Source organism: Populus nigra, chromosome 9 (assembly GCF_951802175.1).
Source record: "Populus nigra chromosome 9, ddPopNigr1.1, whole genome shotgun sequence".
Classification (NCBI taxonomy): domain Eukaryota; kingdom Viridiplantae; phylum Streptophyta; class Magnoliopsida; order Malpighiales; family Salicaceae; genus Populus; species Populus nigra.
In genome coordinates, this window is record NC_084860.1 from 13014153 (window position 1) to 13086241 (window position 72089).

The window sequence follows — 72089 nt, forward strand, 5'->3', positions numbered from 1 at the left end:
TATGCCAATGGAAGTTGGAAGCTGGAAGAGTACGAGACAATGATGCTAATTGAAGAGAGTAGGAATTTCTTTAAACAAGGAAGCCAAAAGTAGAAGATATTAGGTATAACACTGAGAAAATAAAATCATCCATTTAAGAGACACCTAAGTAGGAATTTAAGCCATTACCATCTCATCTAAGGTCCGCTTACTTAGACAAATATTTATCTCTTCCAATTATCTCATCATCTTTGAGTGTCCTAGAAAAAGAAAAGTTGCTTAGGAATTTTTTATTATTATTATCAAAGAGATAGTCCTTGTTTTGAATCATTAAAATTTTTTATAGATATTTATTTTGATTATTAAAACTTGATTGTGATAAGTTTTTATTAAAAAAACGTACTTTTGATAAAAAGTTTTTTATTTTTAATTTTTGTTTAAACAAAAGAACACATTAATAAGGCAAGTAGTTTCCATCCAAAAAAATATAGTTCTAAAGAAACTCTTACCGAAAAAACAAATATCCAACAGAAAAAATGGATTATTCTCATTCACCGCCGCGAACGCTAGGAGGAGGTGGAGGTGAAGAAGAAGAAGTAGGAATAGAATGTGGAAAATGGGTGGAGCTGCCGGAGGGTGATGGCGTCGATCCTGAAGAGGGTAGGTGCAATCGGCATATTGGCAAACGTAGAGAGAGTGTGCAAGACATGGCGCAACATCTGCAAGGAACCTTCCATGTGGAGATCTATCGATATGCGTAATTTGGGTGATATTTGGGACATGGATTATGATATGGTCAAAATCTGTAGGCACGCTGTCGATCGCAGCTCAGGTGCTTTGCTTCATATCAATATCGAGTATTTCGGCACGGATGACCTCCTCCTTTACATAGCCGATAGGTATTCTTGATAATTCATCCAATTTCTTGTGCTTATTTTTAAATAATTTTTTTTGGGATAGTTCTTGGAAACATTCTTGTGAGAGATGTATTCATGTTCAGATCTTCAATATGCATGTAGAGGCCCTTAGGATTGTTGAATTCCTAGTCTTGGAATTTAATGTTGTTTTTGTTAGGTCAAGGAACCTCAGATTCCCGTAACTGTATAAATATTGTGTTTGTTGGGTGATTAGTGATCTCACTTTCTTAATGTAAGATTCTTGAAGACCAAATTTTCCCCTCAAATGGGGAATTGCTTTCCCGTGCTAATTGTCCTCATTCTCGGGAATTTTCCATTAGGAGGTGTTCAAGAATCCGTTAATTCCACAGGGAATATGACACTCTGAATTGAATGCATACGGTGTTAATTTGCTGGATTTTGATGATACCACGGTATTCTATGATTATTTTACAGATCAACTCAGCTCAAAAGTCTTCGGCTCTTATTTTGCCAGAATATTTCTGATGAGGGATTGATTGCAGCAGCTTCTAAAATTCCATTGCTGGAAGAGCTTGACCTTTCATACTGCTCATTCTCAAAGGCAGCTCTAGAAAAAGTTGGGCATTGTTGTCCTTTATTAAGATCATTCAAGTTAAACACCACAGGGTACAGATATCCATGTATAGAGTGTGATGATGAGGCACTAGCTGTTGCAGAAAGTATGCCCGGGCTACGTCACCTCCAAATGTTTGGGAATAAGTTGACAAATGATGGCTTGCAGGCTATTCTTGATGCTTGTCTTTACCTTGAATCACTTGATCTGCGCCGGTGTTTCAATGTTATTTTGGAAGGGCAGATGGGGAGAAGATGTAGTGAACGCATCAAAGATTTGCGGCAGCCTAACGATTCCACTGATGACTATCCATTTGATTCACGATTTCCTCACATTTTATGGTCTGATGAGGAAGACTACCCTTGTAGATTTTCTGACATTGATTTCATGTCTGATGATGATAACTATGAGTTCTCATTTGGCAGTAATTTTACGGAGGTTTATGACGAAGAAGATGGGTGGCTTTTCTGAAGCAGTTGAGGTCTCTACAGACGAGTGAAACCAAGCTATGCAAGTGTAGGCACTGACCCAACATTTCAGTGTTCTTGGTACCAGCTAGGTTTTTGTGAAGAGTTTGTACATGTGTTTTTATTTTTTATTTTAATTTTATTTCGAAGACTGCTTTCTCATGTGGACCTAAACTGTATTTTTTATTTATGTGCGTTATGGATCGTCTCTCAATTGACTTTGGATCCCACTTCCCAGGTAGTGAGGACCATAATTTTAAATCATCTAGTTTACTGCCTCTTGCCAAGTAAAATTTGTTTTCCGTTCCTTTTCATGTTTCAGGTCGTGTAAGGAAAAAACGAAAGTACTAAATTATGATTATTATGAAATTAATAATAATGTTTCATTTTCTTTGGTTCCCAGGTAGAGAGGACCTTTTTTATACTAACGAAAGCACAAAGTTTCTTCCTGAAGAAGGGGAAAAAATTCTGAGGTTCCTAACAGATGGTGAAACCTTACGACTGCCCCTTCCTAATTTAAACTGGAGCAACAGCAAATTGAAAATGTTTGAGAGGCATGCATGCAGATCAGAGTAGCTAATGTTTGAACACTATGCCCAGGAAGAACAAAGGGTTTCCCGAGAAAAAAAGGGTCTCTTTGCTTACATATGGTTTCAAAATCTCTTGAAATATTGTTTTTATCGCAATTTTGAAAAGAGTTATCACTGTGTCACCGGAAAACAGAGTAAACCTCTGCTTTTCATTTGTATGCACCGCTGCAAGTTTATGGCACTTGACCCGACTGTAAAAGGAGCGAAGGTAAAAGCCCTCAAACAAACTGAATTCAAAGCTGACATTCTGTCAGGCATGCTAGGGATGATTCTCTTCATTGGATCACAAGAGAGTTGCTGCAGTTGGTAAGGGCTCAGGGATTTCTCTTCATCATGAGAGCTTGTTAAAACTAGATTCGATATAGAGGTTGCATATAAACATAACGCATGCTCTCACAATTTTCAGCTAGGCTACCGGCGATAAACCAGCACGGCTGCTACAACAGCAGCAGGGAAGGTATCTCCAGCTCCAGTAGCGTAAATTACTATGCAGCAGAAATAATAGAGGTGCATGATTGACTTTCCCCGTCTGCAAATGAAGCCCAAACTTTGGCACCGAGCTTTGCTAGAACTTGCTTTACTCGTATATTCTTCAGCACAAACTTCCAAATGAGGCTGCCATATATACTTCGGTTGCATCGTCCACCATACCCAAGCTAATTTATTTAGGGTTTTAACCAAAAAATAAAATAAAAAAAAGGCTGTAGAAATAGAAATTCTGGTATAAGCTGCTGATAGCTTGCCCACAACCATTACATAACATCTGCAACCACGATAAATAAACTACGGTCCTTCAAATTCTTTTGGAATATTCAAGTGAATTTGTTCGATAATTATTGCTTTCAAACTCCTATTTCCTGCTTCGGTCCCATTATGACTAATGCAATATTCCTGGATTCAGTTTTGCCAAGGACAGAATTTGCCTGATTCTTCAGCAAAGTTCAAAACATCAAGAACAACTCCCAAAGCAACCCTCCATTGCAAAGCAGAGGACACAGGCAGATCTTAGAATTTGAGTCCTACTCTCATTTTGCAAACACAAAAACAATAAATACACCTGACCCAAGTTTTACAAACAAAAAATACCACTGCTGTTTCTAATCTAACCAGGAGATATAAATTCAAGTCCCAATTATCAAATGAATCACACATAATTCATTGGGGGAAATAATATGAAAGAGTGAGCCACATGTAGGCTCCACCACTACTTTCAGGAAGGCACTAGAATTTCCGGTCCAATCACCGAGAATGTGGCTTCTTGCAAGCAGAGATGTACTGAAGATTACAATAGCCACCTGTAGAGTGAAGATCATGGTCAGGAGTGTCCTTTAAATAGTGCAGTATACGTTTCACAGCAGTCCAATGATATGTTGTTGGTTGATGTAGAAATTGACACACTTGATTTACAGCAAAGCATATATCTGGACGAGTCAGTGTCAAGTATTGTAGGGCGCCAACAACACTTTGAAATTCTGTGGGATCCGAAAGAGGGTCTCCATCATAAAGACTGAGTTTCTTACTAGCATTAGCAGGAGAAGAGAGTGGCTTGACATCCTGAAACTTTGTGCGAAACAATAAATCCATAGTGTATTTGGTTTGAGTGAGATGCAAGCCAGTTGTGCTGTATACCGCCTCTAGACCAAGGAAATAGTGGAGTGGTCCCAAATCTTTCATAGAGAACAATCTGCCCAGGTTCTGAATAAGACTAAAAATATAAGAAGAGCTGGTGCCTGTAATTAAAATGTCATCAACATATATAAGCAGAATAATGAGCAAATCACCCTTATGAAATGTGAATAAAGAATAATCTGCTTTGGACTCACAGAACCCAAGCTCCTCTAAATAATCAGAAAATCTTGTAAACCATTGACGTGATGCTTGCTTTAAACCATAAAGTGACTTATGAAGTTTGCAAACATAATTAGGATAGTTTGGATCAATGAAGCCCGAAGGTTGTCTCATATAAACTTCCTCTGATAAGATCCCATGAAGAAACGCATTTTGAACATCCAATTGTCTAATTGGCCATTTGTGATTGACTGCTAAAGCAAGTATAATGCGAATAGTGGAATGCTTCACAACCGGACTAAAAGTTTCTGTATAATCAATGCCCTCTTGTTGGTGAAATCCATTGGCCACTAGGCGGGCCTTATAACGTTCAATAGTGCCATCCGAACGCTTTTTGATTTTGAACACCCATTTGTTAGGTAGAATATTCATATCCGAAGTAGGTTGTACCAATGACCAAGTACCACTTTGTTGCAAAGCATTAAACTCAACACCCATTGCTTTACGCCATTCCTCAGATTTGCAGCTTGAGTATAACATGTGGGTTCTAGAAGAGTGGGATCATAAGTGACAGTCAATGCATACTTTGGATTAGGTTTAGAGACTCCAGCTCGACTCCTAGTAACCATAGGGTGGGGATTAGTGGCTGGGGAAGAAGTTTCAGTAATGATAGGATTGGGAATGATAGTGTTTGGTTGGGTAGGTTCTGTAATGATAGGAGGAGTGATAAGGATATTTGTACTTGGTGTGATGGATGTAATAGGAACATTGGGTGGGTTTTGTGTAGGTGGGTCTAGAGAGCCAGTAGAGGCTGATGGTATATGGGGCAAAGGTTCAGTAACTGTCTCTAGTGGTGAATGAAAATCTAGTGAAGCCATCTTTGCAGAAAGAGTGTTAGTGGTCTCTTGGAATGGAAATGATAACTCATCAAAAATAACATGACGGGACAAATAAATACGACCTGTACTTTGATCAAGACAGCGGTATCCTTGATGGTTAAGAGAGTACCCCAAAAAAACACACCGCTTGGAACGAAATTGTAATTTATTTGTATTGTAAGCTCGTAAATAAGGAAAACATGCACATCCAAAAACACGAAGAGTATCATATGAGGGAGATTTGTGAAATAATTTTTCATATGGACTGAGATACTGTAAAACACGAGTTGGCAGACGATTTATTAAGTATAATGCAGTTTGAAATGCATCTACCCAATAATTTGATGACATATGAGCATGTGAGCCCAGTGTCAACAATGTGACGATGTTTTCTTTCTGCGACCCCATTTTGTTCGGGATGACCTGGACAAGAGGAGCGGAATCCAATACCATTATGAGCCAAATAGTTTTGAAACTTTCTGTTTGTATATTCACTCCCACCATAAGATTGAAACATTTTAATTTTTGATGAAAAGAGATTTTCAACATGTAGTTTTAATTTGAGGAAGATATCAAACACTTCATGTTTATATTGCATTGGAAAGATCCATGAGTATCGTGAAAAATCATCCACAAATAAAACATAATATTTTGATCCTTTGATTGAAATAATAGGAGAAGTCCAAACATCTGAGTGAATTAATTCCAAAGGGAATTTTGATGTGGAATCCGATAATTGAAAAGGTAACTTAGTACTTTTACCCAAAGGACATGAATTACAAAATGGAAGAGAATTATTACCATGCATGAGAAGACATTTATTTGAAATAAGATGTGACAAAGTGTTGTTAGCAGGATGACCCAACCGAGAATGCCAAATTGGGACGCTAACACGAACACCAACCAATGCAAAGGGACGACCTGATTTTGTAGAGATTTGAGTATGAATGCGAAAGGGATAGAGACCATGTTCACTCTTCCCGTGGAAAAGCGTCTTCCCCGTTTTTACATCCTTCACATAGAAACAATCAAAATAAAAAACAAAGTAACAGTTATTATCCCGTGTGAATTGATAAATTGACAAAAGATTAGCAGCAATGGAAGGACAATGCAAAATATTTTTCAAAGCAAAGGTTGAGGAACCATAATTGAATTTACTAGAGCCAGTATGAGCAATAGTCAAACCTGCACCATTACCCACAGCAACATGATCTTTTCCTTGATATTCATTGTGAATGGCCAAATTTGTAAGATCAGAAGTAATATGGTTTGAGGCACCAGAATCTGAAATCCATGTGGATGAAGGAATGTTGGAAGAGGCAATAGCAGCCATAGCCGTAAGTTTCTGAGTTGGGATCCTATCTTCATACGCATGGTTCATGCGTTGATAGCAATCAAGGGCACTGTGCCCACTGCGATTACAGATTTGACATGGAGGACGTGAATGCATAGGACCAGAGTTACCAAAAGACACTGAACCTGATTGTGGTTGGGACCAATTTTGATACCGACGGAAACCAGATGGTCCCCTGCCTCGCATATTGGATCCACGGTGGTGCACAGAATTACGACCACGGTTGTTGTTTTGTGTAGCTTTGGGTGCGTACATGGCAGTGGGACTTGTCTCAAGAGATGGTGTTTGTTGTGCCTTGAGCCTCATCTCTGCATTAAGCAATAAGGCAACAAGATCATCATAGGATATAGAAGTGTCACGGGCTTGTGCAGAGCTGACTGTAACTTCATACGCCGGGCCGACATTGTTCAGTATTATGTTGACAAGTTCATCATCGTCAACTGGTTTTCCTGCTAAGGCAAGATTATCAGCAATCTGATTTATCTTGTCCACAAAATCTGAGATGGAAAGACCTTCCCCTTTCATAGTGAGTAAGTCATGCCGGAGCTGCAAAATTCGGTTTTTCGACTGAGAAGCATATCTCTTCTCAAGTGAGGACCATGTAGCTTGTGAGGATGTGAATCGTGCCACTGTAGACAGTACAGTTGGAGAAAGAGAGTTGTTAATCCAACTAAGAATCATCTGGTCCTGTTGATGCCAGGTAGCGTACCTAGGATCCACTTCAGTTGTTACGGTGCTGTCAGTGTTTGATTTGAATTCTGGCGGGCAAGGATTTATACCTGTGACAAATCCCATCAAATTTTTACTTTTTTAGAATCCGAACAATTTGAGCAAGCCATAATGGATAGTTGGTTCTGTCAAGTTTGATATACATGAACCCGGAATGGCTGGGAACTACAACACCAGCAGAGGAATTGATGGCTTCCATGGAGAGATAAAGAAGAAAAAAAATATATGTGTATAGTCGTTAGACGTATGGCTCTGATACCATGAAGGAGAATATAGATAACAAGTGTATTGGGTTTCAGATCACACCCTGTGGTGATTCTCATGAAGTATATGTATTGATAAAGATTACATAGCATTCCCTCAATTGTAGGGATTGATAATTATGACAGAAATATATTTGGCTAAACTAAAGGAATTCACAACGGTTACAATTAAGAGAGAATCATGGTGAGATATACAGCTGGAGTTCTATTTTAGGTAGAGATCATATCTGATTGGGAGTCATAAGTGGTGATGTTTGAATTTGATTTGAATTCTGGCTTTCCATGGTTATCAGTAAGGTGTTAGGGATGCCTTCTCATCAAACTTCTCAACCTTCACATCTTTCAGGTTGTGTCACCACCATTTACAATCACAAGGTCTACTCTTTTCAAAAATTTAGATTGATATTGCAATCTAAGCACATGGTGTCCATAAACTTATGATCAAACAACTAAAATAAATAAGAGAGTCCAACTCCATTAAATTGTTAGAATCCATGTTGTATATTTGAAAGAGGTTGACCTCCTTACTTCTCTCAAGGTACAATCTTATTGTCATCGAGCTCCTTGCTAGAATACATATATATTCCACAGAGACAAAATATAGGACTAATACCAATAGTTCATCCTAGAAAAAAGGATCCACTAAGTCAATATCACCAACTAATTCTAATCTAATAGTAAATAATCCTAATCTAATATTATTATCTAACACTAATAGAATAGAAAAAATAGAACAACAAAAAATGAAAAAGAATTGTCTTTTCTGTATATTTTCTTCAATTTTGTTATATCATGTTCCTTACGTAATTGATGAGGTCATATAGATATCCTTTCAACACAACATAAGTTATTAAAAGAATCTTAGAGACCCATCAAAGCATGAAAGCTAGGATATTTTAGAATATGAATTCATATTCAAAGATTACATAATTGCATAGATAAGCTTAACTAACCTGTCAATTTGGGATTCAATTTAGGATTTTTCTTGAGAGGTGTCAGATAGAATTTGGAATGTAATAAAATCAATTCATACAGATAGAGAAGAAAATGTTATCTATTGATTCAAATGATTTACCCATGGGATAGGGGTAAAAAAAGATGAAAAACTGAAGATTTCACATAGTATTTTTGATCGAAAATTAAATATGATTTATTTCGCCCTTCGTTAAATGAGAAAGTGAATCAGATTCTACATTATCAAACTTATAAGACTTAAGAAATTATGGAAGGAAAAATAATAAATAAAAAAGAGCCTAAATTCTAAATGAATAAATTCAAACTTGAAAAAATATATTTCTAATTCTCAAATAATAAGGGCAAAGAGAATGATTGAATAAGAAAATAAAATGACTAGACCATATTCGCGGACCTTGCTCAGACCTACATGCCTTGGCTTTGTTGTAACAAGCCCCTTTCTTTATTCATTTAGGGGTTTTTAGCTTTTTCTTCTTCTTCTTTATTTACCTTTTAGGTTTTTCTTTTCAATTTCATTTTTTAATATGAATTTTTTTTAATTTTATTCTTTAGTATTGTGTTGATAGTAAATTATTTTTTTTATTTTTTCTTATTAAAAAATTAAATAAAAAAATTAATATGACCAAGTGGAGTCTATAACCCAGATTGCAGTTTTTGTGAGTTAACTAGGGATAACCTGACCTATTCTTCTTTTTTTTCTTTGATTTTTTTGGACCTATCCAGTCAATAAAGTCACATCGAGGCAACTCTCACATAATTTAATTTAAAACTTAGATTAAATAAAGAGTTGAGTTGAGAGTTTTTAAATTTAAACAGTTATATCGAGTTTAATAACAATACCAAATAAGTTATGAGGGTGTAAATATTATTATTTTTTTTTCTGGGTCCAAGCCACAAAGATGGCATTAGCACGAGAAATAACTTAGTTAAACCTATGTCATTTGCTAGAAAATTCAACATACAGACAGTGAAACAACATATGTACCCCCACATTCATCTCTGCACTAGCATGAGATACTATTATAAACAAATTGTTAGGACGAAAACCTTCGAACAGGGCATCCAAATGAACAACATAATTTGATATTGGAAGTCCAACATGTCTAGTTATGACCAAATTGTTAATCACATACGGAGAAGAATTCTTGTTGAACATATTAATTATATATTTGATATTATAATAATTTTTGTGGTTGTGGTTTAAAAAAAATTAGTTTAGAAAAAGTATTTTTAATTGTGTTTAGTTTGATAAAATATATGATTGATTAAAACTATGGTTAAAATTGATATTGAAGAAAAAACAATTTAAAAATGTTTGGTTAAAATTGCTTTTAAAAGTGATTTTAATAATAAAATAACTAAAAAATATATAGTAATTTTATAGTTTTAGAATTAAAATGTTATAGAGTGGATTATTAATAAATCATGAAATCAATAATCATTTATTAAGGTCCTACTTTTATTATCCCCGATTACATCTCGTGCATAATCCATGATTCCATATCCTTCAATCCTTTTTACAACCTTCTTATTTGTTTTTCAGTTTTGACTTAGTGAAAGCATGACTAGCTTGTTCTTTAAAGGGTTTTATTAAAATAAGTGTTTTGTCTCATTTTTATATTAATAACTTTAATGCAAATATGAACAAAAATATGCATCATTTTCTTTGTTCAGATAGCTTTATCCAGACTTTTAAAACAATCCATTACCTGAATCAAAATACACAATCACTAAAATAAGTATTAAATAGTAACTCAAATTATCATAAAAAAAATAAATATATATATGATAGTATAAAGATTATGGAACCAACTTAATGTTTCTCACTCTTTCTCTCCAATGTCATTTGTAAGTTTAAACTATATGTTTCAATTGTGCTAATTAAATGTGGTCTCAGGTAGTAGGTGGTCTAGTAATAAGAGTTTGGGATCAAGAAGTTTATTCCCTTTGTGATCGCAGGTTCAAGTCATGTGGTTGCTAATATAATGGTTATTGAAGACTTACATGGTCGTTAACTTCAGGGCTCGTAGAATTAGTCGAGATGCGCACAAACTGATCCGAATACCCATGTTAATAAAAAAAAATTATGCTAATTAAATGTGTGTTTTACAACCTCAATGACCGTATGTTTTAGATTCCTTACAATATATATACTGTTTAGGTGCAAATAATTATATATATTAAAGACTTTTCTTCTCTTCTCTTTTTGATTCACACATCTAAAGTTGTTAGTTCAAAATAATTGATGCGTACGGAAGTAATCATTGGTATGTATCTAAGGAATTAGTCAAGTCAAATTATACCATTACCATTTCAGGAAAAAATAAGAAGATGGTCAGCAGAGTAGTTAATAGTAATCAAATGTTGTAAATAATTGAATAATTTTGAGTTTCAAATTAAGATATGATCATTTTGGATAATAGCTTGATGAGACTTCCATTATAGAATGTTAATTTGTTTTGATAAAGCAAAAATCCAAAGTAGTGGTAACTAGTAAGTTAAAGGAGGAGAAGCGAAGCGCCATATGAGCATAGTGAAATCAAAGCTTCCACCTTCAAGGACGAAAAAAAGATCACGTGAGAGGTCGAGGAGAAGAAGCACCGTGCCGCCGCCACCAATACCAAACGCAATTGTAGACGATGTTTGGGTCTAAGCAAATTTTAATTTAAGACAACAAATGTAGAGCAGACCAAAGCATTTTATTTATTATTATTAGCGTGTGTATTCGGGTTAACTTGTATATATTTTGACTAATTTTATAGATTTTAAAGTATATAAACTTTCAGTAATCGAAAGATTTGTGAGAAACAAACCAATAATTTTTAAAAAATAAACTAATAACCTGTTAAATTACGGATTTCATATTAAAGTCTCTGAATAATACAAAGACTGTCCCTTTCTTTACTCACATACTTCTTCACCTTTTCCTCTTCCCTGTCCTAAAAGTCCACGCCACTAGTCTTTCAATTCTGAGTCACCATTCCTATGAAACACACTTACCCATTTCTCCACATTCCTACTTCTCTTTCTCTTCATGTAGGGAGTATTATTTTTTATATATATACCCCACTTGCACTCACAACCATTAAACTAAAAACTGGTTTTTTTTTTCTTAATGGATAATCAACTTAACATCATCTTTAAAATAATTTTTTTTCCCTCCCCACATCAAAATTGGTTCATAACAACCAGCAGAAAGAAATGAAATTCCTAAAACATTACCAGATAGCTCGTTTTTTACAAAGAGAAGCCTATACAATAAGGGATTTCTTCAGTAATTAGAATTATTTTGCTGGTTTTGTTAAACCGCTCAAAACAAGAAGACAAATACAAAGTGAAGGAGTGTAGATCAATGTACCTATATGCTATGACAGTTCCACTTCCCTAACCACAAACCAATTGTTTTGATCTTGGACTGCTGAACACATATCCACACTGAATTATGAAGATCTTGTTATCTGTCAAAACAAACAACAACTTCTTTTGAGCAATAGTTATTTGTCAGTTTGGCACTTCTGTTATTGCTACTGCCATTGGCTTAGAGATGTCAGTGTTTAGAGGACTCTTAGATACGGTAATCTTTAGTACGTATGTCTTAGCAAGTGTTTAGAGGCCTAAATTACAAACCAGAGACTAATTCTGCAGTAAACTGGATTGGAGTAGCCATTTTGTTAGGTCTAGTGCTAAATTCTGGGGAAGGAGATTACTTTACTTTCCTAGATTTTACTCATACTCTGGCCAAACTGATCAGCACATGAAGAAGCAAGTGGAGGGAAACCATGAAAGGGATTTGAGGAACACATTAGGAAATTTTTTGTTGAGATTTTCTTAAGGTTGGCTTTGTTTACTGATTTTGGTCCTCATTAAAGTTCGGATCATGTATGTACTTGCTCTCTGTTAGACTAATTTTTTAAAGAAACGCCTTATCAGATTTTTGTTATGATTAATTACATGGAAGATGAAATCCTTTGAGTCTAACAAAGGGGAGCTAGTTGCTTGCATTGTTGTAGCGGTGAGGCAGTCACAAGGTTCCCAGGCTAGGCAATGAATTTAACAGATCCCAGACATGTAAAATGAACATTCCCTTGAATTTGACAGATTCTAGACATGCAAACTCACTTAAATGGCCCTAAATCTTTGACTTTGTGTTTGGAAATCCCAATATACACTGAGTATTGGTATGTCAACCCTTTGAGTTTATTGTCTACCCTTTGACTTCTCCCCCTCCATCTCTGAGTTGGTATCTCAGATCTCTCGAAGTAGTATCACAGAACTCTGTTCCTTGCTCTAAAATTCAAGCATGCACTATTTTGAATGTAAACCAGTAGGCACTGCAACATAATTATTTTCTTGGAAATTTATTCCCATCCTGTTGTATTTCATCATCATTTAAATTGGTTTTTGTTTTGGAATGTACTATTTCATATAACATTGTTTGCATGCTTGCAAATTATAGCCTAACAATCTTTTAGATCACCTTAGACAACAAATTGACTTGTTTGTTTTAGGTTTATTAATTGTTAGTTAATAAAAATCTATGAACATGAATTATAATTCTATTGTACTTTTTAAGTTATTAGATCTTGTTTTGAATTATATATTTTAAGATACTTGAACTATATATGAAAATAAAATTACTTATTATTTTAGAATCTGTTTTTACCATTCTAAGTTTACATTGTATTTTATGCCTTGTCAAAAATATATTTTTGACAACGTTAGATACAACACAAGTTGAAAAACATAAAATGCCACAATATCAAGCTTCTTTTGCAGTATTATATATTTATTCAATCCCCAGTTCCCGTTTGATCTGCGACGCAGCTTCATAAATCTGTTGCTGGTCACATATAGACTTGGACACGCTCTCCTTTTGCAAGCATCTCTCACCCCCACTCCACGAGCTTAGAGAACTCGGCTACCATGCTCCAGTTTCCTAGGGTCTCAAATGTGTAAAAGAAGCTGTAGAATGGAATAAGTGCCAAGTCTATATAGCCAAAGCTCTCATCCCCGAAATATAGCTTGTCTCCGAGTTCTTCTTCCAAAATTTTGAAGCACTGAAACAAGTCCTCCTTCGATGATTCTTTGAGCTCACCTTTAGATGCCCATAGATTCCTTCCAATAGGATATATCTGGACGAAACCAGTTTGCATGTCAATAAACATATCACTTCATTAATGTTTCCTTTCAAAAATTAAACACAGCAAGACAGAAAAAGAAATTTAATCAGTTCTAAGAACTTACCTTCTTGTCGATGTAGTCAGCCCAAAACCTGGCATGTGCATGTCGATAAGGATCAGAAGGCAACAATGAAGGTTTATGGCTCCAAACCTCATCAATATATTGAACTATGATCATCGACTCACAGATGGGTCTCCCATTATGGATTAAGACAGGGATTTGCTGATGAACTGGGTTCATCTTGAGAAGAGTAGAGCTCTTGTTGCTCATCAGAATGGTCACCCTGCTTCGAGAATAGCAATATTGTAGAATTTCCTTGTACTCTGCTGCACTATCATTATATTATTATTAGCCATTTTTTTTGACGGGTTGGGATTTTCCTGCCAACCAACTCGAAATATCTTATGAACAATATATTTTAAAATTCCTCTTGTAGAAATATTAAATTGAATTATATTTGTCATCACATGAGAAGGATCCAGAATCTCCGAATCTTGGAGAGCAATACTCTTACAAAGTTTTTTTTTTTTTTTTCTTTTATCGCTCAAGGCAGGAAGCATTTCACTCTTCAGGATAAAAATTAAAGTAGCGGCTCCTGATTAGATTCCAACAAATAAAAATCCATTGACATTACCATGGCAAAATAGTGATACAATAACTAAAAGCCTGTTTTTTCTAGCTTTTGTTGCTATGTTTTAAAGTAAAGTAATTAAATTGTCAAAACTTATTTGATAAAAAAAAATTAAAAATCATTTGTTTACATTTTGAGAGCGAAAGGTAATTTTTATTTTAAAAAAAAAACATATTAAAGACATTAGATTTCATCTCAAAAGGCATCAAATTTTGTTTTCTAAATCAAATGCTACTTATTTTATTTAAAACATACAAATAAATTTAAATATTTTAGAATTAAATAACCTCAATCATGTTTGTTTTACATATAGTAATTAAATAATATTTAGGAACATAATTAATAATCTTAAATATTTTAAAATTAACTAATCTTAATTATTTTATTTTATTTTAAGTTTATTAGTTCGCAATTTATATGGATTTCAATTAAATTATTTTGTATTTCTATTTATTTTAAGAAACCATGTCATGTTTTGATTATTGTTTCTTTTTTATCTTATTTTTATGTTTAAATCATTAGTTTTAAATCACAATTTATTAGTCAAAGAGAATTAGTTGAGCTGATATTCAAATCAAATGCTGAGATCGGTCTATTTGTAGCAGTGTTAGTTGGCAGCTACAATACAAGATCGACGTCCCATCCTCGGACTTGCTTTTCATTGGGTGCAAGGTTTCCGGCTTTATTTTTTCCAAACAATACATGGATTCTTTAACAGAGCATGCCTCCCCTGCTAGCGTAAATAAGATTAATTCTCAATTTTTGAGAAAGAAACAGAACGAGGAAGAGGGTCATTTTCTGGTAAATGGATTGCAATCACTCGGTGAGACAATTTGTGCAAAAATGATTCTTGAAATAGTGTTTTGAGTATCTAGAAAGATAATTTATTACCATTTTGAAAACCTCACCAGTTTTTAGTAGACAACAAAGTCTTGTCTGCTTTTCATTTATATGCATTTTTGCAAGTTTTTAGAACTTGACTCTGAGGAGGAGGAAGCCCTCAAAGGATCAGACAGTTTGGAGTAGATGTAAAACTGATGTCCGGTCAGGCATGCTAGGGATGGCTCCCTTCACTTGAACACACAGAGAAGCTGCTGCAGCTGTAAATATTTAAGGGAATTGTCAGGGCATCATTCAAATGAAAAATGATATAGAGATGTATAAAATACAAAAAAAAATGGCGAACACCAGTCATACCAGCAAATCTCATGCATTCCTCCTTTGTTTTGCCCTCCACGAGTGCCACAGCAAAAGCAGCAGTAAAGGTATCTCCAGCTCCAGTAGTGTCTAGGACTCTTGCAGCAGAAATTATGGTTTGTTTAATTGGTTTTTCCCCTTCTATGAATAAAGCTGACCCTTTAGCCCCAAGCTTCACCAGAACTTGCTTTACTCCCTGAAAGTACACATTAAACAATATAAAGTTCAGTGCCAACTGCCAAGCATGGTTTCCTATCAGTGAAACTATCCACTATAACGAGATGATCAAGTTACTCAAAACAAAAAACTCAAATAATCTTGACATAAATTCTGATTTTAAAGATATGACAAACATTTAGTTGGTGCAATACATCATTTGATGATGACTGTCCTATTCAACCATATATTTAAAAGCATTGAAATGGCCTTATTCATAATTTGTGAATGAATGTGTGAAACAGGAATCAAACAATTGATTTCCATAAACTGAGAACAAAAGCTATTAACTGTCCTTGAAATATCCAAAACATGCCTTACAAAGTTGATAGGCAATTGTAAGATACTACACTCGTGTTTGGCTATGTTTGGTATGCTGGGCCGTAATTTTCATCCCCTTCTACTTGTGTTTGGCAAGATTTTGGCGGCAGGGGAAAACATCAAGGAGGGTAACAATTTTAATCCTTGTGCAGGGAAAAATCTCAGTTTTTGTGCCTTTCCCTCAAATTTTATAAAATAATACAAACTTGTTCTTCTTTTTTCTTCCTTTTCCCATTTTGGACCACGAACATATATTATTTTTTTATAATTATATTTAACTTAAAATCTGATTTGATTTATATTGGGATCCACTATTCTCCATAATTTTTTCAACTGCTATCAAACATTCTTATAACTTCAACCTTCAAAACTTTTTTATAACTTTAACATGTCACCCTTAGAAAATTACCCTCTAAACATCTCTCGAAAATTTTCACCTCATACCTGATGCAAACAAAACACTTAATGATAGGGGTCTCCAAACTCACCATTTTATGACACTTAACGACAGCCTGACCAATCTGTTCAAAGCTTTCAGTTGACATGCAAGTCAAACGTGCAAGTTCACTTTCATTCGGGCTGAAGATGTCAACAACATTCAACAATTCTGGGGGCATTGGTGCATCCATTCCCCCAGCATCCAAAATAACAGGAACACCAGCGCATTTTGCAGCCTAAAGACATACATTATCCAATAGAGGTCAGAAATGATTGCAAGAGAAACACCAAACAAGCTATGAATAATAATAATCATGCCAACGGAAACTTGGACAAGAAAATGCAGAACCATTAAAGTCAACTGGCAGCTGAGGAATTAGACATCTTCAAACCACAAGGTTACTCAAACATCCATGAAATTGATATAAAATTTCAATATTAATATTCACAGATAGGCAAATCAAAAGAACAGAGGAGATATCTAGAAGATAAAAAAAAATGTTGAAAGAATCAAACTATTCAAGACTAGGAAGTGGCAGCAGATATTAGAATGAGTGGCTTTACTAAAATATATAATAAGCATATGCTCTGTCACACTTATATTTATGATCAACTTATATCAAGCAACCACAAAGAGCTCAAGCATTTGGAAGATTTAGTGTTACCTTAATGGCTGTGTTACTTGTGCAAGCAAGTCTTTGGGTCTCCTCTAATTTGAGAAAAGAGTATAAGATAAGTACAGTTTTTCCATTTCCAAATTCTTTGTCCAGTTCCTCTAAATTTTTCCCTGCCTGGTTTCATCCCAGTTTTTCTTTGTTGACACAATCTCAAGACGTTTCAGAAGATCAGGTGAGCATACATTTAGAGAAAGCATTTATATGGTACTTACTTCCAGTAATTCCAAGGGTTCAAGTTATCATCTTCACCCACTTGCCTCTCTCCTTGTGTGTGAGTGTGTGTATGCTCAGTGTGAAGAAGATAGCCAAAAACAAAACAAAAATCCCATGTCCATTCTGCATCAGGCACCCAATATTTTAATAGTGCAGTGACACGTCAAATTTTAACCATTCTTTGCCATTTCAATTTCTTATCTACTGATATTTACAGAAGCCAAGGTGGAAACATGCTATAAAACAACAAGGAAATTAGTCATGTTGCTTATAACAAGAACAGATGATCCTGCTGTCTAAAAAGTATTTGCCCAGCTGGGTCACAAGATAAAATTTAACTGGCTAAACCATTACAAGCTACAGCTTTCATTCATGAGAAATTAAAGAAAAGGAAAATCTTCTTTATGACTAAAAAATCTCAGTTACAAGTAAAAAGATTTTACACTGACAGAGACATAGAATGGCTCAAAATATAGCTAAAATCCTGGTTAATAGATGAAGAACTACACTTAAGGTTGCCACTTAAAAGCAAAATCAGACACCAAACTGCTTAGCTAAACTTAATTAAGATGGAAATGTATTAGCAATACATTATAGTGGTTATCCTATGTGATAATGCAACAAAAGTCTTAATGCCTCAGATATTTCCTGGAAAGGATTTTATAATGGAAGCTACTCCTTTTAATTGGAATCAGTCAGCAAAGAAGGGGCCCTACCTTCCTTAAGAAATACCATTTAGGTTGGCTACAGTAAAACATTAACCTTGAAACTAAAACAGAGGATTCTCTAAAATCTAATCCATGTATTGTGGCACAGCATGAAGATGATGCCAGCTAGTTTTAGTCCTCCATAAGTGAACCATTTTTAACTTCACATCCAACACCTACAACACAACAATGCTAGACTGCTAGTTGCATTTCTCTAAAGTAGCTTACTATTTCCTCAACAAGATGTGCGAAGGAAACCTTTTGAAATTCGGAGTGCGCAGCTAGTTATATATCATGAAAATTTCCAGGGCTCAGCAGAGCACTCTGCATAGCATACAGCAATAACTAACTTCAACTATAAGCAAATATTAAACTAACAATCTGGAAAAGGACACTCAACATTTCCACATAGTGTAGAAGATCCTGGACCTTCTATAACCAGCAGTTCAAATGAGAAATTTCATACGGATCTCTTTGTAATATCCCTATAACAGAGAGATCCATTGCCTGAAACTTGGAATATCCCGAGTTCTTTCAACATTTACTGGTTCATGAAAAACATAAATATGGTTTATTTTTAAGAACTTTATCAACTCAATGTGTATCCATTCTTTCATCCAAAAATTTAGAATAACAAACAATCATTGACCTGTACATTCCTCGTTTTTTTGTTTAAAAAGTGACCTCTCTATCTTTGAAGCTTCTAGCAAAAACTAATTGCGATGGTGGAGTAAGGTGCTGCATATGGATTCACCTTGTTCTAGTCATAAATATTGATGGAAGAAAGAAAGCACCAAGAAAACCACATCTCAATCTAGCTGGAGGAACCAAATTCCAAAAGAAAATCTAGGAAAAAGAGTTTGCAATCCATCACCAAATATGGACAAACATCAATTCATTTCGGTCCCCAAGAAATATGTCAAGAATTAACGCAATCTCAACCACGGACATTTTCTTTGATCCTCCCATCATACCTTGATGAACAATGTCACTGTGATCAACAAAGCCTAATCCCATATTAATATTCGCTAGGCAAAAGAAATCACTTAGTTCATTTACACAATTGCTTATTTAGATGCAAGAAATAAAAAGTTCTGACTTTAAACCATAAACATGACCAAATTAACATGATCGCCGTTAAACATGAATGAATAACGAGTGATACAGGATTTTTTTAAAAAAAAAATCTTTAAAATGCCTGACCTTTGCCACTTGAATATTAACTAAATCAGGTATTTCCCTTTGAAGCAAAACAACCCCAGCCTTCCTCACAACCTCCAAATCCTCATCGCTGAGCTTCTCAGGCCAGCAACTCATGTTAGCTCCACCAACAATAATAATAGAATTTTGCCCATCAGGCTGCAGCATCACCACAGCATGTCCAGTAGGCACATCACTCAGATTCCTCACACAATCAAGATTAACCCCACCATTCTTTAAAGCCTCAGTGATCAACTTCCCATGTGCATCCTCGCCAACTTGCCCCACAAAGTATGTTGGATATGAAAGTTTTGCACCGCATGCGGCCTGGTTAGCTCCTTTGCCACCAGCAAGAGTCTGCCCAGTCTTGGCTGAGATGGTCTCCCCTTCTTTTGGTAATCTATCAATCTCCACGTATATATCTGCATTGGCTGAGCCAACAACTACTAGTGGTGGTGTATTGGGATATTTGGTTAACGGGGTTTGAGGGGTTTTTGAGGCTTTAATGGAAAATGAAGGAAACTGGTGTTTCTTGTTGGATGGCTTCTGGCTTTGGTGATTGTTGAACTGAATTGGGTTTGCAAGTGCTGGTTGTTTTATGGGATACTTTTGGAGTTTAAGGTTGCAATGATTTGCTGGTGAAAATGACACTGCTTTCATGTTTTCTCTTATCAGATTGATTTGTGTTTAAGGAAATCTGGATCAAAAAATGAGCTTTGACTTGTGTGTTGTTAGCTTTTTGTTTGGTGTGCTCTTCAAAGGATAAGAAGGGCACCCACTCAGCAGTACGTGGAATACACATCGAAAGCACTATGAGCATTTTATTGGTTTCGCCTTTAAGGTAAAAATATCTATTTATTTTTGTTTTTTAAAAATACTTTAAATTTTTTATATATATATATATTTTTATATCATTTTAATATATATATATATAATAATTTTTAAAAAACAAAACAATGTATGAATGTAAAAAACCTAAATCAATTTGTAAATTTAAAAAGTTAGAATTCTTATTCTATATCTTGAAGTTAAATCTATTCTCCATAAACCATTTTTAAATAAATAAAAATAAAGATATGAATGCAGAAAATCAAAATCAATTTCCCGATTGAAAAGTTAGGGATTTGTTCACCATGTATCATCTTCTAACAACATCCAAACTTTAAATATAAGTTTCAATAAGTTATTTTTAATATAAGTGTTCGGACTAGTTTTATATATTTTGGCTAATTTTGTAAATTTTAAAATTAACAATCATATAAATTTTCAGTAATAATAAGATTGATGAGACTCAAACTAATAATTTTTAAAAATTAAATTTAAAATCTAATCAATTCAACTATACTGCTATTTATTTTTAATATTTTTAATAAATATGATATGAGTCTCTCTGTTTTAATTTTTGCATCCTAATTAAATTATTTTTCGGTTGCAATTGGAGTGTCACGTCATCTGTTGGGCTCCCCGATGTCATGATTCTTTTGTCTTATTATTAACATCCCTGGTTTACTAATTAAGGAGTTTAGAGAGTTTCAATTATCATGATATGAAAAGGAAGTTTCAATCAAACAATATTAAAAAAAATTGTTTTAATATTTTGTAGGCAATTTAAGGAAAAAATAATTAATATGAGAAAATTATGTAAATAAATTATAATAAAAAAATAACTTATTTTTATTAAAAAAAATAATTTTAAAAAATTAAAAAGCAATACAAAAAAAACAAAACACTTGGGCTCGGAAGGGTGGGTTAGAGCAACTAGACAAATAGAAAAAAGCTCAAGCACACATGGAAGACTAAGCTTGCACATCTAGGTTTTATTTTTAAATGAGTGGACAATACATCGTCCAATTGATTTCTTTCCTTTTAAAAAATAGAATAGACAATAAGTCATCTACATTGTAAGATGACATGCTAAGATTTTGATCACCAAATATAATCATTAAAGTTGAAGTACCCATTTTTAACTTTGTTTTCACCTTGACACATTCAAGAAATGTCTTATAAACCTTGTCACTACTAAACATGAATTCGACCTCCAAAGATTAAAAGAGATTTGTGGAAAAAAAAAGGCCCAACCTAGTTTTCAAAAAACAAATAATTCTAAAATATGCACTGGTTCTAAAGATCTAAGTAAGGGGTTGATTATGTATAAAAAAATATATACATTGCCTTTAATATATCCTTTCGAACAAAAAATTACCCTAGCTATATGTTTCTCTTAAATTTATTATGGGCATACCATTAAATGTCTAAATTATTTCCAAGCATATTAATAAGTCATTTATTATCAATAGATGTTCATCAAATTAGCATTGAGCTCTAAATCAAGAGTCTTATAACTTGATGATTTTTTTTAGTTTTTTCATTTATAGTTAAAACATCATGCTAGACCTATGTCGATTCATAAAAACTAATAGGCACAATTTGCTAGCTGTTTAAAAACCAATCTTTGATCAAAACATAATACAAACTTGTCGAAACTCCAATGCAATTTTTATTCTTGTTTTAAAAATAAATATTTACACGCACATACATACATAATAGGTGATAATGCTATTTATAAAATGATACTAAAACTATTGCGATGATATTAAAAATAAAACCAAATTTAAGATTTTATATATATATATATATATATATATATATAAAAGTAAAAAGTTGTTGATTTCTGAAAATACAGTTTCCACACATGCATACATGAAAACATAATAGTACAAACTTATAAAATGGAACTACTACTATTGTGAAGCCAATAAAAATAAAAATCTTCGGTCTTAATATTCATAAAGAACACGTGATAGACCCACCTTGTTGGCGTGCCAAGCTAAGCTATTAGGCCTGGTAGCACCTGCTAGACCCAACAATCACTTGGGTTTGATTTTGGCTAGACTTAGCAACTTTTAAGTTTGGATTTGACCAGACTTAACAACAGTTAAGTTTGCCTAGTATCAGACCCAACGTGCCTTAACGGGTATGCGTTTAGTGATAGCACATGTCAACCCACCAAACTCGAGAATGCAAGAAAATTATATCCATATTTTTTTTTGATCTAATATTTTTTGGAAAATATATATATATATAATATACTGATAAAATTTTGATTCATCAATTTCTTACCGTTTATGATTAATTTTTTTTTTCCATTAAAATTGTGCACCATCAATCATCAATCAGTATGTTAATATGTTTCAATCTTTCCATGGGATGCATAATGTGCAATTTACGACCCTATAAAATATGAGCAATTAGGTATGTTCACTTGAAGGTAATATCATTTATTTATATTTCAACAAAAAAAATATGGACTTTAACATTGTCTCTGCTGTTCTTATCATAGCTATATATGGTAATGGATTTTGATATTGCATTCGTTAAACATCATCTTTTGAAATTCATAGGCACCTCTTGAGCAGGTGATATATATTGTGGTTATTTCAGGGGCTCTGTCAGTTTGTTTTTTTTTTATTCTAGGCATGGGGTTTCGTAATGTCAGCATGTTCATAGACTTGCTCATTTTAGCCAAAAAAAAGTTCTACCTATGTCTTTTGTGTGAGGAGTTACTCGCTTTGACATTCTCCAATATATAGAAGTTGGATTTAATTCATGACAGATTTAGATGCAGCTGCAGTTTCATGCATATTCATAGATTTACTCATTTTAGCCAGAAAGGTTCTATTTGTCTTTTTTGTGTGAGGAACAACTCGTTTTAACATTCTCTAAGAGAAGGGTAGTTAGGCATTTTTCAAGAAAATCCATATGGAGATGAAAAACCTTGCGTGGTTGATAATCGAAGTTGTTGTTAATTTATGACAGACCTGCAGTTTCATGCAACAGGTCATAGCTTCTATGCAATCTTTGCATTAGATTGATGATCATGTTGGGTGATCTGACACAAATTCTAGTACAGCTTCATATATTTTATAATCTAGTTCATGTTGTAAAACTGTTTCCGTTCATATATATTTTTCCTTAAATGCAATTGATCTAGAAATCATACATCACATTTTATGAAGACTATTCACCAAATTCATTGTTTAGTCTTGTTAAACAATTATGAAGCTAGCTAGATACTACATTGACTGTGCGGAAATAACAAGGTAAAATACACAGTAAGTAGACAGAATTGTTATTTTTAATTTTTGGATAAATACACAATAATAACACAAATGGATTATAAAGAGAGAAGAAAAGTCCATTTATTTTGAATCAATATTACAATTAGGGTTAGGGTAATCATATATATCAAGTCATATATATCCATGGCGACACAAACATGGAATGAACAAAAGGAATGTTTCTAGCCAGGAATCAATGAGCAGTGTTTACTTATCAGAGCTAAAAAGTCATATAGTATAGCTAAACTACCAAGAAGAGACCTTCGCTTAGAACCCTAAAGAACCGAACACACTGACTCTCTCTTTATCGAACATCTCAAAATACTGATATATGACGCTGATAGCAAGAAGAACTCCTGTCCCCGAACCAATTGCACCCATCATATCTGCGCACACTGTCAAGGCACCAAGGCACATTCCTCCAAATGCTGCAGCTACGGGTATGTGGCGGTTCAGCACGGCTTCTAACTGCCCTTCGCGATAACCCGGCATTACCATTTTTTGATCCTGTATACAAAAATCTCACCGTTTCAGATTCTGAATGATACAAGGTTCAATTATGGAAATGGTTAGAATTTCAAGGTAACAAGGAAACTTGCCTTGAGCTGTTTAGCAACATCTTTAGCAGAGGATCCAGAAACTTCAGTCCATTTTCTTGAGAACCATGCACGTGCAAATAACATGAACACTAGATAAAAAAGTGCCCGCGTGGGACTGGCTGCCATATCAGCTAAGCTGCAAAACAATATTGCAGGAAAATGTTCATAAGAATGTCATTAGCATAAATACATTTTAAACGCAAAAGTAGATTTATAAGAAGGTCCTAGTTACCTTGATGGTGCGGTGATATAATATGCAAGACCACCGACAGGAATAGAATGGCTGGCCGGATACTGGGATTCACTCCAGCTACCGAGAAGATTCACCAAAACAATATTTCCACCAAATCTCGTGAACAGTAACTGTAAAATCAAATAAAATAAAATCAGATTCCCTCAAAATAAGAATAAAAAATAAACCAAATATACTCTTGAGATTAAACCAGGAAACTCAACCACATCGGTACCTGAGAGAGAAAATAAATGTTTGATATGAATGCCGAGAGTAGAATGATGGGCATATTGGAGGTATAGAACAGCTTGATCGGATACGTGCCTCGCTGCCTAAAGCGGCTGTTAAGGTTATTACTCGTCACAGTCAAAGGCACACGGAATCCTTGTAAGTAGATGGCAAGTAGAGAAATAAAGGCTGTGGAAAGCAGATTTGTAACATTAGGAAGATTTGTTCGGAAAAGGACTTTTCGGAGAGCTAGCGTCTTGTTTCTCTGTTTTAGCAGTCCATGGAACAAGGCAGGGATAGCACCTTCAAATTCAGGTCCATAAACAGTGTTTATATTGGTGGGACTAAATGATTTCCATATGACATTTTCACTGCAGGATATCATCAGAAAACAGTTTTAAACAATGAGCATGTGAAGGTTTGCAGAAATATAGCCATTACCTTCCGAAACATTAGGCAGCATGTATTTACTAGAGACCAAACTAGAAAACTTATAATAACTTACCACATATGGGTTGCCGTAAAGAGGGAAATTCCAGAGCCTAGGCCATATCCAATCTGGAGAAGTTCATCTAAGCACATCATTAAGATACTGGCAAAGCAGAGTTGTGCAATGATGAGGATAGAATTTCCCACTCCAAGTAGTCCTAGAGGACCATACATTCCCATGAAAAGGTTTGCAGCAGCTTGACCAATAGCTATCAAAATGCTCAAGAACTTTTCTGCAGCCTTTCTGCGAGTGCAAAGAAATGATATGTCAAACACACATGCAGCAGAAATTATAAAGTCGTAACGAAACTGAGCATATGAAAACTAAGAGCTTACAGAAGTGCGCGATCTTCACGATCATCTTTGTTTACTTTAATCAACTTTGAACCAGCTAAAAACTGCATCACCATCCCGGAAGTCACAAGAGGACCTATTCCTAGCTCCATGACAGTCCCACGGCTTGAAGCAAGAATAGCACGCATCCAGTGCATTGGATCGGCACCTGTTGTGGAGTGTATGCCATAGAGGGGTGTTGGGTTATTCCAGAACTCAAACACACATCAATTTACGTGGTTCGGCAACTTGCCTACTTCACGGAACTACTGGTTTGTATTAATCAAGCTTAGAAACAATACAAACAACAAAACAAGGAGGAGGAGAAAATCTTCTCTACTCAACTCAAGCTCTCTCTCTCACGTTTTTCTCTCTGTGTTTTCACTCTTCTCTGCGTTCTTCACCCACCAACACTCTTCACTTTGTCTAATTATAGCCAAAGCTTGGGGGAAGAAGTCAAGGCCACCAATTACAGCAAAATAGTTGCCACCATTTATGCCTCCACTTTATGCTAAGTGGAAGGTGATGTGTTCCCACTAGGCATTAGTGGAGGTGGGGCATTGTTTGTCCCCATGATACTAACAATCTCCCACTTGGAGACAAACAATGAAATTATCTTTTATCCTTGAAGGCCAACTGAAGTTTTACACAACTTCAGTTTGTCCAGTGTAACTCCTTTGGTTAACATGTCAGCTGGATTCTTGCTTCCGCAGACCTTTTCTAGCAGTAGTTGCTCCTCGTCTAGCAATTGTCGGATGAAGTGATATTTGATCTGAATATGCTTCGTCCTGGAGTGAAATGCTGGATTCTTGGCAAGGAAGATTGCACTCTGACTGTCGCTGTACAAAGTACCCTTTTCATTCATCTTGCCCAATTCTTTCAGGAAACTCTGTAGCCATACTATCTCTTTTGCAGATTTTGAAACTGCAACATATTCAGCTTCGGTTGTTGAAAGAGCGATGATCTTTTGTAAGGTCGAACTCCAGGAAATAGCAGTCCCTCCTAGAGTATATACATATCCGGTAGTGCTCTTTCTGCTATCAACATCTCCTGCTAGATCAGCGTCTACAAAACCTTCAAGTTTCAAACCACCAGCTGTGAAGGTAAGACATGTCTCTGATGAACCTTTTAAGTATCTCATGATCCATTTCACCGCCTCCCAATGTTGCTTTCCAGGATTGCTCATATATCGGCTTACAACTCCCACTGCATGGGCAATGTCTGGTCTAGTACAGACCATAGCATACATCAAAGAGCCGATAGCTGAGGCGTATGGAATCTTATCCATGTATCCACTTTCTAGCTCAGTTTTTGGTGACTGGTCTTTGCTGAGCTTGAAATGATTCCCTAGAGGTGTACTTACTGGTTTAGCATTATCCATACTAAACCTGCTAAGAACCTTCTTGACATACTCTGTTTGTGAAAGCTTTAGTATGCCTTTGTCTTGATCTCTGATGATTCTCATGCCAAGTATTTGTTTAGCAGCTCCCAGATCCTTCATTTCAAACTGTTTTGACAATTGTTGTTTCAGCTTGTCAATCTCCTCAATGTTGGATCCTGCAATCAACATATCATCCACATATAATAGTAGAATGATGTAGGAGTTGTCAAAATGTTTGACATAGCAACAGTGATCAGCCTGGCATCTTGTGTATCCCGAACTACACATGAAGTTGTCAAACTTCTTGTACCACTGTCTTGGAGCTTGCTTCAAACCGTATAGGCTTTTCTTTAGCTTGCAGACTTGGTTCTCCTTTCCTGGTATTTCAAACCCCTCTGGTTGTTGCATGTAAATGTCTTCCTCCAATTCTCCATGAAGAAAAGCTGTTTTTACATCTAATTGTTCAAGATGTAAATTCTCTGCTGCTACTATCTCCAGAACAACTCTGATTGTTGTAAGCTTCACAACTGGAGAAAATATCTCAGAGTAGTCAATCCCTTTCTTTTGTTGAAACCCTTTTACAACAAGTCTTGCCTTGAACCGTTTGCTTCCATCATGCTCAGTCTTTACTCTGTAGACCCACTTGTTTTGCAAAGCCTTCTTTCCTTCAGGTAGTATGGTCAGCTCCCAGGTCTTGTTCTTCAGCAACGAACTCATCTCATCCTTCATGGCTAACTCCTACTTGCTTGAGTTTCCATCTTGTAAGGATTCTTCATAACTTAGCGGCTCACCACCATCTGTCAGTAAGATATAATTCAGTAAAAGTGTGAATCGTTGTGGGGGCTTTATAGTCCTTGAAGACCTGCGAACATAAACAATTGGTTCACTTGGCTCTGCATCGTCTTGTGTAGTGGTGGGTACAGATGTGCTTGAATCTTCTTGTAAAGACTCTTGAGTTGTGTTTTGCTCGGTAACATCGGGAAGGCCTTCTAACCTTATGAATTCAGATTTTTGTGGACTTGTATCTGAATCAGTCATATCTGTTTCTGCACTTGATCTGTCTTTGTACAAAACTTTCTCATTGAAGATCACGTTCCTGCTTCTGATAATCTTTCTGTTCTGATCATCCCAGAACCGAAATCCAAATTCTTCATCTCCATAGCCAATGAAGAAACATTTCTTGGATTTGGCATCTAGCTTGTTGCGAGTATCAGAATCTATATGCACATAGGAAACACACCCAAAGACCTTTAAATGAGAGAGTTGTACCTCTTTTCCTCTCCATAATTCCTCGGGCAATCTGAACTCCAAAGGAACTGATGGTCCACGGTTGATCAAGTAAACTGCAGTATGAACTGCGTCAGCCCAGAATGTTTGAGGTAGCCCTGAATGTAGCCTCATGCTTCTAGCTCGTTCATTGATGGTCCGGTTCATTCTTTCAGCAATGCCATTCTGTTATGGTGTGCCTGGAATGGTCTTTTCCATTCTGATACCATTAACAGCGCAATACTCCTTGAAACCTCCATCAATGCATTCTCCTCCATTATCAGATCTTAAGCATTTCAACTTTAAACCTGATTCATTCTCAACCATAGCCTTCCACTTCTTGAATGTTTCGAACACATCAGATTTATTTTTCAGAAAGTAGAACCATACCTTTTTGCTGAAATCATCAATGAAAGTTACGTAATACCGAGAACCTCCAAGAGATGCCACTGGAGACGGTCCCCATAAATCTGTGTGCACTAGTTCTAGCTTTCTTGGTCTTAAGGCCCTGCCAACCTTTAAGAAACTAAGCTTCTTCTGTTTTCCAAGAACACAGCTTTCACAAATGTCTAGATCAACATTTTTAAGCTCTGGCAGTTTTCCCTTCGACTGAAGTATCTTCATCCCTTTTTGACTCATATGGCCGAGTCTACAGTGCCATAGCTGTGCTTGATTTTCTGCTTCAGTAGAGGCAATAATGTCTGCAAATCTTGTGGTCATATACAGGGTGCCAGTTTTCTTTCCACGAGCCAAAACCATTGCTCCCTTTGATACCTTCCACATACCTCCAGAAAAAAGGATTGAATGACCACTCTCATCAAGTTGTCCGACTGAGATCAGCTTCTTCTTTAGTCCAGGAACATGCCTTACATTTTGCAAGTTCCATGTAGATCCATTCATTGTCTTGATCTGCACTTCTCCTATACCCACAATCTTCATTGGTTGTCCATCGGCCAGATAGACTACACCGTGATCTCCAGCAACATAGTTTTGCATCATCTCATGGTGTGGTGTACAGTGGAATGAAGCACTAGAATCAAGAATCCAATCATCAATTGGACTTTGTACAGCAAGAATCAAAGCGTCTTGCACCTCATCTGTGGTAGCGTTTGCAGAGTCAGCTTCAGGTTTTTTCGGTTTTGTGCAATTCCTCATGAAATGACCAGGTTTGCCACAATTCCAACATTCAACCTACTTTCTAGGTCCGAACTTGCTTTTACTTCTGTATCTTGATTTGGATCTGCCTCTGGATAAACCTCTATCTTGTCTCCTTCCTCGAGTGTTAATGTTGAGAGCTGATCCTGAACTTGAACTTTCACCTGAGTCTTTCCTTCGCACTTCTTCAGCTAAAATCAAGTCTCGGATATCATCATATTTCAGTTTGGATTTTCCAGCTGAGTTGCTCACGGCTGTCCTCATACCTTCCCAACTGCTTGGAAGTGAAGCCAGTAAAATGAGTGCACGAATCTCATCATCAAACTCAATCTCTACAGATGACAATTGATTTGTGATAGTATTGAAGTTGTTGAGATGCTGTGTAACAGAGGTGCTTTCTGTCATCTTCAAGTTGAACAACTTCTTCATCAGGTGCACTTTGTTATTTGCTGAGGGCTTCTCATACATCCCAGACAGGGCTTCCATCAGTCTTGCAGTGGATCTTTCTTTTGTAACATTGTGAGCAACTCTTCTTGATAAAGATAACCGGATAATACCCAAAACTTGTCTATCAAGAAGCAACCAATCTTCTTCTGGCATATTTTCTGGTTTGCTCCCCAACAGAGGAAGATGAAGTTTCTTCCCATATAAATAGTCTTCATTTTGCATTTTCCAATATCCAAAATCTGATCCATCAAATTTTTCAATTCCCGCAGCCTTTATTTCATCTACCATTTTTACTGTTTCTCCGATTTGAATTTGTCAAATCTGACCTTACAGATGTGTCCGGAACGGCTAAAACTATTGGAAACGACACTGAGATCACCCCAATCGGACTTCGGATGGCTCAGATTTTAACAATCAAAGTTTTGGATCAACGGACGGTGCAGATGAAGTCGCGTGTCAGGCCAGAATAGTGTCTGCGAAGCACTGGATCAAAACTCACTTTTGCTGACGTGTCCAGATGACGTGTCATCCACGTAGGCCAACCGAGACCCACTTTTGCTGACGTGGCAAATGCACGCGTAATTTTCGGCTGACGTGGCAGGTGATAACGTGTCTGCTGACTGGCTGCTGGCGTGGTGGGTCAACCCGGTTCAGTTGCAGACAATCGGGTGAAGACGACGCGTGGAGAGCGTGGCGCGAGTGGTCGCGCGTGGGCAGTGCTGTCGTCGGCGCGTGTGGGAGCGTGCGGGCATGCAGGACGTCGGTTCTTCGCCGGGTTTTCACCAGTGAATTCGTCTCTTCTTCCCCTACGCGATGGTAATGTCAAAAACACGTTTTGAGAACTTTGATTTTTGAGTTTGGATCAAACACCCTCTTTTTCAAGAACAAGCTCTGATACCAGTTGTTGGGTTATTCCAGAACTCAAACACACATCAATTTACGTGGTTCGGCAACTTGCCTACTCCACGGAGCTACTGGTTTGTATTAATCAAGCTTAGAAACAATACAAACAACAAAACAAGGAGGAGGAGAAAATCTTCTCTACTCAACTCAAGCTCTCTCTCTCACGTTTTTCTCTCTGTGTTTTCACTCTTCTCTGCGTTCTTCACCCACCAACACTCTTCACTTTGTCTAATTATAGCCAAAGCTTGGGGGAAGAAGTCAAGGCCACCAATTACGGCAAAATAGTTGCCACCATTTATGCCTCCACTTTATGCTAAGTGGAAGGTGATGTGTTCCCACTAGGCATTAGTGGAGGTGGGGCATTGTTTGTCACAAGAGGACCTATTCCTAGCTCCATGACAGTCCCACGGCTTGAAGCAAGAATAGCACGCATCCAGTGCATTGGATCGGCACCTGTTGTGGAGTGTATGCCATAGAGGGGAAGCTGGCTGCAGGCCAAGAAAATGACGAGAGAGATCCCAGTGTACATGGCCTTCACCCTGAAAGGAACCACATTGACAGGACGCTGCACTTCCGGTATGAACGGAAGGAATGGTTTGACTAGTTTTAGAGCACTAAATCCACTCCCCATAACTTTCCAAAACCGAACCTATTTAACCTGCAGATTCAACCACAAGCAGTTTCATTAAATTAGCCCGATTAGTGAAAAATCAAACTAGACAAGTTTCTTAAGCTCAGAACAGTCATCCGATTAGCGAAAACTACTGCAGTACTACATAAGCCATGCAAGTTAACTTCATTATAGAACCAAACAAGCTTGAATTAACTAGAGATGACTAACCAGAAGGATTTTATTTCTAAACAGTAATCGAGAGTTGTTCTCTTGAAAATATGCAAGGTTTTGTTGTGCTAGTTTGTGACAAGACAAATACTCTTAGTCACCCTCTATATTTATATTTATAGCAGTAGATAGAGGCCAAACCAATTCCGACATTGGTGCGGATTGAGACTTTGACTTGAAGTTGGATATTCTTGTGATACATGGATTAACTACTGTCTGTAATCCTATGAATCCAAGTAATCCTTGTTTTCCGAGAAATGAAAAGAAATCCTATTTCTAATCAACTACTGTTTGTAATCCTTAGAATATTTTGTTTTCCGATTGGTTCTTTAAATAAGGGTTTATAAATTCTCAAATATATCATTTTTATCCATGATCATTAGATGATTTTGGTTTCAAACTATATTTTAGATGTAAAATATTTTACACAAAACCCGAGGAATTCAGATTGATTTAGTTCCTTTGTTCTTATAAATTAAGCAATTTCTTTGATCAAATTTTAAATATAGATTAAAGCTAGATCATAGAAAATGGAATCACATTATCTAAAGAAAGAGCGGATAGATGATTATGAGAAAAGTATAGCTTACAAGGCTGCTTTAATGGTAAACTAAAACGAATGTTTCACCTATAATTAAGCATAAAAATACTAATTAAACAAACCCAAAAGAATTTATTAATCTGACACGTTTTCTTTGTGCTGCTATTTTGATTTTATGATAATAATTATTTTTAATTTCTTTCAGGAATATATTAAAATAATATTTTTAATATCAACATTTTAATATAATTTAAAAAAACTAGAAAATTAATTTTAAATAAAAATAATTAATTTTTTACAAACACACGCGTAAGGATGATCATTTTCGGTTCGGTTCGGTTCGGTTTTTATCAAAAAAAGTAACCAAACTGAAATTTTTTTTTAAAAAACCAAAACTAATTCAAACCGACCGGTTTCGATTCGGTTCAGTTCAATTTTTTAGGATAAAAACCGGTTCAAACCGGTTTGGCTCGGTTTTGGCTTGGTTTGGCTCGGTTTTTTTAGTTTGACTCGGTTGTTTTCCGGTTTGGCTCAGTTTTTTTCCAGTTTTTTTCAGTTTGGGTTCGGTTCGGTTTTTTCGGTTTTAGGCTTATAAAATCGAAACCAAACCAAACCAGTCAGTTTTTTTTAAAATTTTCATCAGTTTTTTTTATAGTTCGATTTTTTCAATTATTATTTTTTGATTTTCTCAGTTTTCTAGTTTTTTTTGCTCACTGCTATGCACTGCCTTGCCAAATTAATTTGTATCGGGCCAAATTAGTTTGTATTGGAATGGATTAGAAATGTAACTAGCAGTTTCCAGTTATCCTAGATTCAAGACCTAGAAACTTTGCTAAGAAATTAGAAACATAGGGTGCAATAGTTTTTATGGCCCCGTAAACATACAATACACAAATTTTATTTCTTTATTTCATTTTGGCCCATAAGGATAGTTGATTGAAAGACTCTATAAATCAAATAAGGATCATAATTTGTAAATGCAGTCGATCCAACCCCAAAAAACGTTAAATTTAATAAGATTGGCCCAATTCTAAAATTATTATTATTATTATTATTATTTAAGAAGGTTTTGTATGAGTACTTCATTGTTTATATAAATAATGAAACATCTTAATTTTTTTGAATTTTTTTCCTCAAATTGAATATTTTTATAATCTAATTAGATGAAATTAAATTTGAATTTATAGGTAAACTTATCAAATTAAACACTCAAAGCATTGAAGTAAAAATTACTAAAAAAGAACATACCTAATTTAAAATTCACAAAAACTCTCATTTTGATCCCAAAGTTTTTTTTGTTCATTATTTGGTCTCTAAGATAGACAGAGAAGAGAGAGGCTCGTTGAAAAATAATGAAAAGAGAGAAAATTATTTATTGAGCTATTTTTCAACAAAGAAACTCATCATTATTGGTGCTAAAGGGTTTTATTTGATAATAAAAGTTTGATAGTGGTGGTTTTAAACTTTTATCTTGTCTGAAAAAATAGATTGGACTTGATTTAGAGTTTTTTATAAGGTTGATTTATATTTTCTTATGTGATTTTAGGATGTTTTGAGGTTATTAAGTAGTTTATGGAGTTTGAGGTTATTAATGGAGTTTCATTTTATATAAGGTAGATTTTCATTTTTTAGCCGGTTTTTTCGAGTTGACTCAAGCTACTTTTTTTCATCATATTTTTATATTGAATTTTTTTTTAATTTTGTCCTTCAACATTAGATTTTTTAGAAATTAGGCCGTGTAATTTTTCTCAATTTTGTTTCTATAATGTTATTACTATCTCAGGATTTAAGTTATGGATTTTGCAAGTTTACAATGTTTAGCTCGGGTCATTTTAGTTTGTCTCCATCTAATTATTAAAAAAAGAATTATGTCCATTATATCAATATTTTAGTGGGGTCATTATAGTTTATTGTTGTCTCAATATTAAAAAAAAAAAAAAGAAGATGTCATTCAATATGTCATTATCTCGATATTTAGAGTCTAATATACATCAAATTTTGAATTTATAATTATATTTGTTTTGCTCAAAAATAAATAGCTATGAATCTAGCATCATCTAAATGAGAGATATATGATGACATCCCATCATTTTATTTTATTGAAAAAACCTAAGTATTGATTAAGGATATATGTTTCTTGACTTATTGATTCGGAATCAAAAATTCTAAAACTTTATTAAATAATTATGAGTGCACCAAATTAACATTAGAAATGTATTCTTAACATTGTTCATAGAGAAAGCATAGCTTAATCATAAAAATTAGTGTTAGTTAAAAATATAAATTTAGAATTGTCTAAAGATTAAATAAATAACATAGTATTTGAATTTATAAAATCATTCAATCTACTTTGAATTAAGATATCTCTCTTTTTTCGTAAAGTTCTTTCAAGATTTTTTTTAACTTACTAAGTCCTTTCCTTGAGACAATGTCCTCCTTTTGGAAGGGAACCCCCTTTTCTTTCCTCTACTTACTCTTCTTCACTTACTATAATTGATAGAATACTTAATTGTTAGGTTTCTCGAAATATAGATATGTAGTGAAAATAGTTAATTTAAATTTTTTTCAGGAGTCCTAAGATCTCATTAGATAGATTTAGAATTATTTAAGGTTTAAAAAAATATCTGAAGATCATATATTCTTTTCAGCTTTAAATAATTGTTTTAAGGTTGGGTTGTCGCAAATCATAAGTTGTTTAACTGTCCGACCTCTAACGGTAAGTCATGCAAACTATCAATGAGAAATATCTTAAATCTTTTTAGAAGAGAGGGATTTAGGATAGATGAATTGTTATGTCTTTGAGTGCTAGCTCTTTCTCTTTTTTTTTTAGGTTTTTTGTATTGTACTGTGTACTACATTACAAATAAATAAGAGGCATAACATTCTATTTATAGAAAAACCTGAAAACCCTATAAATGATAAAATATCAATATACTCCCTGAATAATATCACATATATTATTTCAGGACATTTTATAAATTTATTCAATCAAGTCCCTACTTGATTTTCTAGGTCTAGAATTGTAATTTCCTATATAAATTACATTCTAACTCTCAAATTCTAAAACTTATTTATAATTAAGTCACACTTGATTAATTATCCGAGTTTAATTTCTAACTAATGGTTCTTATGTGTATGATCCATTAGGTTCTCAAATAAATTAGCCCAAATATAAATTAATTAAATAAAAAAGTATTAAATAAATTAATTTATTATTAATTTAACAATTGATTGATTTATATTTGAATATCAAATACAATGTCTAACAACTTATTATAATCCCATAAATATTAGGAAAATCATAAGTAATTTGACTTAATATTTTAGTGATCAATTTTTCAATGTAATTATGATTTTTTTTTATCAATAATGTTATGATTTAGATATTATAGCATGAAATGTGTTTACTATGTCAAATCATATTTTTTTTAACACCATATTCATTGATTCTTTAAATAAAATTTCAGGCTTTTTTCAAATCTCATTTTACATTGTACAAAGATTTACCATCAATACTATTTGAGAACAAATAAAACACTTTCTTTAATTCATCTAGGATGATGAATCCTTTATTGATTACTCATATATCTTTATATAGTTCATATTATATTAATATTTGCTTGTTTGTTACCCTTAATTTGAATAATATGTAGAAGGATCAAAACATAATATCTTTTATATAAAATAACTTAGTGATAAAGATCATTTACATAATTATTACAACATAAATATTTCCATAAAAACATATGATATTTTTATATTGAATTCTAGTACAATACATGCAGTATACAGGCCATGTGGCAATGCAAGAGTTTATTTTGTTAAAATCAAAATTAGAGATGCAACCTTGTTTGTTTTTGCGTTTCAAAAGTCTTTTTAAAAAAAATTAAATTTTTTTTATTTTTTTCTTTACTTCAAATTAATATTTTTTAGTATTTTTATATTATTTTAACACACTAATATTAAAAATAATTTTTAAAAAAATAAAAAAATAATTTTAATATATTTCTAGATAATTTTTTTTTAAAAAAATAATTATATCTACGATCGCAAACAGTTTCCCATTACAAAATCCTACTTCCAATTCTAGAGATATAGCATTCTCCACGCGGCAAATACAGAGCCTCCATTTTCCATCTGTCAAAGTCACTACAAGAAGGCCACGTATCATCCGATTACAATTCTAGTGTTTCAAAGATCACAATACTCCTGTGAATCTACCCGATATAGCCACCAAATCAACAAATCATTGATCATATCTTCATCTACGGTTCCTAATTGGAAAACAACATAACCTCTCGAGATATCGATATCAGTTGATCACTTCTCTAGTCCAACTATTTTTTACACGAAAGGAGCTCACTCTGTTTAAGGGCAGTCTCAGCGATGGCTTTGAGTCATAGCAGTATAAGCTTCACAACAACATTAACTTCCATTTCTTCAAAAACCCAATTTGTTATTTCTCCAAAAACCAACCCTTTTGCCTTAGATTCTAGTTGCTTTAAACTGTACAAAAGAAGCTCCTTTTCTGTTCGAGCTATGGGTTCTTCTGCTTCTTCTTCCCAGAAGCCTGACAACGCTCAAGGTCCACTCTTTCTCTATTTGATAATTCCTTTTCCTTTTGGTTTATATGATTCTTGGTTCGATGAAGCCTCTTCTTCTTCTTCCCCCCCTTTTTTTAGTGATTCTGTTCAAACGAGATGACACTCGTAACTTGATAATACTGGTATATGTATTGGATATTGTTCTGTTTCACTTGTTTGGAGCTCTGCTTATTAGTTTTTTCTTTGATAATTGGATTATAAGAAAAATTATAAGGGGATCGATGCAGTTTGTGTGTTTTTTTAATGAAATTTATTGGATTCTTGTTCTCATATTTGTGTTAATAGATCATGATGCTGTTTTCCTCCTCCCTTTTTCCTCCTCGCTTTTTTCTCCTTATGTTTTGGCCTTTTTGAAATTTGAGTGGTTTTGATGAAGAGAATATGGTTAAGTGGTAGAATCTTTTCATATAGATAGAAAAGATTGGGAATTTGTCTGAGTTTTTCCTCAAATATCACATGGTAATGGCATTCTTCGTGGCAGTGCTGAATTTTCACTTGTTATTTTGTTGGGTTTTTCCATGGTGTCTTCACTGGGTTGTGTTATGGGAACTCTATATCACGCATTTCATACTTCAAGATTCTATGTGAAAAAGCTCAGAATTTGCTGTTGTTTTTTTTGAGATAGGATTCTTCGAACCAATTGGTGTGAGGATTGCGGTTGTTTACTCTTTCTTTTTCTTCCACCATGCTGAGTGATAGCTTCCTTACGAATCTTAACTCAAATTTCACTCACCGAGGATCTTTCCCTTTTCTGCCCTTCATCATTTCATCAAATAAGTAGTTGAACTCTCTGGTAAAATTCACATGGAAAGTTTGATGGTTGTGTTACCTCTGAAGTTAGAAAGATACACTTTGATTAATTGTGGTGATGTTCAATTCATATTGATTGTGTCTGACAATGCTGTGGACTATAATACGTCTTAAATCAAATGTGTTTTCTCTCTCTTGTATTACCTAGTGTGTAGTTGGAGAATGAGACTGCAGGTTTCCTAGTCTTGGAAGGGGATTCTCTGCATGTGTTAAACTTGTAAGTTTGAGAGAACATGAAGTCTATGAGATTGTGGATTGTAATGTCATTGAAATATAAGAGTAGGAGTGAGCTGATTCTGACAGAGTGTATCAACCATCAAAGTGATTTTGTTATGAGCTAAAACAGAGTTTGCTGATACATTCATCCCCTTCCCAATACTTTCCCTGATTTCACCAAGTTCTAAATGATTTTTTTGAATCAACTACAAGCGACGAGGTTGACACAATATCAACTCTACTGATGAAATGCTTTGTGATTTTAGCTCATTATTTGCTTGTTCATTCCGTGCAGTTCAAAAATCTCCACATTGTTTATTTGAACTTTGGTTTCTCCATTAAGAAGCACCATTTTCAATATTGGACACTCTGAGTGGGATAACCCCAAAAATCTCCCCCTCACACATCAAGCATTGGGTAAGAGCCGGGTGTAGACGTGTTGGTAAACCTAGGCTCAGATATTTATTGTTAGGTGATCTTGGGCCTATCTCCCCCAAAAAAGCTAACTTGTAAGGTGAGTCTTTCCCTCGTACTTGTAAACTCTCGACCAGCTCCTTCTACAACCAATAGGGATAACCCAACAGTTGCAGTATCCTCATAGGACTTGAGAACATCTGGAAGAATGACAATTGGAAGGTGGAACAGTGTAAACATAGACATCATCCTTTATTCAGGGTGGAACTGGGAACTGTGGAATTGGCATATGATTACCAGCATGTGCACAACAAGGAAAAGGCAGAATAATCATCTGTCTAACTATTGCAAGTCTACTGTTTCTGTGTCATAAGCCTGGTGAAGTGCTCCTTAGTTTTACCCCAGTAGCTTCACATACTGCTTAACTTTTTGGCTAATGTGGATAAGGTGGAATTTTTATCTTTGCCACATCATGGTTTAACGACAATGGTCCTGAACTTTGGCCTGAGAAATAAGTATTTATAAGGGCAGATCTGTTGTGGTTGGATAATTCCAAAGGAAGGAAAGTCCATCACTTAACAATTAATTAGTATTTGTTATATCGGTAATCAGGGTAATGGGGTTATTGATCTTTCTTGGGCTTCTCAGTTTGCATAAAAGATGATACTCTCTAACTGTACTGTCCAAGTCAATTGTCCGATTTGATTCCTTGTGGCATGGTGAATCATGTTGATTTAGGGAGGTTATATTCTGAATGTTTTAATGACAAGGAATTGATCCTTATGATCTCTGTCTATAATCTTCTTCATAACTCAAGGATTGAATGCTGTTTCCATTGTGGATCTTCACTGTAATATGTCTTTTCTCTATTTTAATGTGAGATTTCAAAATGCATTTTGACAAGTGCTAAGCGCTTTGCAGTTCTTTGTGTATTGATGTTTCTTGACACTCTAGTGCAATGCTCTGAATGATCTTATTTGTTTTACGAATCAAATTTATTTGCTGATGTTTTTTGGAGACAGGAGATGTTAACTATGCCTCCGTGAGCGATGGAGAATGGAAGAAGAAGCTTACAGCCGAAGAGTTTTACGTCACTCGGCAGAAGGGGACTGAGAGAGCTTTCTCTGGGTATGATTTATTTAATGTGCTGTAAGTGCAATTTTTACATGACTAAACCTAGGGGGCTTCTGTGATCTTCTCTAATGTCTTAGAGGCTGGCTTACTTCATCATGATGAATAATTTTAAATTGAAAAAAGAAAAGGTAAATAAATGCAATCTTTCATGTGGATTGAACCATTTAAGATTTACTTATTTCCCATATCTGTTCGGTTGCTGAACAGACCTTTCTTATCTCTGTTTTGCTTGCCCCTTGAATTGTTAATGAAGAAAATACATTCATCCTGTATGTAACATAGATTAGAAACATTGAAATTTGCCAATGCTTGCCATTTTAGAGGATGTAAAGTAGAAATATATAATGTTAGAGGAAAATGACTGGGGGATTATATCATGGCTGATAACTCTAGGAAGCATTTACTACTAAGATCTTTAATTGCATGGTGGCAGGAAAAGTATACTAAATCTATGCTTATCATCAGAACTGAACGGAGCACCAACATATATACTGCTCTTTTGTGCCACCACTAGTCATCGGTTTGCTAATATCTTAATTTATTCTCTTTCAGAGAGTATTGGAACACCAAAACCCCGGGAACTTACCACTGCATCTGTTGTAATACACCTCTATTTGAGTAAGGGTCTCTCTTCAATCTCTTGCTGGTGCAACTTTCAATAGAACTGATTGGAATGTGCTCTGCCCTGCAGATCATCCACTAAATTTGACAGTGGAACTGGTTGGCCATCTTACTATCAGCCCATAGGAAATAATGTGAAGTCAAAGTTAGACTTGTCAATTATTTTCATGCCTCGTCAGGAAGTTCTCTGCGCGGCTTGTGATGCTCATCTAGGGCATGTATTTGATGATGGTCCACCACCCACTGGTAAACGTTATTGTATCAATAGGTAAGTATTTCTTCCTGTCCGAAGCTCTTAATTCTAAAATTATATCTTTCTTGTGGACTCATTTTAAACATTATTCGTCATATTTGCAGCGCTTCCTTGAAACTAAATCCCAAATAAGAGACCAGTGATCTGGTAAATTTCAATTTCAGGTTAAAGTTAAGCGAGACATTTGTTTGTATATGCACAAACTGTATATCACCTCTTTAGCTTCTCAAGCTCTCAATCCGACAGATGTTCTAATGCAACTGTTATGTAAGCAAAAACTATTATACAGAATAGCTGGTGCATGCAATAAAATGATACAGATCAATTATCTTCCTTTCTTTTCTCTTTCAAAAACAACTATGTCGTTAGATGTTAACAGAAATTATTATGGCGTTGTTTATATTTTTCTTTTGTCCCATCCGAAGCCATTTCTCTTTTCGAATCCATTCCCCTTCATTTCACTCCCTTGAAGCCTGAAGGTAGACTCATATGTACATGCCATCAAAAGCTTTTGGCAGGAGGCGACTGTTGTTGGATATATGAATACTGCATATTCCTAATTTGGATGAAAAAAGTCTTAGCTTATAATTTTCGCTACTCTTTCTGTCTCTCTCAGTGTGTGTGTATCTGAAATTGGAGTGGTTTAATTAGACCTGCATAGCTGTGGAATTGGCGTGGTTTGATTGGACCTGCAGAATTATTCAACGAGGAGCTTTTCCTTTTTACTATATTTTTCTCGTTTTTGGCTGGCAAACCTGGTATTTGTACGTGTAATCTAGGGTATGTCATCCAGGCTGTTTTTCCACCCCTTCTTTTGTTGTAAATTAGTCTCAAAACTCGTTGGCATCGAGTTTTTAGATATAAATATTTCCATGGATGATATAAGCATGAAATGAGAGAATGAGACATTTTTCTGGACAAGGCATCAAATGATTTACCAGCTAAGGTAGCTGCCACACGCAGACATGCCATCATTGAATTGACTTCAGTTTTCCTGATCTTTGTCTGAACAGCCCCCTTGTCTTCTCTCTCTTCTACCTCCATGTTGCGTACCTGGCCCGAGACTTAATGTCTTAATAAGTGCCTCCCGACACCGTTCTTTGGCAAAAAAGAAAAACATATACTACATCATTTTATCATGTTCCTGAGTTGTCATAATCATGAAATACAACAAATGAATTCAAATCCTGAAGAGGAATCACTGAACCCTATTTATACGATACTCTTGAAGGGTGGTCAAATTCGGTGCCTAATTAGTAGACATGTACAAGAGGAATCATTGCAAGGTGAAGGTCGAAGCTTATTTATTGAGCAAGAACAAAGAACAGAAATTAAGATGAATAAGTGATAAGCAGATTGCCATCTAAACTCATCGTTCCAACTTCCATGCAACCAGCCATTAATTCTCTGTTTCCCCCCCCCCCCCCCCCTCTCAAATATCAGAGCTCTTCCACTTCCTGCAAAATATCGCATTAGGTTGGTCATTGAACTACTATATAAAAAGAGAACTGTGAGTTTTAGAATAATAAATTGTGCAGATTTGTCAAAGTATACACAGTCGTGCGTACGTGCCTAAAATGTCAATTACTGCCGAATTATAATATTGTGAAATACACGGAGTCTGGCTGGAGTGTGCAAAGCAGTGACACAAGAAAATTCCAAAATGTCCAAGCTGCAGCAAAAATACGTAGCCCTTTTAGATGGCATCTAAAGTCACAGCTGGCTTATCCAAGCTTTAAAATATATTAGATTTCTTCTGGTCAAAGCAGAGCCCCACACAGCTTTGATTGAATCAAGTCTGATCATCGACGTGACAGAGAAAAAAACCCAACTCCAAACCAGTGGCCCTTCTCTGCTCCTCTTCCTTCTCATCTCCCTTCTCACCTCAAAAAAATAACTAAAAAGAAAATTAAAAATAAATAAACAGAGGTTCGAAGAAAATAAAATAAATGTATAGTTTGAACTTTCTTTAGGATTTATTTTCCACATCTAGTTAAGATTTCAGGTAAGATAACCTGTCAAGAATAACTCAACTTACACAAACTATCCACCCAAGACACGCACTCTGACAAATTAAAGGAAAAAAAAAAGAGTTAAAAATTATAGTCTTTGGTGCCCATTTTGAGAGGAATTATTAAAGGGTTAATAATCAAATCCAAAGTGAAATAGCATTTATTTTATAAATTTATAGAATTGAAAAAAAAAAAAAGTGAACCAAGAATGTGGGATTTCAGGATTATTATTATTATTATTATGAGTCTTATTTTCTCAATCCTGCTTTCTTTCCTCTCACTAGGAGAAGAGTGTTTCTTTAACTTAAGAAATCTTGTTTTTTCATTAAATAAATAAAATATAAAAGTTGGTTTTGTGAAGTATATAACCTTAATTAATTGTTTATATTATTAGAGCATTTCTAATGAGGCATAAAATAAAAAAATTATATTTTTAGTTTTTATATTTATTTTTAAATATTTTAATCGATCAGTCAAATAAATAGATAAAATGGTTATTCAAGATAAAAAATATTATTTTTATATTTCTCAAAAAAACAAGATTTTTATTTAGACAGGATGCTCATTATAATTATTGAACCTTTTTTTTTTCCTTTAGTTTTCTTAAAACACAAACACAGAAGTAAACATTTTTGTTTTTAGATCTTAATTTCTCTCCCTTGTCACCACATAACGAACATTTTATCCACCTCTCTTCCATAACACTGAATTTATGCTTCAATTTACCAATATCTCATTAACTGTACGAACAAATTAATTACAGAGTGCATAAATACAAGTTCTTCATCTCTGTCAATTCAAAACTGGTACTTTGAGATTATCTTGACCTCACTGATATACAGTTATCTAACTAGCTAAGCATACAGTATCTGAGTTTGAACTTTACTTGATAGATATTCTGATACGAACTTACAGGAGTACAAACAATACACAAAACATGTCTAGAAATTAACTAATCTTTTCATCCTTGATAATTACTCTTATAATAATTCATCTCTGCTTTAATTTCAATCTGTGTAATGTTCCCAGTTCCTTACCTGCCTTACTTTCGAAGAAAATTAAGAGAACAATTGATGGTTTGGAAGTAACATCAATGGCCACTAATCATAATTAATAACAAGTCAGTCTCTCCAACACTCAAGACACCATCAACCATAGGCAGTATATATATATATATATATATATATATATATATATCCACAACAAAGTAGACTCCAATATTTGTGAAATTAACGTCTCATACTTAATTTGTTGGTGAGCTATCACATGAAGTAGGTCCACTTAAGAGTGTCTCCACTCATGGTGCCGATCAGCACTTGATTCTGATGAGTCGTTATATTATGAAAGATGACATTTTGTTGCCGCACCTAATTAATTAACCCCAAGTTGACCCACCAGCGCCATACAAACAAGCATAGAGCTCTTCAAGTTGCAAGACCTCACCATTCGCTTCCTCGTGCAAGCTAGAGCTGCCTCCCTCATCACAAGAAGAGTTAGAAGAAACATTAACAGGAGGTTGAGCTGGTCCTTGGTTCAAGTGGAACACCATTTGTTGAGCCCTCCTCAACTCCTCTTGAAGTTGTACCACTTCTCTTTCTAGTCGCCTCCTATCGGCTAATGCATCCTCTAGTTTCGCATGAAGTGAATTATAGTCAAGCTCAAGGGTCTGTGTCTTCCATCTTGCTCGCTTGTTTTGGTACCATATAGCAATTTGTCTTGGGGGCACCCCTAGTTGGTTTGCAAGCTGGGCCTTAAGCTCAGGCTCGAGCTTCTTGGTGGTTGTGAAGGTTCTCTCAAGGAGCCTCACTTGGTCATGTGTTAGCCTTTTCTTGTTGCTGCTGTTTTGGTGTTTTGGCGAGTGTTGGTTTTGAGAATGGAAGAAATCCATGGCTATGGACGTCGGAGAATTAAGCTGAGGAAAGAAATTGTCCTGGAAATTATGCTGCTTAAAGAAATTGATGAGTTCATTACCCGTTTTATAGGGTAGAAAAGGGGTTTCAGACTTCCAAAATATTAATTAAAAAAAAAAACAAATTGTTTCGAGAGATGGAGAGAGAAATACAGGCGGCTATATAAATATTCAAGTACACTAGTGTGGGCCTATGGTACCCTGCGAGTGGTCATCACGTGAAAATGGCCCTACTCAGTAGTCCGTACCCATAATTATAATTACACAATTATCATCCATTTTACTTCTATTACTATTCACAAGCGCTTAACAGTAGGCGGACAAAGCAAAATTTAAAACGAAATAAAAAAAATTTAGGTATCCGTAACGTCTCCTCCGGGAAAAAAAAAAAGATTTTGATCATATATTAAATGCTATCTTTATTTAATATTGAAATAAAGATACATTAGGTTAATCTAGATTGACATGAAAGAGTTGTCATGATGATTTTAGAAAAAATTTAAAAAGTTCAATCTTCCAATTAACTCAATATTTAATGAAAATGATAAAAAACAGAATTTAACTAAAAAAACTTAAATGAAATAAAATCAATAAAGCAAACTCATGATGCAAGACATGCATGTTATTAGATTCAATAAATTTTTATACCAAAAATTATTTTTCATTTAATTACACAACGATAAAGCACATGAGAATTTTTTGTATGAAACATTTTTTTTTTAAGAAAAGAAATCATGTTAGACACATGTGGTTAAGATAGCATGAGCAAATAATTGATAAAAAAAGATGAAATTATATTCTTTTTTTTTTAGTTTTGAACTAAATAAATAAATAAATAACAGATCATCAATAACAAATTGTAAAATTATATTTTTTTAAATTAAGGGACAAAAAAAATATTAAAAAAATAACAATTCAAATGCTATGGATGAACCCATTAAATCTACAACCTGGTTTATGAACTTAATTGGATTCAAAGATTTTTTTTATTAATTTTTTTAACCTAAACATAAAACAACAAAACTTCAAAAAAATATAAAAAGGAGCTAAACACATTAGGCCAAAAAAACCAGCCTAGGGCGCGTGGGCCTCCCAGCTCGGATTGCGCTCATATGCCTAGCTTTATTTTTTTTTAATTACTTAACGGGCAGACAACAAGTTGTTCGGCGTCCTGACAAGTCATTCGTCATCTACTGTGTAGAATCCAGCGATCTAAGGTCGCCAGAAAAATAATCGATTCTTTTGATATGAAAACCCAATTTTTAACTTATTTTGACCAAAAACACTTAGAAAATACCTTAAACACCTTGATAAATATATCCATGATCTCAAAAAATAAAACAAAAAATTAGCTCAAAAAACCAAAATAAACCCAAATCCAATAACATTCTCATAGTCATATCTGCCTCTTTGGACAAGTAGAAGGAAAAAAACACCTAGGTGAAAGCCCCCTCATTAAATTGAATCTATTGACACTAGTTTCAACCATTTTAATGGTTGAAATCATTATCAATGACCACTTTTTCTCTCTTTGCCAGAATTCGGTAGTCCCATCCTCTCTTCCCTAACAAAAAAAAAAAAGATTGAAAATGGGAGAAATTAACTTTGGTATCAAAATTGAATTTCTGAAAACTAAAGACACTGATCACTTGTAAACCAAAAAAATAAGGAAACCAAAATAAACTTTTTGCATAAAATTCAAAGATGCCACATAGTTTTCTTATCTTATTTTACTTTGATCCTCTATCTTTCAACTCAATCTTCTCTTAAAAAAAATATGCAATTGAGTGCTAATTTGAGCTTGAAAGTGCTCAATTGTATAAAGAAAAAGCTGGAGGATCAAATTAGTTTTTTTTTTTTAAATTTATTACTTCAATCCACAATGATTTATGAAAGAGTGAACAAAGATTGTAGCTAAAATGAAGGCAATAAGGCTTAGTTTCTATTATTACTATCATACACACACATATAGCAATGGGAAACTTCAATGGAAATGATTTGTCTCTTGTTCTAATTTTCTTTTTTTTTTCTCAAAGTCTATTTGATAGGGTTATAAAAATTATTTTTTAAAATGTTTTTTATTTGGAAATATATTAAAATAAACCTTTTATTTTATATCAACACATCAAAATAATAAAAAAATACTATAAAAATATTAATTTGATATAAAAAAATTTAAAAACAAAATAGGACCCCAATTTCAAACTGTCCTTCAATTAGCTAGATCTATTTATAATAGATGTCTTAGTACGTATGGGGTCCTTCATTCCCTCTTCCATGGAGAAATTACAAGTTCAGGCTGCTGAAGTTGGTATAGTTTTCCATATATACAAATAGGAATTAATTGGGTTCAATTTGTTTAAAAAATGTTGTTGATAAATTGATATATAATTAATTTTGTTATCCAAAATTCCAAAATCAAGTCATGTTTACTGTTTGTAGGTTGCGTGACAATGAAATCAATAAATATTTATGTTTGTGGTTTGAAACGTGAAGCCCCGCAATTAGTCTTTGTGAGAGTGAGATAATTGATAGTAATCGGCCTTAACAAATATTATAACAAATCTTGACTAACCCTAGCAATTAGCTAAAGAAGTTGAAAAAAAACCCTAAAAATGTCACACCTCCCACTTGCTTTTTAGGAGTACTTGCTTGATTCATACGAAGTTAAAAGTTTTGAACAGAAGAGTCGCCCTTCCTTCAAAATTGAAGAATTTGATCGTCACTTGTCGTTTATGTGCTCAGTGCTTGCGTTCATGTGGGGCGGCTGCACGCCACCTGAGTATAAGGAATGGATGAGCAAAGGCTTAGAATTCTGAAAGTCCATGCAACGAGGAACTTCAACACGAGCATTATTGATTTATAAGACATTGCTAGAAGTTTGAAAAATTGATCGGTGATTTGTTGATAACTGGTTGAGAGAGAAGAAGTGTTGAGAGAGAAGAAGTGTGTGTGTGTGTGTGTGTGTGTTGACGGGCATTTGTAGAAGGTTTTCTCTTCAGAGATTTAGTCTTTTTAATTTTTTATTGATAACTATTCAGTTCGGTTCGATTTTTATAAAAAAAATAATCAAACTGAATTTTTTTTAAAAAACCGAAATCGGTTCAAACCAACCAGTTTCGATTCGGTTCGGTTTTTTATGACAAAAACCGGTTCAATCTAGTTTGGTTCGGTTTTTTTGGTTTAGCTCGGTTTTGGCGGTTTGGCTCGATTTTTTTCTAGTTTGGATTGGGTTTTTTTCGGTTTGGGTTCGGTTCAGTTCGGTTTTAGGCTTATAAAACCGAAACCAACCGTACCGATCGGTTTTTTTAAAATTTTAATCGGTTTTTTTTCACGGTTCGGTTTTTACGGTTTTTTTTTCCGGTTTTCTCAGTTTTTCAGGGTTTTTGCTCACCTCTAATTTTAAAACCCTAGAGAGCGGCAATTTGTTTAGAATTATGTATAATTGATGATAATATGATTTGAATAAAAATGTATTTTTAAAAACTACTTATTAATTTCAATGTTAAGGAATTGAAATAAAACAATAAAATAATGGTTTTACAAAGCAAATGCATTACACTAAATAGATTATCTAAGTAATTTTTTAGTTTATATCATTTATATATCTCAAACATTGACGAAAAATCAACTATTTTCTCCCTCTTACCACTCATACATATAAAAAGTTTTATAGTTATAAGAAAATAATTTAAATATGTTTATTCTAGACTTTTGATATAAAACAATGTCTCAAGATTTTCAAAATAAAATCTTAACGTAATTTTAATACAAGTCATAGAAATGAGAAAAGCATTTGGAAAAAAGAAGTAAAAAAAAGTAAAAAAGGAGAATTTAGAGGAAAAAAAGAAAGAAAAGAAAAAGATTTAGGAACTGCTCATGCATGCCCTCTAGCAGGTTTGTTTGACATTATGATGTGGTGTGGCTAGAGATATTCTTAGGCCAACCATAACTTCAAAAGTTATTTGATTTTTATTGTATAAATTTGATTTTTGTCGTAAATTGTGGGAAGAACTTGGGTTTAAAAAAATTATAGATTTTAATTGTTTTTTATCTTATTTTTTTTAATTAAAATCACGATAAATATCAAAAATACACTTAGGTTGAATGCACAAAACCATTCATAAACAATTTTTTTAAAATCAAAAGTATGAAAAAAATGACATGGTGTGTGCTATTTGAGATAATATATCAACCCTATCTCCTTCTCCAGCTAAATTCCAGCTAGTAGAAAATTACGAGTCACTGGATTTTTCCCTCCTCTAAACTCATTTTCTTTATCATTTTTTCTCTAAAAATCAACTCCCTGACTTGAAAAAATAATAAAAAAAGGAAAAAATGAGAAAAATACATACCTGAGCATGGAGGGAAGAAGGAGTTGAGGAGAGAAGAGAAAGAATGGATATTGATGTTTTTTACATATAGGGAAAACAAAGGAGCCCGTCAGTTGTGAAATTAGAGATTCTAAGCTTTTTAATGGGTCGTTTTACCAATGGTTTTACCTATATATAATTAAATACTAATATTTTTAATCATTCCGTTGGTGATTCTGTCTATAATATTGAATTTAAATTTTTAGCTTAATTAAAAAATTTCAAAAACCGTCAAATATCACCGACGTCTTTTCAATCTCTCGGTGATTCTATCTATAATAGTTAATTTAAATTTTTAATTTAAACAATTTTTTTTAGAAAACCACCAAATAACACCAACTTTTCAATTCATCGATGATTTTGTCTGCAAAAAACAGTAATTAACAGTGCAATTAGGAAGTGAATAATTCCAAAGCACTTTGGAAAATACAGATGGAATTTTCTGTTGGTGATTCTCATTATAATTGACATGATGAACAGTGTTCACAGTTTATCAATGATTTTACCGAGGGAATATTTTCGTCGGTAATTATGTTGGTATAAATAACACGTCATCATTTTTTTGTTTCTTTAATTATTATTTTCCTATTGTAATTCCCTTGGTATATACCGAGGGAATATTTCTGTTGGTAAAATTTGTAGAAAATTTACCAATGAAAATATTCTCTCGGTATTTCCATTTGTATTTATCGATTTTATGGTAGTGTGTGTGAGTTAAACTAACGTGACTTTGTTGATTTGGTGAGTCCAACAACAACCCAGTTGACTTAGTTAAAACAAGGTTTGACTAAACAATTATAGACATCGTAGTTTTAACTTCTTATAAATATTAACATGATGACACTTTGGGTGGATATGTTCCGGCCTAACTTACTTAATCAACCAGCCTAAAACCTAGTTCACATTAAAAAAAAAAAATGTTGACTCAACCTTTTTTTTTAAAAAAAAAAAACACATGGGCAAACAATATTTTTGATAGATTTGGGTTAAACCAGTTTAACTAGCCCAACAAACTAGCTAGGTCATAACCCTTACAAGGTTTAATGACCTAGTCTTTTGTGATATATTTTTTGTTTAATTGAATTATTAACAATCTAACAAATAAGAAGGAGGTTCTTAATCAAAATTTAAATTAAAAAATTAGTGTGTTTGGTATTGTGGTAGCTATTGTGGTTGTGGTTTGAAAAAAGTTGTTTTTATAAAAAATACTTTTAGTTGAGGTTGGTTTGGAAAAAATATATGTTTTGTTAAAACCGTAGTTGAAATTGAGGTTGAACAAAAAATAAAAAGAATGCTTTTCAAATTGAAATTATATATATATATATATATATTGATGGTTTTTAATTTAAATATTGTAGATTTAACTACTGTTATTACATCATGAAATAAATAATATTGATATCAAATATTTTTTTATTATTCCATTAAACTTCGTGCAATTTCATCACGCACAAAATCTATCCAATAAGGACTATATTTTTCATAGTTTCTTAAGTGTGCCATAACATCAGGTAAAAATATCATCAAGAATAAAATTGGGATTGCAATCAAATTCTGTAAATGCTATGTCATCAAACAATCTCCTTCTAATTTTTTGAATAAAATATAATTAAAAAATATAATATATATATATATATATATATATATATATATATATATATATATATATTAATGGTTTTAAATTTAAATATTGTAGATTTAATTACTATTATTACATCATGAAATAAATAATACTTTATATAAAATATTTTTTTATTATTTTATTAAATCATCTACAATTCCATTACGTACAAAATTCATCCGACAAGAACTACAATTTCCATGATTTTTTGAGCGTGAAATAAAATTAGATAAAATATTATTGAGAATAAAATTGAGATTATAATGCGAGTGAATTTAATTCACTCTACACTAGTTTTTCAGGGAAATAAAATATTGTTCACATGACAGTGTGAATGAATTTAATTCACTCTAAACTAGTTTTTTTTTTTAAAAAAAACTATTCAATGAACAGTGTAAGTGAATTAAAATTTACTTGCACTGTTCACTTAAAAAATGAAAAGTGCGAGTGAATTTATAATTCACTGCACTGTTTTAAAAAAAAACTAAAGCTATTCACGTGAACAGTGTGAGTGAATTAAAATTCACTAGCACTGTTCACTTAAAAAAGTAAACAGTGAAGGGGAAAAGCAACCAAGAGCTGCTTCGGCAAAACCTGTGTTGTAAACGTGAATTGCATTGGGCCCCACCAAAAATAAATTGTGGTTCTTTGTTACCAAATGTTTACAGGCTGCAGTTTGGTTTAAAAACAACCGCAGCCGCGTAAACAAACAGCCACTAAATAAATATATAAAATATAAAGGTTTGAATAAAGAATTGAAAGAAAAAAAAAACAAAAAGAAAGCTAGCCATTTCTAGGCTTGGCAAAAAACCCAAGCCAATGCCTGCATGCCTAGGTTAATTTCTTTTTCTACTTAGAATCAGACAATATATCATCCGCTCCTTTTTTTAGAAAAAATATAAATAACGTGTTGTCTATAATAGTAGATGATATATCATTTGGAAACCTAGATTCCAACCACTAAAGTGGTGGAAAATCGAGGTCTAACTTTTCGAACATCAAAAACCCATTTTCCAATAAATCATAATCTAAAAACACTTATAAACATTACCAAAGCCTTAAAAACCCCATTTGTGGCTTTAAATGCGGGAAAAAATTATTTTTTTTTATTTTGGTTCTTAGAACTTTGAAATTAATTTTTTTTTTAATTGTTATAAGATCATCTTCATTCAAAAGGTGAGAAAAATATATGTGAGAAAAATGTGAATATATTAAAGCACAGAATAGTAAAAAATTCTTAAAAGGATATCATTTAGTGTAAAAAAAGAAAGGTACTCTTTTTCTTTTTTGTTTCTAATGAGTATCAAAATTATAGGCTTGAAAGCGTAAGGATTAATATCGTATGCTTCATTTTTAGTTTTCAAAAAATAATTTCAACCTAAAAGTCGAAGATATTATATGAAGTCTAAAAAATGGTAAGTTACACATTTCACTACCATATCTTGTATTAATACTTTATATTTAATTATAAAGTAATGAAATAGTAGAATTCAATTTTTTAAAATGTTTGATTATTAAAATTTTAAATGCCATATTAAATAAACATCTCTATAAAGTTTTTAAAAATAAATTTGTATCAACATTAAAAGTTATCATCAGAGTTTATATATATATATATATATATATATATATATATATATATATATATATCCTGAAAACATACATACTTGAATTACTCCACCTACTGCTCTCTTTATGTTTTATTTAGCATTTAATGCTCTCACATCCTCCTATAAAACTAGGCTCATACGTACTTGGTAGATAACTTATATGACATAATCATTTCCACTTAATAATGAAACACTAACTATTAGAGGATAATATCCCAGATGATTGACATTAAATCAACAATATTTTCTCCATTCTACCTTTATCTCCACAAAAGTTGGTATGGTTCTTGGTTATACAACATTCATGAACCACGAGGTAAGGCATGATTTAATTCCAAAAGATCCACTTCTAGATTTATTTGTGCATACTCTTATCATTTTCTTCTTTATTATATTTGTATAAATACATACACTACACGATCTTAAAGCTCATGTAGATTAATGACATGACTTGCTCATCTCAGATATAATCATTTCTCTACATCTAAGATGTATAAAAGGTCTCTCAAAGAGCCTATCATATTTTTCATCTCATTAATGATTTGTAATGAATATTCTTTCCTCATTAATAATATGTAAGAGATATTTATCCCTTATTAATATTACCAAGCAAAGATGACCCTTCAAGCCCTCTTGCCTTTATCAAAACAACCTAGGTAAAAGATTCATAACTTTTATTACTCTAAAAGCTTATTTATTTTATAGCATTAATCATCACAAAAAATAAGTACAAACTTAGAATTTAAGGTTCTTTCTTTCATTTATTTTCTTTCTCATAAGAGTTACTAACTTTATTAAGTCCATTTAATACGGATTGTTTTTGTACTTGCTAAGACTTTTAGCATTTATTTGGTGCTTCTTGAGCTAAGAAGAAGAGAACTAATTACATTAACATTTTGATTAACTACCATCCAAATATCAAATAACATGTTACTTGAACATGCTGGATTTTGGGATATCATCACTACCATTCAATTAAGTGCTATTAAATAGAAAAAAAAGTATTTGGTACTCTAAAATAATATTCTTTCACTTCGATAAAAATGAAATCCGTGAACTGTTCTTACAATAAGCTTCATTTTGTTGAAATATTTTACAACTAAAATGCCATTATTTCATGCCAGCATCAGCAAGATAACTACAACTAAAATGCTCTTAACGAGAACCACAACAACTTAGAAAGTAGTTATGTATGAGAAAACATGAGCACAATACAAATATTCCTGTTTGCTTTTGTTTCCATTACACAAAGACACCCACATAGCATATGATTTTTGGTCTTTTCCCCCCTTCTTGCCTTCTTTAGACTTGTGTTCCATCACATCCATCAGGCAACTATATAAAGTTTTTGTCATGGGGTCATATCATGCAGCCAATAAGTGCATGTATTGAGAGAACCGTTTACAAATAGTCAGGGCATAATTAAGCCTATCAAACTAGATAAATTCAAATAATTGTGTTCGGATTGATGTCTTTAAGAAACTCTCTTTCATGCGTTAAATCAATTATATTTTGTGCGTTTGGAAGGGTACACTTTCCCCACACCACGTCATGATGATTTGGTGTTTAGACCCTCTGTTCATGCACCTCTGAATGTGATGCTAGCCTTGGCCCTCTCTAGCTTGATGCCCAAAGAGTAGCTCGATAGAGTTGGTGGCAATTTCTTGAGGGAATAAAGGGTTTAGGCGACAATTTCAAGGAACATCACACAAGACTCATTCAAAGTTTTGGTAGCTTCTTCCCCTTCCAGATGCATGAACGATATGAGAAGTCAACATGATCAGTTCGAAACTTGTCAGTATTTATTGTATAGGTTTATGGGTTGATTGTTTGTTGGCTTTGATTCCTTCGAAGTGGAATTTTGAGAGAGAAAATTTGGACCTTATTTTTAAACTCGTTTGCATAAATTGATCACCATGAAACTCAAAAAATATTGATGCGAATTCAGGATTTCTTTCCTTCATCAATGGCTCGAATTAAATAGAGTTTTGAATGTGGAAATTACTGATTAATTAATTAGAGACAACACAATAAACACTTTGATTCTTCTAGAACGCAATCTCATTGCGATCTCATCAATTAATTATCGGTACTATTCCTGTCAAGTATTGTATCTAGTGTAAATTTTGAATAGATTAATTATGTATTTCTTCTTCAATTGATTTATATCACCTTCAAAATCTATAAATTTCACATTATATCATACCGGGTTAATTTCTTAAGAATGGTGCATTTTTCTTAACAATAATTTCTGTAGTTTAATAAATGAGAGGAGAAAACATTTAGGGATTTGGTTAAAGAAATATAAATATTTTTTATTTTTTCATTTATCAAGTTCAAATATTAGAATTAATGTCTAAAGTTATTTTTATATATTTTTAAAATTATATTAGAAAATATAATTTTGATTGAGTATAAAATAATTTAATAATTTTTATTTCATCGTATTTTAACTTTTTTATCTATCAGTTATTCTTTTAATAAATTTGAAAAAAATATTAAAAAATTATTTTTCAACTCATTTTTTATAATATAACCAAACATTAAAAAATATTTTTAATTTATTTTTCATCACACTATAAAACTATTATTTTCTAATTATTAAGAATACTCGTAATAGAATAAGAGTTAAGAAAGAAAAGGTCGTGAAGAGAAAATTATGAACTTGAAACCTTTACTTTGACAAAAGATGCAGTTATACTAATGGTGGAAGTGTGAACAGATTACCCACATCATGGGCTCCTTGTTCGCATCAGCGATCGTACGTGTTTCATGCCTTCCTACTGGCTTTCATGCCTATCTTCAAACAATTTTGATTTTTCGTTCGTCTTCTAGATCTATTCAGATCGATTTCTAAGGTTTTCTCACATATGCTTTTCATTTTTTTTATGAATTAAACCTTTGTGATTTTTTTATTAATATAAATGTTCAAATTAATTTATACATATCTCGATTAATCTCATAAATTTTAAAATTATTAATTATATAAATCTTTAACAGTCTTGAGATTTGTAAGATTCAAACCAACATGAACAAGCTACTTATTTCTCGTGACACTGTTGCCATTAATTTGTCAATCTCGAAGCTCTAAAAAAAAAATTGGTTCGTCTTCTCTAGCGTACTTCAATATATTTAATTCTTGTATTGTTTTTATTGTGCCTCCTACATGTGGTTACTAGGCTTTCATTGACTTTAGTTGATGGAGATTGATGTTGCAAGAATATTCGAGAATTTTGGAGATTGATTAAAATAAATATATATATATATATATATATATATATATATATAAAATAAAAATTGAGAGGACATTTAAGATAAAATTTATCCTAGATTTAAAACAACTAGGCCTCCATTAATAGAGATTGATGTTGCCATATATTAAAAACTGATGGAAGTTAATTGAAACGTTTTGGGTGGGATTAGAAACGGCATATAAACCTCATTGAAATTTACCTTGTATTATTCATGTCATTTATTTCTGGAATTCAATCCATCTTTTAAAAAAAAATTAAAAAAATTATATTAATTTTTTTATATTTTTTAATTGTTTAAATATGTTATTGTTCGAGAATTTTGACGATCGATTAAAATAAAATAAAGTTTGTTTATAAAATTGAGAGGACATTTAAGTTCAAATTAATCCTAGATTTAAAACAACTAGGCCTCCATTATTTGAGATTGATATTGCAATGTATTAAAAACTGATGGAAGTTAATTGAAACGTTTTGGAAACGGTAAATGAAACCTCATTAAAATTTACCTTGTATTATTCAAGTCGTTTATTTCTGGAATCCAACCGAGGTTTCAAAAAACTTATATTTTTTTAAATTAATTTTTTTTATGTTTTTTTAGATTATTTGGATTTATTGTTGTTAAAAGTAAATATTTTAAAATAAAAAAATATATTATTTTAATATATTTTTAAATAAAAAAATATATTTTAAACATATTAGTGTCTTCTTGGCATCCAAGTAGTTAAGACCCTAAGCAATCATTCAACAGAGTATGTCTCCTTAACATCAAAAAAAAAAAAAAAAAACAAAACCTGTTTATTTTTATGTTTCAAAAATGCTTTTAACAAAAATGAATTTTTTTATTTTTATTTTTTACTCAAATTAATAATTTTTTTAGTATTTTTAGATCATTTTGATGCGCTAATGTCAAAAATAATTTTGTTAAAATATAAAAATATTATTTTGATGCATTTCCAAGTGAAAAACACTTTGAAAAATAACCGCAACCATACTTCCAAACACTATTATAATATATTAATGTATATGTCATATATTCAATCAGTTAGTTATACATGATATTGACTTTATTCATATAAATATATATAATTTTTAATAAAGGTTTATTTATCTTTAATATTCATCAAATATTTGATTAATAAATTTAGAGTAAAGATAAATTCATTGGGATAAAAATATTTTGCAAACAAAATTATAAAGTTTTTATAATTATGAGATTCTTATTGCATCAAAGTATTGTTCATAAATGTTATTGGTTAATACTCTATTAAGACTAAGTATTAATTAGAGCTATTAAGACGAATCCATATTATGTTATTTTTTTTATGAAATGAAGCAATTGTTCTCATAAGTTGAGGTCCGAGAGATACCTAGAACTAATATGTAGGTGCTTGTTAGATGATATGTATACTAAACTAACCCGCATTATAATTCCACATGAAGAGATCATCTGTGTCTATGAAAAGGCTCGTATGATGGTTGTGTAAGTAATCCTTAGACTTGAAATTACTAAATTACCTTATATATGAAATGTTATATTTTAATCCTGCTGCACGTTGTCCTAATTAATTAAGGGTAACAAACGGACAAATATTGAGTATACATAAATTATATAAAGGTATTTAAATAATCAATAGAGGATTCATCACCTTATGTGAATTATAGAAAATATTATATTTGTTCTCAAATAGTATTGATTGTGAAATATTTATACAAGGTGGAATGAGATTTGAAAACAATTTCAAATCTTATTCAAAAAATCAATGACTATAGTATTAGAAACAAACATGATTTGACATAATATAAATCAATAATTTATTGCTTGAAATTTTTAAATAAAAAATAGCGAAAAGGAAACAAATTGATTATAAGTTTAAGCAATGAAAGAATCTGGTGTATGAGCATACCTTTCAATAAAAGGGTACAATCAAAAAAATAAAAAGAACCGAAAGAAACTTTCTAATAAGAATCGCAGGTGGTTGTGGCAATAGGCACATGATTAGGTAATACATCAATTTTCTCACTATAAATAAATAAAATGATTCCTTTCACTTTTGAATCACAATCAAAATTGGAAAAAGTTAACAAGATGTCTTGTTTGGTTATAACAAAGAAAAATGTTGTTAATGACTTGAAAACTCTGAAGAAGCTTATAAGCTATGCAATAGAAATCCACAACAAAAGTGGCTTTAGATGGATTTATATGAACAAAACATATGAAGTTTGGCTAAAAGTGTGGAGTGTTATGACTAAGGTATGGTTATTTTATTTGCATTATTACATATCTTTTTGTGCTTTCATCTTTAAACAAGTACTATATATGCAATATAGTATATGCAATAAATGGCTTTGTAGGTGATTTCGATCTATATGAGATCTCATGACTTTTTTTCTTAAGTATTTAGAGTGAGGTTAGGTGTTTTGTGGATCAAATTCTTCAACATTTCAATTTCATATTTTAGTTGATGCCTCCTTTGTTTAAGTTTTTGTCTTGTCATATAAGATGAGATTTTCATTTTTGAAACATATGCAAACTTGTTTCTTATTTTTCTTTTATATAAATGCCTAAACATATGTTGCTATAAATACATGAACTTCATTGAAGATGATTACCTTGTGATCAAAGCTTGAATTTAAAATTTTTAGCATAGGTTGATTTCTTTGGGTTCTTATTCTAATTAAGAATTTAACATTTTTGAAGTTTAGCTCAAAAGAGTCTTGTAAGTTTCTTTGTTACTTTGGAATACGTCAAGATATGAACATGTCCAAAATAGTTTAGTAAAGCAGGTGCATTATAGCTTAAAACTTGGCCTAATTTTCATGCAAGTGCTTTTAGATGATTGAATGCCTTTCGATATGCTTGTTAATGATCAACTTAATGATATAAAAATGTTTTTGTTTCAGTTTTTAAAAGAATATATGACTCATTATGATAAGAAGCATAAGCTTAAATCATCATTGTTATGGTGAGGTAAAAAAATTATTTCTATTTAATGATATCAAATATTGTTTTTATTTGAGCTAAGACTAGCTTAAATTTAGTTTTAATTCCATTAAACCTGTTACTTGATTGAATTTTATTTGTCCAAATTGCTTTGTATGATTCAATATTGAATTTGATAGTCCTTAAAGATGAAGCCAAACACTTTTTTTCATTTTTTTTCTTAGTTTGTGATAATTTTTTGTCTATCTATATGTATCCAGACCTATAATTTTGGAGTTAATCAAAGCATATAATTTTAAAAAAATTTATTTAAAAAAACCCTAACAATAACATAATCGATAAAAACTCAAGTTCATCAATTCTCTTTATAAATAATGGTATTATTAACTCATTATTGTATTTCATAGCTAATAAACATATATCATAACTTAACTTAAAAAACCCTACTCTAAACCTAATTTACAAGCAATAATAAAAAAATCATTGATTTTCTTCACAAATAACAAAATTAACAAATCAAGTTAATGTATTTTATAGCTAATTAATATAATTTAAATCTTATTAACAAAACCTTATTTTTTTCTTAAAAAACCCTAATTTTAAACCCTAAAATGATCAAAATCAATAATTAACACAAATTCTATATGATTGATCGAGAAAAAGTATGTAATATAGCTATAAGTGTTGAATGTGGAGGGTGAAGGTGACATGAAATAGCAGTGCTAGTGGCGATTGAAATCCAAGAAAAAGGTGAAAGTGAGAGGAGAGAGTATGTCTTGTTTGTTGTAGAGAAAGAGAGGGGTGGTGTCATGTTTTATAGGTGGGTGTTTTGTGATAGGGGGAGAGAGAAATAGTGGTGGTGCACAATGATGGGTTGTAGCCGGAGAAAGGGGCACTAGGAGGAGTATAAGAGAAATAGGGAAAGAAATAGAAGGGAAATGAGGGCTTGAGTTTTGATTTGTTTGGAGTCATAGATGACTATACCTTCTCTTCTATGAATATAGTGAATGAAATTTATGAATTTCAATTTTTCTTGTAGAAAAATTTCATTTCCTCTCTTGTTTTTCTCACATTATTTTTTATTTAAATATGTTATTGTTATTAAGTTTTTGAGAGATTTTGATTATGTTAGACCATGAAGAGTGATTTGTTTTAATTCATAACTATTCACTTCTTGAATTCTAGTTCTAGGTTGTATAATTTTGAAATGGTTAAGTTAAAAAGTCTACCAACTATGTAACATGATATAATTTTTTTTTATTTTTATCCGCGACATAATTTTATTTGTGAGAATAAAAAGAATGAAAGTTAAATTAATATTTAAAAAAATCTGAACAATTAATTGATTGTACTTATTAAGTTGTGGAGCTATAAAATATTTCTAATAATTATTGATAAGAGATGAAAGGTCAACTTCTCTTGATTAGAAAACGGTCTTGTGGCAACCAACTCAAATTAGAAATCCAGCAATCGTCTGAGTTGTCTCACGCCAGGGGAAGGCAGCCCAACTGCCCAAGGAAGGGTACTCGGGCCTAAGCCCCTGCCCAAGTTTTTTTTTTTTTTTTGAAAAAAAAAAAACTCAAAGCAGTTTGTGAATTTAAAATAGGGAGGAATCTTTGATATTCATAATTAACCAATTAATTATTACCAAAAGCATTGAACCAGCTAGCTAATTGAGAGTTGACAAAAACAGAAATAAAGGACATTAATTACACCAAAATATTTCATCACGGTTAATATGATTGAAAATGTTATAATGGTTGTTTTTGGAATATATTTTTTTAAAAAATATATATTAAAATAATATTTTTTTATTTTAAAAAAATTCTTTATAACATTAATACATCAAATAAAAAAAATATAGCAAATAAAATTTTAAAATTTCATGAAATGCAGACAATGCCCAAGAATGCAGAATAAAATGGACGGGAATGGAACAAGGAGATTTAAAAGATGATGGGCTTTACACGATCTACGTGGTGAAGAGAATTAATGGAAATCTATTATTATAGGACGACATGATCCCCTGAGTACACAACAACCGTTTCCCACAACCCCATTAAACTGTACTGATTAATCATACAAATTAATAAAAATAATGAATTGTTGCAAAGTCACTAATTACAGCTACTGTCAATTATTAAAACTCCTGCACTGTTCTTCAAAACAAATCTGAAAAAAGAATGGGATATCCCAGCTATGGCTGAAAGAAATCAACATGGAATCAGATCAATAAACCATCTCATGACTTTCACGGGAAGCTTCACGAGGCTCACTGCAAAATTTGCCAGTCCAGCAAAACAAATGCAACAAGGGCAGAGGCAGCTCAGCACAGTCCTGTCGTCAAATTACTCATTTTGTCAATAATCATCGACGATACTCCAAATAAGAAATACGATATCAAACTGACTGGGACGAAGATCAAGCTCTAAAGAGCCGGGGAAATGAAGAAGTCTAAATGTAATAAAAACATGGAAATTTGAGGCAAGAAACACGAAGTAATTTCTGATATAAAAAAGAATCACAAACTAATTAAATCTGTGCATTTTTCCTGCGCAAGACAGTGAACTATATTTATGGGAATGAGAACCAAGAACGTACAATCCTTACTAAAAGGAAAATGAATTTGCTTTCTTCTTCTTTTTTTCTCTTTTGGGGTTGAGGAAATTAACAAGAATTTGCATTCTTGATTAGTTTATATTTATCAAATGTATATTTGCATGGGTTACACAGCAAATGCAGAGTAAATTTCATAAAAAAAAAAAAAAAAGAAGCAAACCAGATAGGAAAGAAAGAGAAGAGTACTCACCCAATAACCCAAATAACAGCACCGATAAGAGACAAAACCAAAGCAACAAGAGCAAAGGGTAACCCAATCAAGAAACCTAAAGGCTTGCAATCACCCATAATATACTGTCTTCTTCTTTATCTTTCTTTCTTCAGGTGCAAGCAGGGCACAGCCCTTTTAGCCACAAGGATACACTGTGTTTGGCGAGAGAAAGAGAGGTTAACTGTAATGATTATGCAAATTAATTTTTATAGTAACATGCAAATGAGTAGTGGTTGGCTGTACGCGTAAACTTTGGTACGATAAGAGCAATGTTCTTCCAAGATTACCCTAAGTACAAGAAAAATACGTTCACAGAATAATGGGTGTATTGGGAAATTTGAGTTTAGCATGGAAGCTTCTGATTAATTTCGTAGCAATATATTTCTTCTTACGTTTGATGAGGGTGTTTGAATGTTTCTGCAAAGCGTGTCAGACTTTTCTTCGAAGTTCAATTTCGAACTACTTTATTGTAGGCAACAACTTGATTCCATGGGCAGTGTAAGAACTATGGGGATTTAGGACACGATATGTCCTTCTCTGTCCCCATTCATTCCAAGGGATTGCATGTAAATTTCCTCAGAACGATCGTAGGGAATACGCGTTGATGAAAGCAAAAACTATAGGCGTTTTCATGAACGTGATAGCGGTTGTAATTTGAATTTTTTTTTACTGAGAATGATTATAATATATTTTTTTAATAATCCAGCCAAAATTAAAATAAAAGTTCTACATTCCTTGTTTAGAGACAGCAAAATTATCGATGTTTTCACATGTGCCAAGTCAAGTCTATATATAAATGCCAAGTCAATTCAATTCTGTAGAATTTAGAGATCCAGAGAAAATTAAGAACACCCCATGTGACAACACGGGTAAATTCTAATGTGTCTCCGAACATGCTTCGAGAACTCGTATTTCAGTTTTCTAGAGGAAAATCACGGCTGCTTTGTTTGAAAAAAAAAAAAAAAAAGCTTCTCCGGCGCCTTAATTTGCTTAAAAAGCCAAAGATCTACCTTTCTTTGGTCAATATCCGCCAAAAAAAACATATAATCCCAGTCATATTTAAACGAATTAATGGTGGGTAATGTGACGGCAATAATACTTGTATATGACTAGATCATCACGAAGACTTCAGCAATAAGGCCAGCTGCAGAGACTATATAATTTGTGGAATACTATGAAAAAATTGTTAAAAATAATAGGTATAGTAATTCAAATGCCTTTAGGGACTTAGATTAGGAGGTAATTATTAAGCAATAAAAAAAATGTTAGATCGATCTTCTACAAATATGAAAACACCACTTTAATAATTATTTATGGATTGTTCCATTATCACGCGCGCTAGGGAGGCAGTACATTTTTTAAAGTATTGTAATAATCACTTTTTAACTACTTAGTCTACCACAAATTAATGCCTCAATTTATGAAATATGGGTTTACTACCAAAAAAAAAAAACTTTTTACCTTCCAATAAAGTTGCTAATATGTAGCTATATTAGCCTCCATTTAGTCATGCAGTCCAAATAAAAATTTGCTAAAATAAAAAATAAATTCTTTTATATTTTATATCATTTTGATATGCTAATATTAAAAGTAATTTTTAATAAAAAAATATCATTTTGATACATTTTTAAGCGAAAAATACTTTGCAAAACAACTGTAACTACACTCTCAAATACCCTTTGAATTTGACTGAAACCTACATGGTTCTATCGCACTTAAAAATTAAAATCTTATAAATAAGTCATACCATCCATTTCCAATTATAATCTAAATTCTTCAATAATTTACTAGATGAATGAACAAAAGCCTATGATATTTATTGCTAAGAAACAAAGACATTCATACTCTAGCTAGGAATAAAATAAAATAAAAAAACCTAGCCTTTCATAAAGTAATCCTTTAGTTGTCTACTGTTTGTCACTGATGCTAAGAATTTAAGTGTTTGAGATAAAATTTCTAAATATTTATTGAATACAAGAATTGACTTATAAAACCTTTACAACAACTAGAATTCAAGAAAGATAAAACCCACACAACACAATAGCTTTCTAAATATGTTGTAAACAAGAAAAAATAATAGACCATCCTTTAAAAATAAAGATTTCTTAAACACATCTTAACTACACAACTTAAAATATAATGCTACTACTTTTAACATCCTCTCTTAAAATGAATGATACTTGCTCATGAGTGCTGCAATGAACTAATTGTATTGTTTCATCTTTTGTAAGTTCACGAAGAAAATGAAAACACACATCCATGCATCACATGATTCCTGGCAAGTTTAATTGTTGAGTTGTTCTCACAATAAACAATTGTAGAATTGCTCTATGTATAGCCAAACTTCTTCAAAATCCTTCCTAATCAAACTACTTAAAAAGCATTTGTAATTGCAGTCTGCAGCTATAAACTCAGCTTTTGTAGTAGATAAAGATATTACATGTTACTTCTTAAATAACTAAAATACTACACCAGAGCTTTTATATTGGTTTTGATGAACAAAGTGGGTTTATGAGGACAATTTTCAAAACCTCATTTTCATAAAATATGACTTTATGTGATTGTAACAAGTGTGAGGAGCTTGTTTCAATCCATAGAGCCTTCTTTCACTTTGTATACTTTTTGCTTATTCTCTTTAACTTTATATCCACATGGTTGTTCAACAAATACTTCCTTACTTAATTCACCATGCAAAAAAGCTGATTTTACATCCAATTGATAAATGATTCATCCTTTTTTAGCAGCAGGTGTAAGTACTAGCCAAATAGTATCTGATCTAGTTACAGGTGCAAAGACTTAATTATAATCCATTATATGTTATTGAGTATACCTTTTTGCAACGAGATGTGCTTTGTATTTGTTTACTTCCCTATTTTCATTTAACTTTGTTTTATACACCCATTTCACACCAATTTTATTTCCACCTGCTTGTAAATTTATGAATTCCCATATTTCATTCTTCTCTATTGATTGTATCTCCAAATCCATAGCATTTCTCCACCTAGCATTTCTCCACCTTCCACACTTTACAGCTTCTTCAAAACATATTGGATCAGCAACTGCAAACATAACCAAGTTAGTCATGTCTTTTTCTTTAGAAAATCATTTTCCACTCTTATAGTCCCTTATCTAAATAAGTTGTTATATGTTCTTCTTCTATTTGAGCCTAGTAAGCTTCCATCAATCAACTTATTTGAGTTTTTCACTTCTTTTATTTCTTTATTGATGTCTGCTTTATTGTTTTTAGCATTGACAACTTCATCTTATTCATCTTCTAATTCCAAATTAGATGTTATTGTTTCCTCGTGCCTTTTATCCCAATCCTAGCTTTTATCTTTTTAAAAAACAACATTTTTTTTCACAATAATCTTCTAAGTAGCTAGATTATACAACTTATATGCTTTTGATTCTTCTCTTAATTCAAGTAGGACACAACTCACAATCTTTTTATTCAACTTGGTTTTTTTCTCATCAGGTATGTGGACATAAGATACACAACCAAAAACTCTAAAATACAGAATTGACGGCTTTACTTCACTTCACGCTTCTTCTAGCGTCCTATCTTTCATCGTAAATGTTGGACATCGATTCAACACATAAATTGGTCAATTGATTGCCTCGGGCCAGAAAGTCCTTGGAATTTTTTTTATAAAGCATGATACGAACCATATTCATAATGGTTTTGTTCTTTTTATTTGCAACCCTATTTTACCATGGTGAGTATGCAGCTATCAATTGTCTACTTATGTCATTCTCATTGCAAAACTTAGTAAATTCTTGGGGTGTGAATTCACCATCTCTATCCATACGCAAACTCCTTATATATACATTTGTTTCTTTTTTCCACATGGTTCTTAAAGCTCCTGAAAGTATCAAAAGCTTATGATTTTTCTACTAAAAATACACCAAAGTCTTGCAGCTATAATCATCAATAAAGGTGATTTGGTACCTTTTTTTATGAAATGGGTGTGATCGAACCACATATATTAGCATGAATCAACTACAAAACATGAGATGCTCTCTATTTACTTTTTTTTTTAATGAATCCCTTTTTTTGTTTCCCTACTAGATAATCTTTACAAATCCTAAAAATAGTCTTAAGTTGTGGCAAGCCATTCACCATCTATTTCTATTCAAAAGTCTTTAAACCAATAAAACTCAGGTGTTCATATTTGCAATACCATAACTAAGTTGGATCTTTGGTCATAGTGTAAAAGCAATCTGACACATCTGACTGAGAAATAGGATGTAGAAGGAACATTCTGTTTAAGGACATTATTGTTTCCATAATTAAACCTTTCTTCGAGTGATAGACCTTGCATCTTCTATGTTGAAATAAAATTGCTAGTCTTTTTTCTTGTAATAGACCAATGCTTAATAGGTTATTTTTAGTTCAAGTCATAAAATACTCTAGTAATGATTTATGAGATTTTATTTAACTAAAATCTCACATTTCTTTTTCTTATTACCACTATGCTAGAATTGCTTCCAAGCTTTACAGTTTCTCTAAAATTCTCATCTAATTCAGAGAATAATTTCTTCTTGCCATACATATGGTTACTACACCCTGAGTCAAGAAACCATTCATCTTCCTTCTTTGCTTGGTCATTCTCCATATATGCCATCAAACGCATTTTCTCTTGAGCTTTTGCAAAATTTGTTTCCTTTTTGTTTGCTTGGACATTCATATTGATAATGTCCAAGATTATGACAATGATAGTATTCCATAATAGACTTTTAAAGCTTGATAAACCTCTTCCTTGACCACAAAATCATCCACGACCTTGTCCTCTTACTCTTCCTGATCTATCTTCATAGACCTTCAAGGCTTGCTCTTCAATCATAGGAAAACTCATGCGTTGTTCATGTACCAACAGATTACTTTGCAAGTGGTCAATAGTTAGAGTATCAATGTTGTTTGACTCCTCAATTGAGCAGGCAACATAATTGAATTTTTAAGTTATAGATCGCAAAATCTTCTCAATGCAATGACATCTTTCATAGCCTTACAATGAGTTCTCATCTTGTTAGTTATGGTAAAAGTTTGAGCAAAGTATTTATTTATTGATTCTTATGCTTTCTTTGAAGATTTTTAAACTCCCTACTAAGTGCTTATAGTTATGCTCGTTTGACTCGTGTTGTCCCTTGATAATTTTGCTTCCAGGAGCTCCAAATGCTCTTTGTTGTATCTTTATTCAAGATAGTCTCCAAGATTGATCTATCAATGGCTTGAAAATGATAGTATTTTGCCTTCAGATCCTTGAGTTTCTGATCATCCAGCCTTTTTTTTCCCTTGATAAGATCAACTCCCTTATCTACTTTAATGATCCCATGTTTCACCACACTTCAATGTTTTTTGGATCGCAAAAGATTCTTCATGAGCATCGCCTAGTGATCATAGTAGCCATTGAGTTTTGGAATTGCCAATTGAATAAAGTTGCTTTCTGTTGGTTAAAATAAAATAAATTGAAATAGAACCTAAAATAAGTGAAAAGGATCAAGTTACAAATAGATTATATGACATGGGGACAAATTAATTATTTTTTAAACTAGAGATACTATTTAATTATTTTGCAAAACTAAAGGGATTAATTAATAATTTACTGTTGGATTTAAGTGATCATTTTTCTATTATTTGTTATTAGGTTGACGAGAGCTAGATTTTGTAATTTTAGCACATCTCATACCATAATTATTAAACTTGATATGAGTTGATTTAGTGATTTACTGAATTAATTTCACTTTAAATTTGTTTAGAGATTAATTCAATCAAACATGATGAATCTAATTAACCCAGTTAAATATTTGGATAAGATCTGATCGAATCTATTCTAAAAAACATTTCTTCCAAAATAACATTGTTTAATTAAGAAAACAAAGGAGGTAATTTTGAATTTATCAACACACCTGTAGTCATACTATGGATGGAGTTTGATAATTATAATCGAAAATGACAAGTACTACTTTTACATATTTACAGTAAGGAAAGAGGAAGGATAAAAAAAGGCACAGCATGTCTGAAAGTGTAGTGAAATTGAAGTTGAAATTTGTATTTGTATTTGTATGTTTATAATCTTGTTAAATAGTAATAATAATAAAAGCAACTCCACCATGGTTTTTACCGGTTTCAAAGGAGATATAATGATTATTTCCAACTTGTTGGAGAAGATTGACTTTGGTTCGCGGTTTTAGATCTTACAACAATAAAACCAAATAGTGAGATACATTTTTTGTGATTTATTAACATTAATAAAAACCTAAAATTTCTCAATAAATTACTAGACATCTACTCATATATTACTATAATAATATAAAGACTATTTTACCTTTACAAGCTAAAATCTTTAATCTTGGAGTTGAGAGGATGATGATCTTTTCAATAAAATTCATTTATCATTGTCAAGTTTACTAGGAAAAAAAATCTTTTTATATTTTTATCGTACAATAAAATAACTTAAGAGCGGCCCTTTTAAAGCATAATTAATTGAATTGTAATGTAAGGGTTTTTATTTTACTTTTTTATTTTTTAAAACAATAAAATGATGCATTTTGTCCTTGGATTAATTTTTTTTTTTCAAACTACCAGTTATGGGTGTTTTGGTCTTTTTAACTTGTTTTTTTTTTTGTAATTATCATTTTTAGTTAGAGGCGTTTTAGTCTTTTTTCTTAATAAAAAAATATTATTTCTAAAACAAATTGGCTGGCACGTTGGCATACACACAATGAATTTTTTTAACACATTTTACAATTATAGTGTAGAAACGCTTCATGGCTATAAATATTACATTTCATACTTGAAATCTTTATAAATGGCTAGTATAATCCAATATTGGTTTCACCTAACTTAATTATGAGTTACATATATATAACATTAAGCATTTTCAAGTATAATAATCTCAAATCAATTAATTAGTTTGTTAATCCATCAAAATATTAAATCGAATCAGGCTCAGGTCAACACCAATAAGTTTATATATATATATATATATATATATATATATATATATATATATATATATATATATATTAGCATCACTCAATTATTGCTTAAATAGATAAATTACTAAATACAAAGAGGTTATTAAAAAGAATTTGATACAGTTTTGGGCTGCCTAAACTAGATAGCCTAGACCTATTAGGTTGACCTATCATCCAAAGTCTTTAAGAAATAAAATTTCTATATATAAAAAAAAAACCTTATACCAACCTTAGGTGCACTATATATATATATATATATATATATATATAAAACCTTAAAATTTCTATATATATAAAAAAAAAAAAAACCTTAAACCAACCTTAGGTGCACCATTTTGAATATCACTCTTCCCCTACCAATTGATACACACAAAGAAACCCTGGTGTTTACCTTAGAAAAAAGGATGAGAGATTGTCAAAGACTGACAACTAATATTCGACTAACTTACGATGACATACATTAGACTAGTCAGATGTCTACCTTAGAAAATCCTGGTGTTGCCAAACCGATAATCATCTGAGGTCGTATGTGCCTCCACACACTACTTGTAGGGATATGTTCTCACTTAATTTCTGCACAAGTGCCTCTATTCTTTTTAATCTATTTTAATTTGATCTTTATACCTTTTTTATGATTTAGTCCTTGTTAGTTCAATTCAAGTAATTAATTTAGCCTCAATTTTTGGACTTTAATTCAATTTATATGCATGCATAAGTGTGATTATGGCCTGAATATGTGATTTTTCATCTATTTGGGTACTTGTCTTGGTTTGTTTCTCAACCTTGTTAGATTAAATTTAAACAATATAATGAGATTTTATGATAAAAAAGATTAATGTATATCACAAGAAAATATAATGAGAGATTATATGATTTTAAAGTTATTATTTATGTATTTGTTAAATAATCAACTTCAATCAACTCAAAAGTTTTAATTATTAGATGAGGCTAGATGAATTTATAACACATCCTTTAAAGCAAAAACTCATTGAACTTGAAACTTTCACAATTTCATTGCCATCTTGTTCGTAATTTAATTTTTTTGTTACAAAAAAGGGTTTGTAGGATTTGAACATGTGATTGTTTGGTTATTAAAAATTTTATACAATGTCAAATAACAAACTCAATCCAAAAGTTTAAGCTATTAGATAAATCATATAAATAATTGTATATAACTCTTTAACAATATGTAGTCTCTCAAAGTAATAAAGATTATTTTGATAGGATTGAGATCCTTTTATATTTTTTAAAAAATATGATATATCATGTTTCTTTAATTTAAATCTCCTAAAATAACTGAAATCAATTGAAACAAAAAAAAAAGGAGTTTTTTATTTTAAAATTAAATTTGGTACTTGTATTTAGTATTATCTCAATCAATACCACTAATAATGTGTTTTTTATTTGCCTAATAATTATTTTTCTTAAAATAAACAATTTAAAAATTGATTTTTTTCTTAAATTTTAACAGGGAGCCTCATGTTTGTCAAGAATGAAATGCATTTATTTTTTAGGAACATTAGAAGGGGAAATTTGCTATCAACATATAAACATTGGCCTTACCTGTGAAGAAGAATTATTTTTGCATTTCTTCATCTTCATAATCTTTACATAAACTTTAAAACGTGCAAGTGATTGATCAGAAAGATATTGTTTCATTTTATAACAAATTCCTATTAAAAATTTATTTTCCTATCAACAAAAGTGAATCCTCTTGTTATAACTTGATTTTGACTCCTTTTTATATCATGTTTTCCTACTTTGTTTTAAAATACAAAAGTTTCTATGAAAAATACATTCTCGATATAATTTAACCAATTCTTAGTCATTTCAAGATTTTTAACTTTTTTATTTATCATTTTTTGTGTTAGTGAATTTTTAAAAGTTGGAATATAAAAAAAATAAAAAGAAGTGGAAGAATAAATGGATGGTAAAATCTAATTTTTTGACCTTAATATTTCATCATCTATTCTGTTGGTATTAGAAAATTAGCAACAAAATGCTGATGAAAAAAAAACTCCAACAATATAATTTTTATGATGGTTTTTTGTTGACAATTCTGTAGTTAATGTAATTATTATCTCAGTGTTTTTTTAATTTTTTGGTAATGTAGGTGTTTTATTGCTATGAATTATTTTTAATATTGTTTAAGTTTTTTGCATTAAAGCTCTATTTGGTAATTGGGTTGCATTGTATTTGAATTGGACCATTAAAATATTAAAATTATTTTTTTTAATGATTTAGATGATTTTAATGAGAAAATATCAAAATTATTTAAAAACATCTTAAAATAATATTTCAGTTAAAACAACACTTTTACAAAATTATATACACCATAATAATAAACACATGTTAAGAAGCAATTGAATTAAATATTAATATCAGGGTTAGATTCAAGTGATGGAGCGGTCAGTTTACACCACTAAACTAATAAAATAAAATTATTATATATTAGTTTAGGGCATTTAATTCAAATTCCCAAATATCATAGAAGTCTTTTCAAAAATTGACCCATTAATATCATATGAAAAAAGTTTTAATTTTGTGATTGAATCATACAAGTAAAGATGAATTAATAAAGAAAGTAAAAAGGAATTATTCTATATGAAAGGAACATTGCATTAGGAATAGAAATACATTTGAGAAATGCTTTTCAAAAGCATTAGTTTTTTTTTAAAAAAAAAAAAAAAAAACCTTGAATCCTATGTATGTATGTATGAATTCTAAGAAATATGAGAGGATCTTAGGCCAATTTGATGTCTAGAATTTATCTTGATGATCATATCAGATATAGATCCTATGCCAGTTAGTAGCTACCAATTATGTGAACGAGCTTTGCTGTATAAAATATTTACAGAAAAGATGCTAATAAAGATGCACCTAAGAATCACTCATGCCACTTGTTTTATGTAAAGAAATAATCATGCTTGCGATTCACAAACTATGATTTCACACTTTCTTTCCATAAATTTGTGATCTCTCTGCGATTTCTCAACCATCAAATCAGGAAAGACACAGAAAAATGAAATGAAATATTCCTTGTTTATATTTCTAGCATCATCAAATTAGGAAATAATGGCATTAGCAGAGAGAAAACGATAGCAGATTGTAGCGATATATAGGACATAAGCAACCAGGGAATTATCACACAACACAGAAGAAGGAAACCCTATTGCATGCAAGCAACATGGAGTCCTGCAGTCTTCTAGCTCTCTCTCTCTCCCTCTTAACTTTGTCTTACCAGTTTCTGGCCATAAAATCTGATGAGGCTTTGATCCAAAACCTATGTCACAAAACACCAGAACCAGTCCTTTGCGCAGATTGCCTCCATGGTGATCCTAGCGGCAAGGCTGCAGATGCTAGGAGAGTAGCGCTGATAACTGTGCGCTGTGCCGAATACGATGCCGAACAAGTATATAATTTCACGTTCAACCTCTGGCAGAACACTCCCAAATCAAATGCTGCACTGTACAACATCCTTGACACATGTTCAAGCCAGTTTCTCGTGGCACATGATAGTTTTCGCGGCGCCACGGTTGCCCTTGAAGATCAGGGGTGGCGGAATTGGCGTGGGACTGCCATTTATGAATTAACTACTCAAGTCACTCCTTACCTGAACCGCTGCCTGGACCTCTTCAAAAAGCAACCGCAGCTTCCATTGCCAAACACTATCTTGGTCGGGACTAATGCTGTCAACCAAGGCATTGCAATTAGCTTGGGGATTCTGAAGAATATTCCTGATAAGTTAATCCACTCATAAGTCATTACTGTTTGTCACGGTTCCTGCTTAATGATGGGTTTACTGTTGTTAGGATTGTTATTCATAAGAATATTAAGGTCATGATAATAACGATTTAGGAGATACATCTTCTACAGGTTTTTATTTATGAAGGATAAAGCTAAGCGCCATTTTATCAATGAATAAAGCCATTATCCCCGTTTTTATCTTCTCCTTCTTGATTTTTTTTTTTTATTTTGTTAATACTTCATTTTTTAACATGTTTGATTTAGGAGTTTGAGACACTAATAAATTTTTAAAGTATTTTTTATTTAAAAATATATTAAAATAATTTTTTTATTTTTTAATATTAGCATGTAAAAAACGATATAAAAATATAAAAAAATAATATAAAATAAAAATAAATTACAAAAATTCATGAAAGTCTGGTTACATGGCTGCCTCAATCAAGCTATAACATTAATTGAAGGACGACACCAAGCAGCAATAAGAGAGACGAACCTGCATCCGGATCGTGTTGCGCATGTGTACTATCTGGGCTTTGGCCCGTTCAAGAAAATAAAGTTGGCGCCAAGTTTCCATGGCCTCTCTCTCTTCCAAAATAAATTAACAATACATTAAAACAAATGCGGAAAGTATTGTACAAATGAAAAATACTTTCCCCGTGTTGCTGTAAAAAAAACACATTTGTCTTTTTTTATTTCAATCAGTATATTTTTTTAATTTATCTTTTAATTTTAAAATTTTTTTATTGGATTATCCCATATAGATCGTGGGTTTCGCAGGTTAATCTGGTTGGCTAAGGGTTTTTTTTTTTAACTTTTATTTTTTAATTTCATCCTTTAATATTGGGTTAATTAAAAATTAGGTTCCATTATTTGTTTTATTTGCTTTCTATTAAGTTATTTTGATTTCATGACCTGAGAATAGTGCTTAACGAGT

General features: G+C 32.4%; 8 protein-coding genes across 8 annotated transcripts; 3 read left to right on the forward strand and 5 right to left on the reverse strand.

Annotated features, from left to right (window-relative positions):
- Window positions 1–461: 461 nt before the first annotated feature.
- On the forward strand, window positions 462–2230 carry LOC133703053 (F-box protein SKIP19-like). The gene is given in 3 exon segments (XM_062127457.1): window positions 462–610; window positions 612–878; window positions 1332–2230. Coding segments are annotated over 3 exon segments (972 nt in total). The 5' UTR covers window positions 462–515; the 3' UTR covers window positions 1942–2230.
- An 11030-nt stretch (window positions 2231–13260) lies between these two features.
- Window positions 13261–14107, reverse strand: LOC133702688 (probable glutathione S-transferase parC). Its single transcript, XM_062127015.1, has 2 exons — window positions 13759–14107; window positions 13261–13646 (listed from the first exon to the last, which is right to left on the reverse strand). Exons 1-2 carry the CDS (start codon window positions 13963–13965, stop codon window positions 13401–13403), a joined length of 453 nt encoding a protein of 150 aa, XP_061982999.1. The 5' UTR covers window positions 13966–14107; the 3' UTR covers window positions 13261–13400.
- A 1080-nt stretch (window positions 14108–15187) lies between these two features.
- LOC133702526 (ribokinase) lies at window positions 15188–20090 on the reverse strand. The gene is made up of 4 exons (XM_062126822.1): window positions 19299–20090; window positions 16549–16734; window positions 15524–15719; window positions 15188–15426 (listed from the first exon to the last, which is right to left on the reverse strand). Exons 1-4 carry the CDS (start codon window positions 19953–19955, stop codon window positions 15335–15337), a joined length of 1131 nt encoding a protein of 376 aa, XP_061982806.1. The 5' UTR covers window positions 19956–20090; the 3' UTR covers window positions 15188–15334.
- Window positions 20091–23680: 3590 nt separating this feature from the next.
- On the reverse strand, window positions 23681–31077 carry LOC133702766 (uncharacterized). Its single transcript, XM_062127086.1, has 7 exons — window positions 30900–31077; window positions 25298–25463; window positions 24978–25205; window positions 24480–24843; window positions 24245–24375; window positions 24013–24148; window positions 23681–23920 (listed from the first exon to the last, which is right to left on the reverse strand). Exons 1-7 carry the CDS (start codon window positions 31075–31077, stop codon window positions 23681–23683), a joined length of 1443 nt encoding a protein of 480 aa, XP_061983070.1.
- A 5019-nt stretch (window positions 31078–36096) lies between these two features.
- LOC133703790 (peptide methionine sulfoxide reductase B1, chloroplastic) lies at window positions 36097–40214 on the forward strand. Its single transcript, XM_062128470.1, has 5 exons — window positions 36097–36413; window positions 38895–39000; window positions 39559–39624; window positions 39698–39895; window positions 39985–40214. The coding sequence occupies exons 1-5, from the start codon at window positions 36215–36217 to the stop codon at window positions 40010–40012; spliced, it is 597 nt and encodes a 198-aa protein (XP_061984454.1). The 5' UTR covers window positions 36097–36214; the 3' UTR covers window positions 40013–40214.
- A 2435-nt stretch (window positions 40215–42649) lies between these two features.
- On the reverse strand, window positions 42650–43920 carry LOC133703914 (homeobox-leucine zipper protein ATHB-52-like). Its single transcript, XM_062128655.1, has one exon. It carries the CDS (start codon window positions 43778–43780, stop codon window positions 43268–43270), a length of 513 nt encoding a protein of 170 aa, XP_061984639.1. The 5' UTR covers window positions 43781–43920; the 3' UTR covers window positions 42650–43267.
- A 15657-nt stretch (window positions 43921–59577) lies between these two features.
- LOC133703280 (signaling peptide TAXIMIN 2) lies at window positions 59578–60658 on the reverse strand. The gene is made up of 2 exons (XM_062127742.1): window positions 60410–60658; window positions 59578–59937 (listed from the first exon to the last, which is right to left on the reverse strand). Exons 1-2 carry the CDS (start codon window positions 60505–60507, stop codon window positions 59814–59816), a joined length of 222 nt encoding a protein of 73 aa, XP_061983726.1. The 5' UTR covers window positions 60508–60658; the 3' UTR covers window positions 59578–59813.
- A 9937-nt stretch (window positions 60659–70595) lies between these two features.
- Window positions 70596–71168, forward strand: LOC133702767 (uncharacterized). Its single transcript, XM_062127087.1, has one exon. It carries the CDS (start codon window positions 70596–70598, stop codon window positions 71166–71168), a length of 573 nt encoding a protein of 190 aa, XP_061983071.1.
- Window positions 71169–72089: the final 921 nt, after the last annotated feature.

What these genes read in the sequence shown, in the direction of transcription:
- LOC133702688 (XM_062127015.1), bottom strand. Translation starts at nt 13,965, where the DNA reads ATGAGCAACAAGAGCTCTACTCTTCTCAAGATGAACCCAGTTCATCAG. An exon ending in CTGACTACATCGACAAGAAG is followed by an intron (nt 13,647 to 13,758) that starts GTAAGTTCTTAG and finishes GGTTTCGTCCAG; the next exon opens with ATATATCCTATTGGAAGGAA.
- LOC133702526 (XM_062126822.1), bottom strand. Translation starts at nt 19,955, where the DNA reads ATGAAAGCAGTGTCATTTTCACCAGCAAATCATTGCAACCTTAAACTC. An exon ending in TTAATATTCAAGTGGCAAAG is followed by an intron (nt 16,735 to 19,298) that starts GTCAGGCATTTT and finishes GTATGTCTTTAG; the next exon opens with GCTGCAAAATGCGCTGGTGT. An exon ending in TCGTTAAGTGTCATAAAATG is followed by an intron (nt 15,720 to 16,548) that starts GTGAGTTTGGAG and finishes GTGTACTTTCAG; the next exon opens with GGAGTAAAGCAAGTTCTGGT.
- LOC133702766 (XM_062127086.1), bottom strand. Translation starts at nt 31,077, where the DNA reads ATGGGGAGTGGATTTAGTGCTCTAAAACTAGTCAAACCATTCCTTCCG. An exon ending in TGGCATACACTCCACAACAG is followed by an intron (nt 25,464 to 30,899) that starts GTGCCGATCCAA and finishes ACTCCACAACAG; the next exon opens with GTGCCGATCCAATGCACTGG. An exon ending in CGTGAAGATCGCGCACTTCT is followed by an intron (nt 25,206 to 25,297) that starts GTAAGCTCTTAG and finishes TTGCACTCGCAG; the next exon opens with AAAGGCTGCAGAAAAGTTCT.
- LOC133703790 (XM_062128470.1), top strand. Translation starts at nt 36,215, where the DNA reads ATGGCTTTGAGTCATAGCAGTATAAGCTTCACAACAACATTAACTTCC. An exon ending in ACTGAGAGAGCTTTCTCTGG is followed by an intron (nt 39,001 to 39,558) that starts GTATGATTTATT and finishes ATTCTCTTTCAG; the next exon opens with AGAGTATTGGAACACCAAAA. An exon ending in TGTAATACACCTCTATTTGA is followed by an intron (nt 39,625 to 39,697) that starts GTAAGGGTCTCT and finishes TCTGCCCTGCAG; the next exon opens with ATCATCCACTAAATTTGACA.
- LOC133703914 (XM_062128655.1), bottom strand. Translation starts at nt 43,780, where the DNA reads ATGGATTTCTTCCATTCTCAAAACCAACACTCGCCAAAACACCAAAAC.
- LOC133703280 (XM_062127742.1), bottom strand. Translation starts at nt 60,507, where the DNA reads ATGGGTGATTGCAAGCCTTTAGGTTTCTTGATTGGGTTACCCTTTGCT. An exon ending in GCTGTTATTTGGGTTATTGG is followed by an intron (nt 59,938 to 60,409) that starts GTGAGTACTCTT and finishes ATTTGACGACAG; the next exon opens with GACTGTGCTGAGCTGCCTCT.
- LOC133702767 (XM_062127087.1), top strand. Translation starts at nt 70,596, where the DNA reads ATGGAGTCCTGCAGTCTTCTAGCTCTCTCTCTCTCCCTCTTAACTTTG.